The sequence below is a fragment of the Rutidosis leptorrhynchoides genome, chromosome 2, assembly GCF_046630445.1.
Source record: "Rutidosis leptorrhynchoides isolate AG116_Rl617_1_P2 chromosome 2, CSIRO_AGI_Rlap_v1, whole genome shotgun sequence".
Classification (NCBI taxonomy): domain Eukaryota; kingdom Viridiplantae; phylum Streptophyta; class Magnoliopsida; order Asterales; family Asteraceae; genus Rutidosis; species Rutidosis leptorrhynchoides.
In genome coordinates, this window is record NC_092334.1 from 103323018 (window position 1) to 103395106 (window position 72089).

General features: G+C 35.3%; 1 protein-coding gene across 1 annotated transcript; it reads left to right on the plus strand.

Annotated features, from left to right (window-relative positions):
- Positions 1-42525: 42525 nt before the first annotated feature.
- On the plus strand, positions 42526-45490 carry LOC139888149 (uncharacterized). The gene is made up of 4 exons (XM_071871179.1): positions 42526-42594; positions 43030-43537; positions 43682-44298; positions 44726-45490. The coding sequence occupies exons 1-4, from the start codon at positions 42526-42528 to the stop codon at positions 45488-45490; spliced, it is 1959 nt and encodes a 652-aa protein (XP_071727280.1).
- The last annotated feature ends 26599 nt before the right edge of the window (positions 45491-72089 follow it).

Here is a 72089-nt window from a genome sequence, read left to right on the forward strand (position 1 = left end):
TGACCTTAAAGATTGAGAATTACAAACTCATGGAATTCAATGATATCTAAACTCGAGCTTGAACGAGAAAATATTTTGATCAAAATTATAAACCGATTTGTTTTCTGAAAACCCTATTTTCAATGCGTTCATTACCATTGAACGTAAAATCCTAGGAATTCACCTGGAATTCATTAGGTCACCTGAACTAAATCGGGTGTCAACCGTAAGAACGGTGGTTGCATAGCATGGTCAAAGACAGGACCTTGTGCCAGACCGACAAATTATAAGGGTGAGCTTTACTATTGCTCCTACCAAGGATAGTAATTGCGTCCGACACGTTATAGACCATAATCAAAAGCATGTCACGGGACATTGCCTTAAACAGTTGCTTGTTCAACGCTTTCCTTTACAACCGGACGGTAGTTTGCCGAAAGGTAATATACGGAACAAGTAAACTGGACGTGTTGCTTTCCAAATACAAGGTTAGCAAGTGGGTGACACAAAACCGCAAGTTTTGAGCTAAAATTTTCAAATCTGAAACCCACCAAACCCACAAAAATATTTTGCAAACACCGGTAAAGGGTTATTCCGGAAAACTTATCTAGGGTAAAAACTAGATTTAATTTTCAAAAGATCAAATGTTTTCATAAAGATCCAATTTCCTTAATGGATCTAAATTTTTATAGTCATGTGGGACTGTAAACCATATCGTTACTACCATTGTTTATACCGCCGTATAGAAATCACTGATGTACAAAGTGTGAAAAATAAAGAAGTGATTCTAGTATTTCAAGACAATATTGCTTGAGGACAAGCAACACTCAAGTGTGGGAATATTTGATAATGCTAAAAACGAACATATATTTCATAGCATTATTCCTCAAGAAAGACAAGCTTTTAGTTGCAATTGTTCTATTTACAAGTGATATTCGTTTAAATAATAAAAGGTGAAGACAAAAGACAGATTCGACGAATTGAAGACGCAAACGACCAAAAAGCTCAAAAGAACAAAAGACAATCAAAAAGGTTCCAATTATTGGTAAGAAACGTCTCAAAATCACAAGAGTACAAGATTCAAAACGCAAAGTACAAGATATTAAATTGTACGCGAGGACGTTCGAAAAACCGGAACCGGGACCAGAGTCAACTCTTGTCGCTCGACGCAACGGACTAAAAATTACAAGTTAACTATATATATAAATATAATATAATATATAATTAATTATATTAATTATATATATATTATATATATATATTTAAAACCGTCGGCAGCAGGAAACTCCAAGGGTGTAAACTGAAAATACCTCTCCGCGACTCGCGGAGTTTGAAGGCCATTTTGCCGCGAGTCGCGGAGCCCCAAATTTCAAGTCTGGCTATAAATCAACCCGAATTCTGATCAAAATCATCATCATTTTTTTTCTTCTCTTCATACGAAGTAATATATATTTATATTTATAATTTATATTTTAATTTTAATTATAATTCTAATAATAAGGGTATGTTAGCGAATGTTGTAAGGGTGTAAGTCGAAATTCTGTCCGTGTAACGCTACGCTATTTTTAATCATTGTAAGTTATGTTCAACCTTTTTATATTAATGTCTCGTAGCTAAGTTATTATTATGCTTATTTAAAACGAAGTAATCATGATGTTGGGCTAATTACTAAAATTGGGTAATTGGGCTTTGTACCATAATTGGGGTTTGGATAAAAGAACGACACTTGTAGAAACTAGACTATGGGCTATTAATGGGCTTTATATTTGTTTAACTAAATGAAAGTTTGTTAATGTTAATATAAAGATTTACAATTGGGCGTCCCTATAAATTACCATATACACTCGATCGGACACGATGGGCGGGGTATTTATATGTACGAATAATCGTTCATTTAACCGGACACGGGAATAGATTAATAGCCACTAGAATAATTAAAACAGGGGTGAAATTACATTCAAGGGTAATTGGTGTAATTGTTAACAAAGTAGTAAAACCTTGGTTTACACGCAGTCGATAACCTGGTGTATTCATTAAACAAAGTATTAAAACCTTGTTACAATTCGAATCCCCAATTAGTTGGAATATTTATCTTCGGGTATAATAATAATTTGACAAGGACACTTGCAATTTATATTTATGACTGATGGACTGTTATGGACAAAAACCAGACGGACATATTGAATAATCCAGGACAAAGGACAATTAACCCATGGGCATAAAACTAAAATCAACACGTCAAACATCATGATTACGGAAGTTTAAATAAGCATAATTCTTTTATTTCATATTTAATTTCCTTTATTTTATATTTAATTGCACTTCTAATTATCGCACTTTTATTTATTGTTATTTTATTTAATCGCACTTTTAATTATCGTACTTTTAATTATCGCAATTTAATTTTATCGCATTTTTATTATTCGCAATTTCATTATCGTTATTTACTTTACGCTTTAATTTAAAGTCTTGTATTTATTTTATATTTTACATTAGGTTTTAACTGCGACTAAAGTTTTAAAATCGACAAACCGGTCATTAAACGGTAAAAACCCCCCTTTATAATAATAATATTACTTATATATATATTTGTATTTTTATAAAAGTAAACTAATATAGCGTTGAGCTTTGTTTAAAGATTTCCCTGTGGAACGAACCGGACTTACTAAAAACTACACTACTGTACGATTAGGTACACTGCCTATAAGTGTTGTAGCAAGGTTTAAGTATATCCATTCTATAAATAAATAAATATCTTGTGTAAAATTGTATCGTATTTAATAGTATTTTCTGCTAAAATTTAATAGTATTTTATACCCCTCTGCTTTGACATCAGTAACGAATCTCAAAGTCGTAATCATTCAATAATTCAATCCACCTACGCTGCCTCATATTCAGTTGTTTCTGATTAAATATGTGTTGAAGACTTTTGTGGTCGGTATATATAATACTTTTGACCCCATATAAGTAGTGCCTCCAAGTCTTTAATGCAAAAACAACCGCTCCTAATTCAAAATCATGCGTCGTATAATTTTGTTCGTGAATCTTCAATTGTCTAGACGCATAAGCAATCACCTTCGTTCGTTGCATTAATACACAACCGAGACCTTGCTTTGATGCATCACAATAAATCACAAAATCATCATTCCCTTCAGGCAATGACAATATAGGTGCCGTAGTTAGCTTTTTCTTCAATAACTGAAACGCTTTCTCTTGTTCATCCTTCCATTCAAATTTCTTCCCTTTATGCGTTAATGCAGTCAAGGGTTTTGCTATTCTGGAAAAGTCTTGGATGAACCTTCTGTAGTAACCAGCTAGTCCTAAAAACTGGCGTATGTGTTTCGGAGTTTTCGGGGTTTCCCACTTTTCAACAGTTTCTATCTTTGCCGGATCCACCTTAATACCTTCTTTGTTCACTATGTGACCGAGGAATTGAACTTCTTCCAACCAAAATGCACACTTTGAAAACTTAGCGTACAATTCTTCCTTCCTCAATACTTCTAACACCTTTCTCAAATGTTCACCGTGTTCTTGGTCATTCTTTGAGTAAATAAGTATGTCATCAATGAAAACAATGACAAACTTGTCAAGGTATGGTCCACACACTCGGTTCATAAGGTCCATGAACACAGCTGGTGCATTAGTTAAACCAAATGGCATGACCATAAACTCGTAATGACCGTAACGTGTTCTGAAAGCAGTCTTTGGAATATCATCTTCTTTCACCCGCATTTGATGATACCCGGAACGTAAGTCAATCTTTGAATAAACAGACGAGCCTTGTAGTTGATCAAATAAGTCGTCGATTCTCGGTAGTGGGTAGCGGTTCTTGATGGTAAGTTTGTTCAACTCTCGGTAGTCAATACACAACCTAAATGTACCATCTTTCTTCTTGACAAACAAAACAGGAGCTCCCCACGGTGATGTGCTTGGTCGAATGAAACCACGCTCTAAAAGTTCTTGTAGTTGGCTTTGCAGTTCTTTCATCTCGCTGGGTGCGAGTCTGTAAGGAGCACGAGCTATTGGTGAAGCTCCTGGTACAAGATATATTTGAAATTCAACGGATCGATGTGGGGGTAATCCCGGTAATTCTTTCGGAAATACATCGGGAAATTCTTTTGCAATGGGAACATCATTGATGATCTTTTCTTCAGTTTGTACTTTCTCGACGTGTGCTAGAACAGCATAGCAACCTTTTCTTATTAGTTTTTGTGCCTTCAAATTACTAATAAGATGTAGCTTCGTGTTGCCCTTTTCTTCGTACACCATTAAGGGTTTTCCTTTTTCTCGTATAATGCGAATTGCATTTTTGTAATAAACGATCTCTGCTTTCACTTCTTTCAACCAGTCCATACCGATTATCACATCAAAACTCCCTAACTCCACTGGTATCAAATCAATCTTAAATGTTTCGCTAACCAGTTTAATTTCTCGATTCCGACATATATTATCTGCTGAAATTAATTTACCATTTACTAATTCGAGTAAAAATTTACTATCCAAAGGCGTCAATGGACAACTTAATTTAGCACAAAAATCTCTACTCATATAGCTTCTATCCGCACCCGAATCAAATAAAACGTAAGCAGATTTATTGTCAATAAGAAACGTACCCGTAACAAGCTCCGGGTCTTCCTGTGCCTCTGCCGCATTAATATTGAAAACTCTTTCGCGGCCTTGTCCATTCGTGTTCTCTTGGTTCGGGTAATTTCTAATAATGTGGCCCGGTTTTCCACATTTATAACAAACTACATTGGCATAACTTGCTCCGACACTACTTGCTCCGCCATTACTCGTTCCGACACCATTTGTTCCTTTCGTTCTATTAACCCCTGGTCCGTAGACCTCACACTTCGCCGCGCTATGACCATTTCTTTTACACTTGTTGCAAAATTTGGTGCAGAACCCCGAGTGATACTTTTCACACCTTTGGCATAGCTGCTTCTGATTGTTGTTGTTGTTGCGGTTATTATTGTTGTTGGGATGATTGTTGTTGTTGTTTTTGTTGTTGGGCCATTTGTTGTAGTTGCGATTGATGTTGCGATTGTTGGGATAATTGTTGCGATTATTGTTGTAATTGCTGTTGTTGTTGTATTGGTGATTCTTATCACCGTTTTCCTCCCACTTTCTTTTGACTTGCTTCACATTGGCCTCTTCAGCAGTCTGTTCTTTAATTCTTTTTTCAATCTGGTTCACTAGTTTGTGAGCCATTCTACATGCCTGTTGTATGGAGGCGGGCTCGTGTGAACTTTTATCTTCTTGGATTCTTTCCGGTAATCCTTTCACAAACGCGTCGATCTTCTCTTCCTCATCTTCGAATGCTCCCGGACACAATAGGCACAATTCTGTGAATCGTCTTTCGTACGTGGTAATATCAAATCCTTAGGTTCGTAACCCTCTAAGTTCTGTCTTGAGCTTATTGACCTCGGTTCTGGGACGGTACTTCTCGTTCATCAAGTGCTTGAATGCTGACCACGGTAGTGCGTACGCATCGTCTTGTCCCACTTGCTCCAGATAGGTATTCCACCATGTTAACGCAGAACCTGTGAAGGTATGCGTAGCGTACTTCACTTTGTCCTCTTCAGTACACTTACTTATGGCAAACACCGATTCGACCTTCTCGGTCCACCGTTTCAATCCGATCGGTCCTTCGGTTCCATCAAATTCCAAAGGTTTGCAGGCAGTGAATTCTTTGTAGGTGCATCCTACAAGATTTCCTGTACTGCTAGATCCAAGGTTATTGTTGGTATGTAGCGCAGCCTGTACTGCGGCTATGTTTGAAGCTATAAAAGTACGGAATTCCTCTTCATTCATATTCACGGTGTGTCGAGTAGTCGGTGCCATTTCCTTCAAAATAGTCAAATGGAACAAGTTAATCATACAGAATATTAAGAGTAGTTAATAGTATTTCGTAGCATAATATGAACTCATTTATAAAAGCTTTTTCTTCATATTAGCGTTTTATAAGTTTAAATTCGGGTATTACCTACCCGTTAAGTTCATACTTAGTAGCTAATATACAATTCAACTACTACAATTCTATATGAAAAACTGACTATAATAATATTTCGCGTTCAAACTTTTACACAATATTTTACAAATTACAATACCTCTTATTTTACATATTGCATGAAATATAGCACACAATAAATTTGATACAAGATGGTTGTGAAGATAATTCTAGCTAGTACACAAGTCGTTCAGCAAATGCAATAAAGACACGTAATTCATACGTCCAGAAACAAGTCATGCATTCTGGTTTTACTAGGATTACTTCCCATCCTTGGTCTTGTGGAACATAACCGTTATGGCCGTTGATAAGACAGCGTGTTGTAACGTCGTCAAAGGGACGAGGGTTACGTAATGTCCAACAGTCCCGTAACAATCTAAAAACCTCATTTCTTACCCCAATTACCGACTCCGTCACTTGTGGGAACGTTTTGTTTAATAGTTGTAGCCCGATGTTCTTGTTCTCACTTTGGTGAGAAGCGAACATTACTAATCCGTAAGCATAACATGCTTCTTTATGTTGCATGTTAGCCGCTTTTTCTAAATCACGAAGTCCAATATTCGGATATATTGAGTCAAAATAATTTCTTAACCCATTGCGTAAAATAGCATTTGGGTTCCCCGCAATATATGCGTCAAAGTAAACACATCGTAACTTATGGATTTCCCAATGTGATATCCCCCATCTTTCGAACGAAAGCCTTTTATAAACCAAGGCATTCTTGGAACGTTCTTCGAATGTCTTACAAACTGATCTCGCCTTAAATAGTTGTGCCGAAGAATTCTGACCGACTCTAGACAAGATTTCATCAATCATGTCTCCGGGTAGGTCTCTTAAAATATTGGGTTGTCTATCCATTTTGTGTTTTTATACTGTAAAATAGACTAGAGTTAGATTCATAAAAAAAAATACTTATTAATACAAGCAATTTTTACATATATCATAAAGCATAAGCACACTATATTACATATATTACACCACACGAATACAACTATCTTATTCCGACTCGCTTGTTTCTTCTTCTTCGGTTTTGGTTCATTTTGCCAAGTTTCTAGGGATATATGATGTTCCCCTAATACGAGCCGTCGTTTTCCACATTGGTTTAGAAAAACCTGGTGGTTTAGAGGTTCCCGGGTCATTGTTACAACTTAAGGACTTCGGGGGTTGACGATACATATAAAGTTCATCGGGGTTGGAATTAGATTTCTCTATTTTTATGCCCTTTCCTTTATTATTTTCTTTTGCCTTTTTAAATTCAGTTGGGGTAATTTCTATAACATCATCGGAATTCTCGTCGGAATCCGATTCATCGGAGAATTGGTAATCCTCCCAATATTTTGCTTCCTTGGCGGAAACACCATTGACCATAATTAACCTTGGTCGGTTGGTTGAGGATTTTCTTTTACTTAACCGTTTTATTATTTCCCCCACCGGTTCTATTTTTTCATCCGGTTACAATTCTTCTTCCGGTTCCGATTCTTCTTCCGGTTCCGACTCTTCTTCTGGTTCCTCTTCCGGAACTTGTGAATCAGTCCACGAATCATTCCAATTTACATTTGACTCCTCATTATTATTAGGTGAGTCAATGGGACTTGTTCTAGAGGTAGACATCTATCACATAATATCAAACGCGTTAAGAGATTAATATATCACATAATATTCACATGTTAAAAATATATAGTTTCCAACAAAATTTGTTAAGCAATCATTTTTCAAGTAAACACGGTCGAAGTCCAGACTCACTAATGCATCCTAACAAACTCGATAAGACACACTAATGTAAAATTCTGGTTCTCTAAGACCAACGCTCGGATACCAACTGAAATGTCCCGTTCTTATTGATTAAAAATGTTCCATATTAATTGATTTCGTTGCGAGGTTTTGACCTCTATATGAGACATTTTTCAAAGACTGCATTCATTTTAAAACAAACCATAACCTTTATTTCATCAATAAATGTTTAAAAAGCTTTACGTAGATTATCAAATAATGATAATCTAAAATATCCTGTTTACACACGACCATTACATAATAGTTTACAATACAAATATGTTACAACAAAATAAGTTTCTTGAATGCAGTTTTTACACAATATCATACAAGCATGGACTCCAAATCTCGTCCTTATTTAAGTATGCGACAGCGGAAGCTCTTAATAATCACCTGAGAATAAACATGCTTAAAACGTCAACAAAAATGTTGGTGAGTTATAGGTTTAACCTATATATATCAAATCATAATAATAGACCACAAGATTTCATATTTCAATACACATCCCATACATAGAGATAAAAATCATTCATATGGTGAACACCTGGTAACCGACATTAACAAGATGCATATAAAAGAATATCCCCATCATTCCGGGACACCCTTCGGATATGATATAAATTTCGAAGTACTAAAGCATCCGGTACTTTGGATGGGGTTTGTTAGGCTCAATAGATCTATCTTTAGGATTCGCGTCAATTAGGGTGTCTGTTCCCTAATTCTTAGATTACCAGACTTAATAAAAAGGGGCATATTCGATTTCGATAATTCAACCATAGAATGTAGTTTCACGTACTTGTGTCTATTTTGTAAATCATTTATAAAACCTGCATGTATTCTCATCCCAAAAATATTAGATTTTAAAAGTGGGACTATAACTCACTTTCACAGATTTTTACTTCGTCAGGAAGTAAGACTTGGCCACTGGTTGATTCACGAACCTATAACAATATATACATATATATCAAAGTATGTTCAAAATATATTTACAACACTTTTAATATATTTTGATGTTTTAAGTTTATTAAGTCAGCTGTCCTCGTTAGTAACCTACAACTAGTTGTCCACAGTTAGATGTACAGAAATAAATCGATAAATATTATCTTGAATCAATCCACGACCCAGTGTATACGTATCTCAGTATTGATCACAACTCAAACTATATATATTTTGGAATCAACCTCAACCCTGTATAGCTAACTCCAACATTCACATATAGAGTGTCTATGGTTGCTCCGAAATATATATACATGTGTCGACATGATAGGTCGAAACATTGTATACGTGTCTATGGTATCTCAAGATTACATAATATACAATACAAGTTGATTAAGTTATGATTGGAATAGATTTGTTACCAATTTTCACGTAGCTAAAATGAGAAAAATTATCCAATCTTGTTTTACCCATAACTTCTTCATTTTAAATCCGTTTTGAGTGAATCAAATTGCTATGGTTTCATATTGAACTCTATTTTATGAATCTAAACAGAAAAAGTATAGGTTTATAGTCGGAAAAATAAGTTACAAGTCGTTTTTGTAAAGGTAGTCATTTCAGTCGAAAGAACGACGTCTAGATGACCATTTTAGAAAACATACTTCCACTTTGAGTTTAACCATAATTTTTGGATATAGTTTCATGTTCATAATAAAAATCATTTTCTCAGAATAACAACTTTTAAATCAAAGTTTATCATAGTTTTTAATTAACTAACCCAAAACAGCCCGCGGTGTTACTACGACGGCGTAAATCCGGTTTTACGGTGTTTTTCGTGTTTCCAGGTTTTAAATCATTAAGTTAGCATATCATATAGATATAGAACATGTGTTTAGTTGATTTTAAAAGTCAAGTTAGAAGGATTAACTTTTGTTTGCGAACAAGTTTAGAATTAACTAAACTATGTTCTAGTGATTACAAGTTTAACCTTCGAATAAGATAGCTTTATATGTATGAATCGAATGATGTTATGAACATCATTACTACCTTAAGTTCCTTGGATAAACCTACTGGAAAATAGAAAAATGGATCTAGCTTCAACGGATCCTTGGATGGCTCGAAGTTCTTGAAGCAGAATCATGACACGAAAACAAGTTCAAGTAAGATCATCACTTAAAATAAGATTGTTATAGTTATAGAAATTGAACCAAAGTTTCAATATGATTATTACCTTGTATTAGAATGATAACCTACTGTAAGAAACAAAGATTTCTTGAGGTTGGATGATCACCTTACAAGATTGGAAGTGAGCTAGCAAACTTGAAAGTATTCTTAATTTTATGTAACTAGAACTTGTAGAATATATGAAGAACACTTAGAACTTGAAGATAGAACTTGAGAGAGATCAATTAGATGAAGAAAATTGAAGAATGAAAGTGTTTGTAGGTGTTTTTGGTCATTGGTGTATGGATTAGATATAAAGGATATGTAATTTTGTTTTCATGTAAATAAGTCATGAATGATTACTCATATTTTTGTAATCTTATGAGATATTTCATGCTAGTTTCCAAATGATGGTTCCCGCATGTGTTAGGTGACTCACATGGGCTGCTAAGAGCTGATCATTGGAGTGTATATACCAATAGTACATACATCTAAAAGCTGTGTATTGTACGAGTACGAATACGGGTGCATACGAGTAGAATTGTTGATGAAACTGAACGAGGATGTAATTGTAAGAATTTTTGTTAAGTAGAAGTATTTTGATAAATGTATTGAAGTCTTTCAAAAGTGTATAAATACATATTAAAACACTACATGTATATACATTTTAACTGAGTCGTTAAGTCATCATTAGTCATTACATGTAAGTGTTGTTTTGAAACCTTTAGGTTAACGATCTTGTTAAATGTTGTTAACCCAATGTTTATAATATCAAATGAGATTTTAAATTATTATATTATCATGATATTATCATGTATGAATATCTCTTAATATGATATATATACATTAAATGTCTTTACAACGATAATCGTTACATATATGTCTCGTTTAAAAATCATTAAGTTAGTAGTCTTGTTTTTACATATGTAGTTCATTGTTAATATACTTAATGATATGTTTACTTATCATAGTATCATGTTAACTATATATATATCCATATATATGTCATCATATAGTTTTTACAAGTTTTAACGTTCGTGAATCACCGGTCAACTTGGGTGGTCAATTGTCTATATGAAACATATTTCAATTAATCAAGTCTTAACAAGTTTGATTGCTTAACATGTTGGAAACATTTAATCATGTAAATATCAATCTCAATTAATATATATAAACATGGAAAAGTTCGGGTCACTACAGTACCTACCCGTTAAATAAATTTCGTCCCGAAATTTTAAGCTGTTGAAGGTGTTAATGAATCTTCTGGAAATAAATGCGGGTATTTCTTCTTCATCTGATCTTCACGCTCCCAGGTGAACTCGGGTCCTCTACGAGCATTCCACCTTAACAATTGGTATCTTGTTTTGCTTAAGTCTTTTAACCTCACGATCCATTATTATGACGGGTTCTTCGATGAATTGAAGTTTTTCGTTGATTTGGATTTCATCTAACGGAATAGTGAGATCTTCTTTAGCAAAACATTTCTTCAAATTCGAGACGTGGAAAGTGTTATGTACAGCCGCGAGTTGTTGAGGTAACTCAAGTCGGTAAGCTACTGGTCCGACACGATCAATAATCTTGAATGGTCCAATATACCTTGGATTTAATTTCCCTCGTTTACCAAATCGAACAACGCCTTTCCAAGGTGCAACTTTAAGCATGACCATCTCTCCAATTTCAAATTCTATATCTTTTCTTTTAATGTCAGTGTAGCTCTTTTGTCGACTTTGGGCGGTTTTCAACCGTTGTTGAATTTGGATGATCTTCTCGGTAGTTTCTTGTATAATCTCCGGACCCGTAATCTGTCTATCCCCCACTTCACTCCAAAAAATTGGAGACCTGCACTTTCTACCATAAAGTGCTTCAAACGGCGCCATCTCAATGCTTGAATGGTAGCTGTTGTTGTAGGAAAATTCTGCTAACGGTAGATGTCGATCCCAACTGTTTCCGAAATCAATAACACATGCTCGTAGCATGTCTTCAAGCGTTTGTATCATCCTTTTGCTCTGCCCATCAGTTTGTGGATGATAGGCAGTACTCATGTCTAGACGAGTTCCTAATGCTTGCTGTAATGTCTGCCAGAATCTTGAAATAAATCTGCCATCCCTATCAAAGATAATAGAGATTGGTATTCCATGTCTGGAGATGACTTCCTTCAAATACAGTCGTGCTAACTTCTCCATCTTGTCATCTTCTCTTATTGGCAGGAAGTGTGCTGATTTGGTGAGACGATCAACTATTACCCAAATAGTATCAAAACCACTTGCAGTCCTTGGCAATTTAGTGATGAAATCCATGGTAATGTTTTCCCATTTCCATTTCGGGATTTTGGGTTGTTGAAGTAGACCCGATGGTTTCTGATGCTCAGCTTTGACCTTAGAACACGTCAAACATTCTCCTACGTATTTAGCAACATCGGCTTTCATACCCGGCCACCAAAAATGTTTCTTGAGATCCTTGTACATCTTCCCCGTTCCAGGATGTATTGAGTATCTGGTTTTATAAGCTTCTCTAAGTACCATTTCTCTCATATCTCCAAATTTTGGTACCCAAATCCTTTCAGCCCTATACCGGGTTCCGTCTTCCCAAATATTAAGATGCTTCTCTGATCCTTTGGGTATTTCATCCTTTAAATTTCCCTCTTTTAAAACTCCATGTTGCGCCTCCTTTATTTGAGTAGTAAGGTTATTATGAATCATTATATTCATAGATTTTACTCGAATGGGTTCTCTGTCTTTCCTGCTCAAGGCATCGGCTACCACATTTGCCTTCCCCGGGTGGTAACGAATCTCAAAGTCGTAATCATTCAATAATTCAATCCACCTACGCTGCCTCATATTCAGTTGTTTCTGATTAAATATGTATTGAAGACTTTTGTGGTCGGTATATATAATACTTTTGACCCCATATAAGTAGTGCCTCCAAGTCTTTAATGCAAAAACAACCGCGTCTAATTCCAAATCATGCGTCATATAATTTTGTTCGTGAATCTTCAATTGTCTAGACGCATAAGCAATCACCTTCGTTCGTTACATTAATACACAACCGAGACCTTGCTTTGATGCATCACAATAAATCACAAAATCATCATTCCCTTCAGGCAATGACAATATAGGTGCCGTAGATAGTTTTTTCTTCAATAACTGAAACGCTTTCTCTTGTTCATCATTCCATTCAAATTTCTTCCCTTTATGCGTTAATGCAGTCAAGGGTTTTGCTATTCTGGAAAAGTCTTGGATGAACCTTCTGTAGTAACCAGCTAGTCTTAAAAACTGGCGTATGTGTTTCGGAGTTTTTGGGGTTTCCCACTTTTCAACAGTTTCTATCTTTGCCGGATCCACCTTAATACCTTCTTTGTTCACTATGTGACCGAGGAATTGAAATTCTTCCAACCAAAATGCACACTTTGAAAACTTAGCGTACAATTCTTCCTTCCTCAATACTTCTAACACCTTTCTCAAATGTTCACCGTGTTCTTGGTCATTCTTTGAGTAAATAAGTATGTCATCAATGAAAACAATGACAAACTTGTCAAGGTATGGTCCACACACTCGGTTCATAAGGTCCATGAACACAGCTGGTGCATTAGTTTAACCAAACGGCATGACCATAAACTCGTAATGACCGTAACGTGTTCTGAAAGCAGTCTTTGGAATATCATCTTCTTTCACCCGCATTTGATGATACCCGGAACGTAATTCAATCTTTGAATAAACAGACGAGCCTTGTAGTTGATCAAATAAGTCATCGATTCTCGGTAGTGGGTAGCGGTTCTTGATGGTAAGTTTGTTCAACTCTCGGTAGTCGATACACAACCTGAATGTACCATCTTTCTTCTTGACAAACAAAACAGGAGCTCCCCACGGTGATGTGCTTGGTCGAATGAAACCACGCTCTAAAAGTTCTTGTAATTGGCTTTGCAGTTCTTTCATCTCGCTGGGTGCGAGTCTGTAAGGAGCACGAGCTATTGGTGCAGCTCCTGGTACAAGATCTATTTGAAATTCAACGGATCGATGTGGGGGTAATCCCGGTAATTCTTTCGGAAATACATCGGGAAATTCTTTTGCAGTGGGAACATCATTGATGCTCTTTTCTTCAGTTTGTACTTTCTCGACGTGTGCTAGAACAGCATAGCAACCTTTTCTTATTAGTTTTTGTGCCTTCAAATTACTAATAAGATGTAGCTTCGTGTTGCCCTTTTCTCCGTACACCATTAAGGGTTTTCCTTTTTCTCGTATAATGCGAATTGCATTTTTGTAACAAACGATCTCTGCTTTCACTTCTTTCAACCAGTCCATACCGATTATCACATCAAAACTCCCTAACTCTACTGGTATCAAATCAATCTTAAATGTTTCGCTAACCAGTTTAATTTCTCAATTCCGACATATATTATCTGCTGAAATTAATTTACCATTTGCTAATTCGAGTAAAAATTTACTATCCAAAGGCGTCAATGGACAACTTAATTTAGCACAAAAATCTCTACTCATATAGCTTCTATCCACACCCGAATCAAATAAAACGTAAGCAGATTTATTGTCAATAAGAAATGTACCCGTAACAAGCTCCGGGTCTTCCTGTGCCTCTGCCGCATTAATATTGAAAACTCTTCTGCGGCCTTGTCCATTCGTGTTCTCCTGGTTCGGGCAATTTCTAATAATGTGGCCCGGTTTTCCACATTTATAACAAACTACATTGGCATAACTTGCTCCGACACTACTTGCTCCGCCATTACTCGTTCCGACACCATTTGTTCCTTTTGTTCTATTAACCCCTGGCCGTAGACCTCACACTTCGCCGCGCTATGACCATTTCTGTTACACTTGTTGCAAAATTTGGTGCAGAACCCCGAGTGATACTTTTCACACCTTTGGCATAGCTGCTTCTGATTGTTGTTGTTGTTGCGGTTATTATTGTTGTTGGGATGATTGTTGTAGTTGCTGTTGTTGTTGTTGTTGTTGTTGGGCCGTTTGTTGTAGTTGCGATTGATGTTGCGATTGTTGGGATAATTGTTGCGATTATTGTTGTAATTGCTGTTGTTGTTGTATTGGTGATTCTTATCACCGTTTTCCTCCCACTTTCTTTCGACTTGCTTCACATTGGCCTCTTCGGCAGTCTGTTCTTTAATTCTTTCTTCAATCTGGTTCACTAGTTTGTAAGCCATTCTACATGCCTGTTGTATGGAGGCGGGCTCGTGTGAACTTATATCTTCTTGGATTCTTTCCGGTAATCCTTTCACAAACGCGTCGATCTTCTCTTCCTCATCTTCGAATGCTCCCGGACACAATAGGCACAATTCTGTGAATCGTCTTTCGTACGTGGTAATATCAAATCCTTGGGTTCGTAACCTTCTAAGTTCTGTCTTGAGCTTATTGACCTCGGTTCTGGGACGGTACTTCTCGTTCATCAAGTGCTTGAATGCTAACCACGGTAGTGCGTACGCATCGTCTTGTCCCACTTGCCCTAGATAGGTATTCCACCATGTTAACGCAGAACCTGTGAAGGTATGTATAGCGTACTTCACTTTGTCCTCTTCAGTACCTTCTCGGTCCACCGTTTCAATCTGATCGGTCCTTCGGTTCCATCAAATTCCAAAGGTTTGCAGGCAGTGAATTCTTTGTAGGTGCATCCTACACGATTTCCTGTACTGCTAGATCTAAGGTTATTGTTGGTATGTAGCGCAGCCTGTACTGCGGCTATGTTTGAAGCTAGAAAAGTACGGAATTCCTCTTCATTCATATTCACGGTGTGTCGAGTAGTCGGTGCCATTTCCTTTAAAATAGTCAAATGGAACAAGTTAATCATACAGATTATTAAGAGTAGTTAATAGTATTTCGTAGCATAATATGAACTCATTTATAAAAGCTTTTTCTTCATATTAGCGTTTTATAAGTTTAAATTCGGGTAGTACCTACCCGTTAAGTTCATACTTAGTAGCTAATATACAATTCAACTACTACAATTCTATATGAAAAACTGATTATAATAATATTTCGCGTTCAAACTTTTACACAATATTTTACAAACTTACAATACCGCTTATTTTACATATAGCATGAAATATAGCACACAATAAATTTGATACAAGATGGTTGTGAAGATAATTCTAGCTAGTACACAAGTCGTTCAGCAAAGGCAATAAAGACACGTAATTCATACGTCCAGAAACAAGTCATGCATTCTGGTTTTACTAGGATTACTTCCCATCCTTGGTCTTGTGGGAACATAACCGTTATGGACATTGATAAGACAGCGTGTTGTAACGTCGTCAAAGGGACGAGGGTTACGTAATGTCCAACAGTCCCGTAACAATCTAAAAACCTCATTTCTTACCCCAATTACCGACTCCGTCACTTGTGGGAACGTTTTGTTTAATAGTTGTAGCCCGATGTTCTTGTTCTCACTTTGGTGAGAAGCGAACATTACTAATCCGTAACAATAACATGCTTCTTTATGTTGCATGTTAGCCGCTTTTTCTAAATCACGAAGTCCAATATTCAGATATATTGAGTCAAAATAATTTCTTAACCCATTGCGTAAAATAGCATTTGGGTTCCCCGCAATATATGCGTCAAAGTAAACACATCGTAACTTATGGATTTCCCAATGTGATATCCCCCATCTTTCGAACGAAAGCCTTTTATAAACCAAGGCATTCTTGGAACGTTCTTCGAATGTCTTACAAACTGATCTCGCCTTAAATAGTTGTGCCGAAGAATTCTGACCGACTCTAGACAAGATTTCATCAATCATGTCTCCGGGTAGGTCTCTTAAAATATTGGGTTGTCTATCCATTTTGTGTTTTTATACTGTAAAATAGACAAGAGTTAGATTAATAAAAAAAATACTTATTAATACAAGAAATTTTTACATATATCATAAAGCATAAGCACACTATATTACATATATTACACCACACGAATACAACTATCTTATTCTGACTCGCTTGTTTCTTCTTATTCGGTTTTGGTTCGTTTTGCCAAGTTTCTAGGGATATATGATGTTCCCCTAATACGAGCCGTCGTTTTCCACATTGGTTTAGAAAAACCTGGTGGTTTAGAGGTTCCCGGGTCATTGTTACAACTTAAGGACTTCGGGGGTTGACGATACATATAAAGTTCATCGGGGTTGGAATTAGATTTCTCTATTTTTATGCCCTTTCCCTTATTATTTTCTTTTGCCTTTTTAAATTCAGTTGGGGTAATTTCTATAACATCATCGGAATTCTCGTCGGAATCCGATTCATCGGAGAATTGGTAATCCTCCCAATATTTTGCTTCCTTGGCGGAAACACCATTGACCATAATTAACCTTGGTCGGTTGGTTGAGGATTTTCTTTTACTTAACCGTTTTATTATTTCCCCCACCGGTTCTATTTCTTCATCCGGTTCCGATTCTTCTTCCTGTTCCGATTCTTCTTCCGGTTCCGACTCTTCGTCCGGTTCCTCTTCGGGAACTTGTGAATCAGTCCACGAATCATTCCAATTTACATTTGACTCTTCATTATTATTAGGTGAGTCAATGTGACTTGTTCTAGAGGTAGACATCTATCACATAATATCAAACGCGTTAAGAGATTAATATATCACATAATATTCACATGTTAAAAATATATAGTTTCCAACAAAATTTGTTAAGCAATCATTTTTCAAGTAAACACGGTCGAAGTCCAGACTCACTAATGCATCCTAACAAACTCGATAAGACACTCTAATGCAAAATTCTGGTTCTCTAAGACCAACGCTCTGATACCAACTGAAATGTCCCGTTCTTATTGATTAAAACGTTCCATATTAATTGATTTCGTTGCGAGGTTTTGACCTCTATATGAGACGTTTTTCAAAGACTGCATTCATTTTAAAACAAACCATAACCTTTATTTCATCAATAAAGGTTTAAAAAGCTTTACGTAGATTATCAAATAATGATAATCTAAAATATCATGTTTACACACGACCATTACATAATGGTTTACAATACAAATATGTTACAACAAAATAAGTTTCTTGAATGCAGTTTTTACACAATATCATACAAGCATGGACTCCAAATCTCGTCCTTATTTAAGTATGCGACAGCGGAAGCTCTTAATAATCACCTGAGAATAAACATGCTTAAAACGTCAACAAAAATGTTGGTGAGTTATAGGTTTAACCTATATATATCAAATCATAATAATAGACTACAAGATTTCATTTTTCAATACACATCCCATACATAGAGATAAAAATCATTCATATGGTGAACACCTGGTAACCGATATTAACAAGATGCATATATAAGAATATCCCCATCATTCCGGGACACCCTTCGGATATGATATAAATTTCGAAGTACTAAAGTATCCGGTACTTTGGATGGGGTTTGTTAGGCCCTATAGATCTATCTTTAGGATTCGCGTCAATTAGGGTGTCTGTTCCCTAATTCTTAGATTACCAGACTTAATAAAAAGGGGCATATTCGATTTCGATAATTCAACCATAGAATGTAGTTTCACGTACTTGTGTCTATTTTGTAAATCATTTATAAAACCTGCATGTATTCTCATCCCAAAAATATTAGATTTTAAAAGTGGGACTATAACTCACTTTCACAGATTTTTACTTCGTCGGGAAGTAAGACTTGGCCACTGGTTGATTCACGAACCTATAACAATATATACATATATATCAAAGTATGTTCAAAATATATTTACAACACTTTTAATATATTTTTATGTTTTAAGTTTATTAAGTCAGCTGTCCTCGTTAGTAACCTACAACTAGTTGTCCACAGTTAGATGTACAGAAATAAATCGATAAATATTATCTTGAATCAATCCACGACCCAGTGTATACGTATCTCAGTATTGATCACAACTCAAACTATATATATTTTGGAATCAACCTCAACCCTGTATAGCTAACTCCAACATTCACATATAGAGTGTCTATGGTTGTTCCGAAATATATATAGATGTGTCGACATGATAGGTCGAAATATTGTATACGTGTCTATGGTATCTGATGTCAAAGCTAAGGGGTATAAAATACTATTAAATTTTTGCAGGAAATACTATTAAATATGATACAATTTTACACAAGATATTTATTTATTTATAGAATGGATATACTTAAACCTTGCTACAACACTTATAGGCAGTGTACCTAATCGTACAGTAGTGTAGTTTTTAGTAAGTCCGGTTCGTTCCACAGGGAATCTTTTTTAAACAAAGCTCAACGCTATATTAGTTTACTTTTATAAAAATACAAACATATATATAAGTAATATTATTATTATAAAGGGGGGTTTTTACCGTTTAATGACCGGTTTGTCAATTTTAAAACTTTAGTCGCAGTTAAAACCAAATGTAAAATAATAAATAAATACAAGACTTAATTTTAAGCGTAAAGTAAATAACGATAATGAAATTGCGAATAATAAAAGTGCGATAAAATAAACTTGCGATAATTAAAAAGGACGATAATTAAAAGTGCAATTAAATAACAATAAATAAAAGTGCGATAATTAGAAGTGCAATTAAATATAAAATAAAGGAAATTAAATATGAAATAAAAGAATTATGCTTATTTAAACTTCCGTAATCATGATGTTTGACGTGTTGATTTTAGTTTTATGCCCATGGGTTAATTGTCCTTTGTCCTGGATTATTTAATATGTCCGTCTGGTTTTTGTCCATAACAGTCCATCAGTCATAAATATAAAGTGCGAGTGTCCTCGTCAAATTATTCTTATACCCGAAGTTAAATATTCCAACTAATTGGGGATTTAAACTGTAACAAGATTTTAATACTTTGTTTAATAATTACACCAGGTTGTCGACTGAGTGTAACCCAAGGTTTTAATATTTTGTTATCAATTATACCAAGTGTCCTTTGTACATAATTTCATCCCTGTTTTAATTATTCTAGTGGCTATTAATCCATTCCCGTGTCCGGTTAAATGAACGATTATTCGTACATATAAATACCCCGCCCATCGTGTCCGATTGAGTGTATATGGTAATTTATAGGGACGCCCAATTGTAAATCTTTATATTAACATTAACAAACCATCATTTAGTTAAACAAATATAAAGCCCATTAATAGCTCATAGTCTAATTTCCACAAGTGTCGTTCTTTTGTCCAAACCCTAATTATGGTACAAAGCCCAATTACCCATTTTTAGTAATTAGCCCAACATCATGATTACTTCGTTTTAAATAAGCATAATAATAACTTAGCTACGAGACATTAATATAAAAAGGTTGAACATAACTTACAATGATTAAAAATAGCGTAGCGTTACACGGACAGAATTTCGACTTACACCCTTACAACATTCGCTAACATACCCTTATTATTAGAATTATAATTAAAATTAAAATATAAATTATAAATATATATATATATGTTTTACGTATGAGAAAAGAGAAAGATGGATTATTTGCGATCAGAATTCGATTGCTTTTATAGGGATTTTCGACTTTAGGGGCTCCGCGACTCGCGGCATTTTTGCCTTCAAACTCCGCGAGTCGCGGAGTTTGAAATTACAGCTCATATCAGTTTGGAGTTTTTCTTGCCGACGGTTTTTATTATTTATTATAATATATAAATAATTATAAGAATTATTTAAATATTATATTATATTTATGTGCATAGTTGACTTGTAATTTTTAGTCCGTTGCGTCGAGCGTTGAGAGTTGACTCTGGTCCCGGTTCCGGATTTTCGAACGTCCTTGCGTACAATTTTATATTTTGTACTTTGCGTTTTGAATATTGTACTCTTGTAATTTCGAGACGTTTCTTTTCAATAATTGGAACCTCTTTGATTGTCTTTTGTGCTTTTGAGCTTTTTGGTCGTTTGCGTCTTCAATTCGTCGAATCTGTCTTTTGTCTTCACCTTTTATTATTTAAACGAATATCACTTGTAAATAGAACAATTGCAACTAAAAGCTTGTCTTTCTTGAGGAATAATGCTATGAAATATATGTTCGTTTTTAGCATTATTAAATATTCCCACACTTGAGCGTTGCTTGTCCTCAAGCAATATCGTCTTGAAATACTAGAATCACTTCTTTATTCTTCACACTTTGTATATCAGTGATTTCTATACGGCGGTATAAACAATGGTAGTAACGATATGGTTTACAGTTCCACATGACTATAAAAATTTAGATCCATTAAGGAAATTGGATCTTTATGAAAACATTTGATCTTTTGAAAATTAAATCTAGTTTTTACCCTAGATAAGTTTTCCGGAATAACCCTTTACCGGTGTTTGCAAAATATTTTTGTGGGTTTGGTGGGTTTCAGATTTGAAAATTTTAGCTCAAAACTTGCGGTTTTGTGTCACCCACTTGCTAACCTTGTATTTGGAAAGCAACACGTCCAGTTTACTTGTCCCGTATATTACCTTTCGGTAAACTACCGTCCGGTTGAAAGGAAAGCGTTGAACAAGCAACTGTTAAGGCAATGTCCCCTGACATGCTTTTAATTATGGTCTATAACGTGTCGGACGCAATTACTATCCTTGGTAGGAGCAATAGTAAAGCTCACCCTTATGATTTTTCGGTATGGCACAAGGTCCTGTCTTTGACCACTATGCAATCACCGTTCTTACGGTTGACACCCGATTTGGTTCAGGTGACCTAATGAATTCCAGGTGAATTCCTAGGATTTTACGTTCAATGGTAATGAACGCATTGAAAATAGGGTTTTCAGAAAACAAATCGGTTTGTAATTTTGATCAAAATATTTTCTCGTTCAAGCTCGAGTTTAGATATCATTGAATTCTATGAGTTTGAATTCTCAATCTTTAAGGTCAATCTCTATGATTGAGTAATATCAGTCTTAAAAGCTGATTTTTAATCTTTAAGGAGATTATCCTTTCTGGGGATCTGATTCATTAGTCTTATCCGGCTAATTTGCATGGTACCCCCCCATTGTACGAGATAAATCCTTCTCATGATTAGGATAAATCTGACCACTTGGCGACCCTGTTTAATGCTGAGGTCCGTGGATTTCCTGCTGATTTTAGTGATGACTTTTCTGGATTTTTCGTCAACCTACAGCTGGCCTGGACGACAACTTCTTGACCTAAATCAAGAAGCGCGTGTCTTTTTCGGAAGACTTTACTTCCTTTTAATGATGGAATTGATTCATCGTGTAGATCCATCTTTTCTTTTCTTTCATCGGGTAAAACAGTTTAGTTTAGTTCAAAGCAAAAGTATTTTCAGTTATTTGTCACAGATATATGTGACATATGTTTAAGATAACTTGGTAAATTTTCCCACACTTGGCTTTTATTTTCCTTTTTATCGTCCTCTATTCCATTTTGAATGAATTTTAACATTTTGGTTTGTTTCTCAATTTATGTCCTTTCCGAGGTTACAATAATTTCGGTGTTAACACCTAGTTTTATCGTTCATAAATATGTATAAACATGATTTTGAGTTCATTTAATTGAAAATTTTGAAAAATTTTACTAGAATTGGGTAGTCAGTATATAAGACTAGGGCTGTTCTTTATTATCAGAGAGCACTAGATTCTAATACAACTACTGCTTTACTAGTATTTTTAATGGTAACCAAGTGTTTAAGATAAAAATTTTAAAATCCGAAAGAATTTAACCCCTTCCCACACTTAAGATCTTGCAATGCCCTCATTTGCAAGAAATCAGTAACAATTTAAATTATTGAGGGTGATTTGTGTGAAAATGATTAAATTTTTACCAAAGTTTCCAAATATATTGGCGTTTGTTTGCTGAATGATAAATGGTGCACATCATTTGTTCATTCCGTCTTGTTGTTATTTCACATATATTTTGCATCTTGTCGTCAAAATTAGTTGCTTTTGCTGAACTTAATGCCAGTCTTTGAAAATGCGTTGTTTTACCCTGTTGTGTACATAAGATAAACTGCATACATATATACATATTTTTGAAGTTTGGTATATTACCCCACATTCAAAAATTATTAAAATCTAAGAATAAAAGTTAGACAATTATAAAAACTATTACAATATTAACAAAAGTATTAAACGTATCAATAATTACAAACTACTCAATTTAGCAACAATTCATGACAAAAATCGGCCATAACCTGTTTATATCAAAAAGCCCCAAATTTGCTCAAGAACACAAACCCTAGATTACTCAAAATTTGAAGTTTAAGGCTTCTAATCATGTTAAACAGCATCAATCTCGGTTATACAAGCATAATACATAAACAATTTAAGCATAATTACACTAAAAAGCATCAAAATCAAATTGGAAAAAAAAATGGCTCAAGAACACTAATTTCGGATTAAATGGTGTTTAGGTGTAGAAATTTACCGTTTTTCTTGAGTAATTCCTAGATAGCATCCTTCTCAACATGATTTTAGTAAAAGATTTGGTGATTAACGGTTAAAAATTGTGATTTTGGGGTGTATTTTTCGGGTTTTTTCGATGGATATTCGCAGTTTTTTTTTTCTGTTGTGGGGAGTGAAACTGAGCTGTTGCAGCTCTTTATTTTTTTTCTGTAATCCGGTCCTCCCGCGACTCGCGGGGATTAAACCTCCAAACTCCGCGAGTCGCGGAGTTTGGTATATTTTTTTTTTATAATCTTTAACTTATAAAACAATTAAGTAATTAATTTTAAAATTTTGTTTCCCTTGTTATTTAGGACGAGGTCGTTTCGGATCGATGTCCTAGTCCGTCCCTCGACAAAATTTTAAAATTTGTCTTTTTGTAGCGATTGTTTTAAAAGCTAAGATTTTTGGTTTTTTAATGTTTTTGGTATACTTTAATTCAATAAGATTAAAAATAATGATAATAAAAGTTCTCGTCCCTCCCTCGGGTAAAGCAATTTCGGTTCAAAGACCTAGTCTTCAACTTACGACGAATTTTAAAAATCATATTTTTAACTTAATGAGATAAAGTAACTTTTTGTTTTTAAATTCACACAACTTAAATATAAAATTCAAAATTAATATTAAAAATTCACACCAAACTTAAAATTTGAAATGCATAAAATTAAAAATTCATATTTTAAAAATTAAAAATTCACACCAAACTTAATTTAAAAATTCATATTATAAATTCATACCAAACTTATATTATGGTTCAAATATTTACAATTTTAAATATATTGTTTTTATAAAGTTTACAATATTAATTTAAGATTTAAATATTAAATTTAAAAACATGGTAAAAATAAAATTAAAAATCTTTTTATCCCACTTTAATCAATCAAATATTATCAAAAATATGCGCCCCTCTTTTCGGTAAAGTAATTTCGGTTCCAAGACCTAATTTAACTCATGACGAATTTTTGAAATATTTTGGGTTGATTATTTAAAGATATTTATACCTTAAGAATAAACGTTAAATTTCGCAGTGATGTAATAAATTTTTGAATGATATCAATAATTTCGGTCGCCAAACCTAATTTTATTCAATACCAATTTAATACTTTTTAGCGAACAAATTATCATTTATTATCAAAAGGTTAAAAATAAAAATAAAAATAAAAACTGTACAGACATACCTGTGAAATAGATTTCTTAGTTATATGATCTATCCCATTCATAAGATAGTCGGTTTAATTGGTTTTCCATGGCTACATAGGCGTAACCTCGAGCATTCAGTGTCTTTTCTTCTAAACATATGAACGGTCCGTCTCTGCATAAAGTAACAAATTCAGTGTTTGAATAGGTTTGATTATTTGAACATTTACCTCCATGTGACCATTTTCCGCATTTGTGACATCGTTCTAGGTGTCGTGCTCTTCTTTTCGCTGCGGATTTTGATTTTCCTTTACCAAATTGTAACTTATTATCTTCGCATCTGGATTCTTTTCTAACTCCGTCCATTCTTTCTCTGATTACTGATACTAATTCACTCGGTAGTATGTCATTATTACGTTTAGTGATCAAAGCGTGTAGCATTAGACCATGGTTTAGTTCACATGCAGTCTTCATTTCGTAAAAACCTAAAAAAAATAAAAATTCAGAATGGGGGGAGAAGACTAGTTCTTTAGGGTCTGCTAGGGAAAGACCATTCGGGTTCCATTTTCGAGAACTACACGAAAACAGACAATCTAACTCTAACAGAAATACATATTATCCTTTAAAGACTTAATTCTCCCCACACTTAGTTAGCTGTGGTGTCGAAATTGTGATTAACTTCGTTGTCGACTTCCATCGGACCATTAACTTTAAATTCAATCCCATTTGAATTTATCAATTCTATCGTTCCGTATGGGAAAACTCTTTTGACTATGAATGGTCCAGACCATCTTGATTTCAATTTTCCAGGAAATAGCTTGAATCGTGAATTGAAAAGAAGAACTCTGTCTCCTTCTTTAAATTCTTTTGAACTTCTGATTCTTTTATCATGCCATTTCTTCGTTCTTTCTTTATAGATTAACGAATTATCGTATGCTTCATGTCTTAATTCTTCTAATTCGTTTAGTTGACTTAATCGTAGACGTCCGGCTTCATGTAAATCAAGATTACATGTCTTCAAAGCCCAAAATGCTTTGTGTTCAATTTCTACTGGAAGATGACATGCTTTTCCATAAACAAGTCTAAAAGGTGTGGTTCCAATTGGAGTTTTGTAGGCTGTTCTAAAAGCCCAGAGTGCATCCTCCAATTTAATGGACCATTCCTTCGGATTTGATCCTATGGTTTTCTCTAGAATACGTTTTAAAGCTCGGTTGGTATTTTCAACTTGTCCACTTGTTTGTGGATGATATGCGGTAGAGATTTTATGAGTTACTCCATATCTTTTAAGAACTTTCTCAAGTTGATTATTACAGAAATGAGTACCCCGATCACTTATTAAAGCTTTCGGTGTTCCAAACCTTGCAAAAAGACATTTTAAAAAGTTGACTACAACTCGTGCATCGTTAGTTGGGAGAGCTTGTGCTTCAGCCCATTTAGATACATAATCAATGGCTACGAGTATATATAGATTATTATGAGATTTTGGAAATGGACCCATAAAGTCAATACCCCAAATGTCAAATACTTCACATACTTGAATGACATTTTGTGGCATTTCATCACGTTGACTTATTTTTCTGGCCCTTTGACATGCATCACAGGATTTGCAAAGAAGATGTGCGTCTTTGAAAATTGTAGGCCAATAGAATCCAGCATCGTAGACTTTCCTTGCTGTGAGTTGAGGCCCATAATGCCCTCCTGTTGGTCCTGTGTGACAATGGTTTAAGATTTGATTGGCTTCTTCTCCGAATACGCATCGGCGTATTATTCCATCGGGACATCTTTTAAACAAATGTGGATCTTCCCAAAAATAGTGTTTTATATCACTAAAGAATTTCTTTCGTTTTTGGTACGACAACCCTTTTTCAAGGAATCCACATACTAAGTAGTTTGCAAAGTCAGCAAACCATGGAATTTCACTATAATCTATCTTCAATAGATATTCATCGGGAAAGTTATCTTGAATGGCCGATTCATTTAGAACTTCTAAATCGGGATTTTCAAGACGAGAAAGATGATCAGCGGCGAGATTTTCTGCTCCTCTTTTATCTCAGATTTCAATATCAAATTCTTGTAAGAGTAAGATCCAACGGATTAATCTTGGTTTAGCATCTTGTTTTGAAAATAAATATCTAAGAGCAGAATGGTCAGTATAGACCACCGTTTTTGCTAGAACGAGATATGATCAAAATTTGTCAAAAGCAAAGACAATAGCAAGGAGTTCTTTTTCAGTAGTTGTATAGTTCGTTTGTGCTCCTTGTAATGTCTTACTAGCATAATATATAGGTTGAAATCGTTTTTCAATCCTTTGTCCTAAAACGAATCCCATTGCAAAATCACTTGCATCGCACATTAGTTCAAATGGTAGATTCCAATTTGGTGTTATCATGATCGGTGCATTAGTGAGTTTCTCTTTAAGAATATTAAAAGATTTGATACACTCATCTGAAAAGATGAATGGAGCATCCTTTTCTAGGAGTTTATTCATAGGAGTGGCAATTTTAGAAAAATCTTTTATGAAACGTCGGTAAAAACCGGCATGCCCTAGAAAACTCCTAACTCCTCTAACATTGGTGGGATGTGGAAGTTTAGCAATTACATCTACTTTAGCTCTATCCACTTCAATTCCTTCTTTTGAAATTTTATGTCCAAGAACGATGCCTTCTTTAACCATGAAATGGCATTTCTCCCAATTAAGAACTAGGTTTAATTGTTCGCATCTAAGAAGCATTCGTTCCAGATTAACTAGACATGATTCAAATGTATCACCGAAGACTGAAAAGTCATCCATGAAAACTTCCATGCATTCTTCTATCATGTCGTGAAAAATCGCCATCATACACCTTTGAAAGGTTGCAGGGGCGTTACAAAGTCCAAATGGCATGCGTTTGTAAGCAAAAGTACCATAAGGGCACGTGAGTGTGGTTTTCTCTTGGTCCTCGGGTGCTATTGGAATTTGAAAATATCCGGAAAATCCATCTAGAAAACAATAGTAACTATTTCCGGCTAATCTTTCCAACATTTGATCTATGAAAGGTAAGGGAAAGTGATCTTTTCTGGTGGCGTCATTTAATTTTCTATAATCAATACATACACACCATCCTGTTACAGTCCTAGTAGGAATAAGCTCATTTTTCTCATTTGTAATGACAGTCATGCCACCCTTCTTAGGTACGCATTGAACTGGGCTTACCCATGGACTATCAGAGATTGGATAAATTAGACCTGCATCTAGCAGTTTAATAATCTCTTTCTTAACTACATCTTGCATATTAGGATTTAGTCTTCGTTGGAGTTGCACATACGTTTTATGACCTTCTTCCATAAGGATTTTATGTGTGCAATACGAAGGACTTATTCCTTTAATATCATGAATCTTCCATGCAATGGCTGGTTTATGGGCTTTTAACACAGAAATGAGTTGTGATTTCTCATTTTCAGTAAGAGAAGACGATATTATTACAGGTAATTCAGATTCACCATGTAAATAAGCGTATTCCAAATGGTTTGGAAGTGGCTTTAACTCTAATTTCGGAGGTTCTTCTATCGATGATTTGTATCGATATCTGTCTTCTTCTTTTAGCATTTGAATTTATTCTGTTGTTGGTTCATATCCATTAGCTATAAGTGTAGCTAACATTTCAGCTTCATCAATTGGTTCATTACCTTCTCCTAAAGAACATTCTCCTGTTCCTTGTAATTCTGGAAATTCTTCTAATAATTCTGCATGTGCATCTATAATTTGAATATAATAACATGTATCATCTGCAGATTGTGGTTGTTGCATTGCTCTATCAACTGAAAAGGTAACACTCTCATCCTCTATACTTAGGGTCAGTTTCTTACCGAACACGTCTATCATTGCTTTAGCCGTGTTTAAAAATGGTCTTCCTAATATGAGAGGAACTTGAGAATCTTCTTCCATGTCCAGAACAACAAAATCTACTGGAAATACTAAAGTACCAACTTTAACTAGCATGTTCTCCATTATCCCTCTAGGATATTTTATTGATCTATCGGCTAGTTGTATGCTTATTCTGGTTGGTTTTAATTCTCCAAGGTCTAGTTTAGTGTATAGTGAATACGGCATTAGATTTATACTAGCACCTAAGTCTGCCAATGCTTCTATTGAACTAAGACTACCCAGAAAATATGGAATTGTGAAACTTCCTGGATCAGATAGTTTTTCTGGTATCTAATTCAACAGCACTGCTGAACAATTAGCATTCATAGTAACAGCCGAGAGTTCTTCCATTTTCTTTCTATTTGAGATTAGATCTTTCAAGAATTTAGCATATCTAGGCATTCCTGAAATCACATCAATGAAAGGAAGATTTACATTTATCTGTTTAAACATATCCAAGAATTTGGATTGCTCGGCTTCAAGTTTCTCTTTCTTCATTTTACTCGGGTAAGGAAGTGGTGGTTGGTATGGTTTAACATAAGGTTTAGCCTTAGCTGTGTTATCTTCATTAACCTTTTCAACTACCGGTTCTTTTTCCTTATCTTGATCAGGTTGTGTTCTTGTGGAGTAGGAATAGTTTCATCAGAAGTTACAGGTATTTCCGGTGGTTTAAGTGTTGTACCACTTCTTGTGGTAATAGCTTTAGCTGTTTCATTCCGGGGGTTAGCATTTGTATCACTAGGTAGACTTCCCGGTTTTCTTTCACCTATTAACCTTGCTAGGTTACTTACTTCTTGTTCCAAATTTTGAATAGAAGCTTGTTGATTTCTAAATGCTTGAGCATTTTGTTCATTGGTTTGTTTCTGAGATGTGAAAAACTGTGTTTGAGTTTCAACTAGCTTCGTCATCATATCTTCTAAATTCGGCTTTTTATCATCGGTTTAATGTGGTGGTTTGTTTTGAAAATTCGGTCTTTGCTGATTGTAATTATTATTGGATACTTGTTGATTGCTAGGACCTTGTTGGTTGTTGTATGGAATATTTCTGTTATAATTCTGGTTTTGATTGTAAATCGGTCTTGGCGGTTGATAATTATTCTGATAATTATTTCCAGGCCTTTGGTTTATGTATGAAATATTCTCTCTTTGTTCCATTGTTAATTCAATACTGAGACAATCTTTTGTCAAATGTGGTCCTCCACACTGCTCACAACTAATTTGTATTGAGTGAATATCTTTAGTCATCTTTTCCATTCGTCTCTCCACAGCATCTATCTTTGCGGAAATGGAATCTAAGTCATGGCTAGAATCGGCTCTAGCTGCTTTAGATGATCTAACGATGTCTTTTTCTTGGTGCCACTCATGTGAGTGGGAAGCAGTGTTATCAATAATTTTGTAAGCATCAGTTTCAGTTTTCTTCATAATAGAACCACCAGCTGCTATATCTATGTCTTTTCTTGTAGTGATGTCGCATCCTTGGTAGAATATTTGTACTATTTGATAGGTGTCTAAACCATGTTGCGGACATCCTCTTAACAACTTTCCATATCTAGTCCATGCCTCATATAGAGTTTCATTCGGTTTCTGTGTGAACGTAACAATTTCTGCTTGAAGTCTTACGGCTTTAGATGCAGGAAAGAATTGTTTAAGAAATTTGTCAACTAAAACATCCCATGTATCGATCGCCCCTTCAGGTAACAATTCCAACCAATCTTTGGCTTCTCCCTTTAAAGTCCAGGGAAATAACATGAGATATATCTGTTCATCCTCCACTTCTCGGATTTTAAATAGTGTGCAGATCCTATTAAAGGTACGTAGATGTTCATTTGGATCTTCCTTCGGCGCACCACTAAATTGGCATTGATTAGTCACCATGTGTAGAATTTGTCCTTTGATTTCATAATCTGGCGCATTAATGTCTGGATGAGTAATTGCGTGACCTTGGCCAGTGCGTTTAGCTCTCATTCGGTCTTCCATACTTAAAGGTTCCAGATTCTCCATAATTGAATTTGTTGAATCGGAATCACTAGAGGATTCTGATTTAATGGTTCGTTCCTCAACAATCTCTGTTTGAATGATTGGTGGTTCCGGAGGAAAGTTTAATGGTTCAGGATCTACGAACCGTTCCTGAATATTCTCCGGATTCTCAATTGTGAGGTCGCGTTCAAAAAATGGATTATCGGAAATTTGAACTGAAGTACTTGGTCGACTGGATGACGATTCTAAAGAAAAATCAACGGCGGTTATATTTGCTAAATGTCTTGAGCTAGTTACAGGTGGTGAATGTATAAAAGGTGGTGAACGTCTTGCTCGGTGCATTCACTGAATATCCTATTAGTTTTTAAAAGGAAAGAAAAATTATAATAAGTTATCCAACCAATAGACTTTTCTGATTTTGCCCACGTTTCGAATAGCCAAAAGATGCAGCAGAGGGGCAGGATTCGTTTGGTCTCAATATAATTGAGGACTGTTTGGCTCCAATAACCCGGTCCACGTACAAATCCAACTATTACTACAAACCAGAAAATTTTGATGTCTATTAATTTAACCACTTAAAATAAATTTTCGTAATTTTAAGAAATTTAGATAAGAAGTAGAATAAAAATCTATGTCCTAAAACTAGAATAGCGAGAAATAAGAAAGAAAAAGAGTTCGTCGGAAAAAGGTTGAAAAAGAAAAATGGTTGAAAAATAAAAGGTGATGGAAAAATAAAAGAAACTTATAAAAACATAAAAATACTTGACTAACCTAACCTTATTACTACAACTAACTTAAAATTATAATCGCAAATTGAGATTACTAATTGGAATGATAATTGATACATAGGTAAAAGGTGTCTAAAAATATTAAAGCTTACAGGAAAAACTATATCCCAAATGGAAATAACTTAAAAAGAAACTAAAACTTAAAAAGGCGTCGCAAAATTCTAAAGTACCTAAATCTTAGTCTAAAGAAAAAGCACTTAAGGAATTCTACGGCAAAGCCTAAAAATCTAGAAGTAAAAATAACTATGGCAAAAACTAAGTTTAAAACTAAATATGAGCTAGAAATACAAAAGTTACGCTAAAACGATTAAAAAGGGACAAAATATAAAAATATACAAAAAGTTGTAAAAATTACAATTTTTATAAAAATATTATTTTTATATTATTTTATAAAAGTATTAATTTAAATATATAAATAAAACTAATTAAAACTTAATATAACTAAATAATTAAAATTAAATATTAATTTAATTAAAACCTAAATCTTAATTAATTAATAATAATAATTATTACTCCGTAATAAATGCAGTCAGGGTTTCTGGCAGGCGTGTCAGAAAAAGCTCCGCGAGTCGCGGTATTTCAAACATCAAACCCCGCGAGTCGCGGGGTTCCAAAATTCAACCCTGGAACAGAAAATTTACGCGTTTTTTTTTTATATGTTTTCTAATTTTCTGTTTTAATATAAATAAAAGATATTTAAATAAAACTTATATTTTTATAAACTAAAATAAAAATAAAGAAACTTATAAAACTTTTAACAAACTCTTAAAAATATATAAATTTTTGTTTTTCTTTTTATATTTTCGAATATTCAAAACGTATTTTTACAAAAGCGAATTTTAATAAAAGTAAACAAAAAATCTTTTTTTTTTTTTTTATTATATTAGCGTTGCGTTTCCGGCGTTTAAGAGTTTCCCCGGCAGCGGCGCCAAAAATACTTGATGTCAAAGCTAAGGGGTATAAAATACTATTAAATTTTTGTAGGAAATACTATTAAATACGATACAATTTTACACAAGATATTTATTTATTTATAGAATGGATATACTTAAACCTTGCTACAACACTTATAGGCAGTGCACCTAATCGTACAGTAGTGTAGTTTTTAGTAAGTCCGGTTCGTTCCACAGGGAATCTTTTTTAAACAAAGCTCAACGCTATATTAGTTTACTTTTATAAAAATACAAACATATATATAAGTAATATTATTATTATAAAGGGGGGTTTTTACCGTTTAATGACCGGTTTGTCGATTTTAAAACTTTAGTCGCAGTTAAAACTAAATGTAAAATAATAAATAAATACAAGACTTAATTTTAAGCGTAAAGTAAATAACGATAATGAAATTGCGAATAATAAAAGTGCGATAAAATAAACTTGCGATAATTAAAAAGGACGATAATTAAAAGTGCAATTAAATAACAATAAATAAAAGTGTGATAATTAGATGTGCAATTAAATATAAAATAAAGGAAATTAAATATGAAATAAAAGAATTATGCTTATTTAAACTTCCGTAATCATGATGTTTGACGTGTTGATTTTAGTTTTATGCCCATGGGTTAATTGTCCTTTGTCCTGGATTATTTAATATGTCCGTCTGGTTTTTGTCCATAACAGTCCATCAGTCATAAATATAAAGTGCGAGTGTCCTCGTCAAATTATTCTTATACCCGAAGTTAAATATTCTAACTAATTGGGGATTTAAACTGTAACAAGATTTTAATACTTTGTTTAATAATTACACCAGGATGTCGACTGAGTGTAACCCAAGGTTTTAATATTTTGTTATCAATTATACCAAGTGTCCTTTGTACATAATTTCACCCCTGTTTTAATTATTCTAGTGGCTATTAATCCATTCCCGTGTCCGGTTAAATGAACGATTATTCGTACATATAAATACCCCGCCCATCGTGTCCGATTGAGTGTATATGGTAATTTATAGGGACGCCCAATTGTAAATCTTTATATTAACATTAATAAACCATCAATTAGTTAAACAAATATAAAGCCCATTAATAGCTCATAGTCTAATTTCCACAAGTGTCGTTCTTTTGTCCAAACCCTAATTATGGTACAAAGCCCAATTACCCAATTTTAGTAATTAGCCCAACATCATGATTACTTCGTTTTAAATAAGCATAATAATAACTTAGCTACGAGACATTAATATAAAAAGGTTGAACATAACTTACAATGATTAAAAATAGCGTAGCGTTACACGGACAGAATTTCGACTTACACCCTTACAACATTCGCTAACATACCCTTATTATTAGAATTATAATTAAAATTAAAATATAAATTATAAATATATATATATATATATATGTTTTACATATGAGAAAAGAGAAAGATGGATTATTTGCGATCAGAATTCGGTTGCTTTTATAGGGATTTTCGACTTTAGGGGCTCCGCGACTCGCGGCATTTTTGCCTTCAAACTCCGCGAGTCGCGGAGTTTGAAATTACAGCTCATATCAGTTTGGAGTCTTTCTTGCCGACGGTTTTTATTATTTATTATAATATATAAATAATTATAAGAATTATTTAAATATTATATTATATTTATGTGCATAGTTGACTTGTAATTTTTAGTCCGTTGCGTCGAGCGTTGAGAGTTGACTCTGGTCCCGGTTCCGGATTTTCGAACGTCCTTGCGTACAATTTTATATTTTGTACTTTGCGTTTTGAATCTTGTACTCTTGTAATTTCGAGACGTTTCTTATCAATAATTGGAACCTCTTTGATTGTCTTTTGTACTTTTGAGCTTTTTGGTCGTTTGCGTCTTCAATTCGTCGAATCTGTCTTTTGTCTTCACCTTTTATTATTTAAACGAATATCACTTGTAAATAGAACAATTGCAACTAAAAGCTTGTCTTTCTTGAGGAATAATGCTATGAAATATATGTTCGTTTTTAGCATTATCAGTATCTCAAGATTACATAATATACAATACAAGTTGATTAAGTTATGGTTGGAATAGATTTGTTACCAATTTTCACGTAGCTAAAATGAGAAAAATTATCCAATCTTGTTTTACCCATAACTTCTTCATTTTAAATCCGTTTTGAGTGAATCAAATTGCTATGGTTTCATATTGAACTCTATTTTATGAATCTAAACAGAAAAAGTATAGGTTTATAGTCGGAAAAATAAGTTACAAATCATTTTTGTAAAGGTAGTCATTTCAGTCGAAAGAACGACATCTAGATGACCATTTTAGAAAACATACTTCCACTTTGAGTTTAACCATAATTTTTGGATATAGTTTCATGTTCATAATAAAAATCATTTTCTAAGAATAACAACTTTTAAATCAAATTTTATCATAGTTTTTAATTAACTAACCCAAAACAGCCCGCGGTGTTACTACGACGGCGTAAATCCGGTTTTACGGTGTTTTTCGTGTTTCCAGGTTTTAAATCATTAAGTTAGCATATCATATAGATATAGAACATGTGTTTAGTTGATTTTAAAAGTCAAGTTAGAAGGATTAACTTTTGTTTGCGAACAAGTTTAGAATTAACTAAACTATGTTCTAGTGATTACAAGATTAAACCTTCGAATAAGATAGCTTTATATGTATGAATCGAATGATGTTATGAACATCATTACTACCTTAAGTTCCTTGGATAAACCTACTGGAAAAGAGAAAAATGGATCTAGCTTCAACGGATCCTTGGATGGCTCGAAGTTCTTGAAGCAGAATCATGACACGAAAACAAGTTCAAGTAAGATCATCACTTGAAATAAGATTGTTATAGTTATAGAAATTGATCCAAAGTTTGAATATGATTATTACCTTGTATTAGAATGATAACCTACTGTAAGAAACAAAAATTTCTTGAGGTTGGATGATCACCTTACAAGATTGGAAGTGAGCTAGCAAACTTGAAAGTATTCTTGATTTTATGTAACTAGAACTTGTAGAATATATGAAGAACACTTAGAACTTGAAGATAGAACTTGAGAGAGATCAATTAGATGAAGAAAATTGAAGAATGAAAGTGTTTGTAGGTGTTTTTGGTCATTGGTGTATGGATTAGATATAAAGGATATGTAATTTTGTTTTCATGTAAATAAGTCATGAATGATTACTCATATTTTTGTAATTTTATGAGATATTTCATGCTAGTTGCCAAATTATGGTTCCCACATGTGTTAGGTGACTCACATGGGCTGCTAAGAGCTGATCATTGGAGTGTATATACCAATAGTACATACATCTAAAAGCTGTGTATTGTACGAGTACGAATACGGGTGCATACGAGTAGAATTGTTGATGAAACTGAACGAAGATGTAATTGTAAGCATTTTTGTTAAGTAGAAGTATTTTGATAAGTGTATTGAAGTCTTTCAAAAGTGTATAAATACATATTAAAACACTACATGTATATACATTTTAACTGAGTCGTTAAGTCATCGTTAGTCGTTACATGTAAGTGTTGTTTTGAAACCTTTAGGTTAACGCTCTTGTTAAATGTTGTTAACCCAATGTTTATAATATCAAATGAGATTTTAAATTATTATATTATCATGATATTATCATGTATGAATATCTCTTAATATAATATATATACATTAAATGTCTTTACAACGATAATCGTTACATATATGTCTCGTTTAAAAATCATTAAGTTAGTAGTCTTGTTTTTACATATGTAGTTCATTGTTAATATACTTAATAATATGTTTACTTATCATAGTATCATGTTAACTATATATATATCCATATATATGTCATCATATAGTTTTTACAAGTTTTAACGTTCGTGAATCACCGGTCAACTTGGGTGGTCAATTGTCTATATGAAACATATTTCAATTAATCAAGTCTTAACAAGTTTGATTGCTTAACATGTTGGAAACATTTAATCATGTAAATATCAATCTCAATTAATATATATAAACATGGAAAAGTTCGGGTCACTACAGCTATTGGCGCCAGTGGGTCTGGTAGCGCCAATCAGCGTGAGAGTCATGTAGACGAGGACTCTCGTCAGGCGGATGTTGAAGGGGGCAAGGCTAGTAAGCCCTCAACTAAGGGTGGGAGTAACTGCAAACGCGCTAAAAAGGGAAAAGGTAATAACCAGTTGTCTTCAAGTGCCGGGGCATTACGCTACCTTTTTTGTTACTAACCAGTTGTCTTCTTATTTATAGAAGCTCTCCTGCAGTTCTATGGCATGAACGATCAGTTATCTATTCCGGAGGCTACGGCGGCCTGTCAGTTCGACTACTTGGAAGACATCAAGCTTCCCAACTACTTTGGGCATCTCTCACCCGTGGAAGCACGTTTTGACGTTCAGTTGGCCATGCTGAACTTGATGCGTGCTAAAAGCTGTCTTAAGGAGGTGAAGGCGCGCCTAAACGGTGCCGGCTCTTCCACACCGGGTTCACTGATTGTTGAGCAGATGCATGACCGTATCGTGCATCTGACTTCTGATCTCGAACATTCAGAGAAGGCTCGTGACGAGGCGGCCAGTGCCTCATTGGTCCTAGCTGAGGAGAAGGCATCCTTGGCATCTAAGGTTGAGGAGTTGGCTAAAAAGGTCAAGTCCCTTGAGTCTGAGAAGAGCGCTTGGGAAAAAGAGCGCGAGGACTTGACTGATCGCTTAGCTTCTTGTCAGGTCAATCGCGACACGGCCAAGTGTCAATTTGAGACATTGAAGAGGGGTCTCCCCGGGCTCGTCGGTCGGGCCATTGACTCAAAATATGTGAGCGATCTTTTTGTCGACGTTGTTCTTGCTTTTAAGGCGGGGGAGACTCATTTTTTGGAGAAAGATTCAGCCTCTCGTCCAACCCTCTGAGGCCTTGGATGCCCTTATTTCCAAGGATGTGGATCCTCTTGCCGCGCAGAAGAGCAGGGCTATGGAGCCGATGCTGACGAACGTCAGGGTCCCTTCATTGGTGGCCTTATCCGAAGACCCCACTGCTGATGCTGATCGTTTATTAAAAGACCCGTTGTAAACTTGTAATTTTCTTTTAACAATGTAATTACTCTTTTGATGATAATGAAAGTTTATCTTGTTTACTTGTCTATGTTGCACGTAATTTCCATGTTGTAACGCATTAATAGTTTACACGTGTGCTAGCAATTTATAACTGTTTAAATCATTGTGGCCAAGTATATGGGTTATGTTCACGATTTTCGTATGATCATGTGCGTTAGATCGTTCGTTAAAATGTTTGGCTAAGTGTTTCTTGATTTTCATCGTAATTATACTCGAGGCATGTCAACACTTAACCTATCACATATATTGTTGTGCACACAATATATGCTTAAGTTAAGCATCCGTGTGTGCGCATCGGGAGTCTTCTAAGTGCGCCAACACTTAGGATTGAGGTCAGGCGCAACCAACGCCATCGTTTATAGTTATGACTTGCAGATCTCGAGTTCTGCGCGGGTTGGTTAGGTCAATCCAATGATGCTTAACGTCTGGCTATAATAGACTAGCTTGTCGCCAAACAAGCTTCTGCCGCACGGGTGCCGGAGAAAGCAACCCTTCAAAGGCAGGAGTGCATTGCCTAAGAGATTGTGCACACCATTTTCAAGTTACAGAGCTACTTTATATAATATGGTACAAAGTATTTTGTAGACAATAACTTGGAGACAATTAATTAAACATGCATAAATAATGCGCGTAACGCGCTTTAGGATTGTCATTACAAACTTTCAAACATGCGTTTAAAACAACACGCGAATACAAATTTCAAAATTCCTCAAAACAGTAATCATTGTTGAAGCATGCTCTGCCCTCTCTTAACTTCTCATCCTTGTATTCTTCGAACTCGTAGTCCACGCGGGCAATCTCATCTCCCTTATCAATTCCAGCTCCAGAAGATCCGGCCCCATCTTTCTTCGCCTTTGCCTCGGCTTGATAACTTCGGATCTGTGGATACCAGTCAAATAGTGTTACAAATCAATGAAAGCGCGAGTATGTGTGCAGGCGCACTCTAATATGCGTCTTATGTTTCGGATTATGTAAGATTGTGCTCATTTTAATGCGGTAAGCGCACAGACTGGTTGCGCGTTTATTGCATTCCATCCAGCGAAGTATACAAGCACCCACTTTGCTGTAAAGCAGCTATGCGCGACCTGTGACTTTAATTTTCAAAACAGTGTTATTCATGTTAGCGTGTACCTGTCGAATTCGAAAGTCCTCTGCGGTGATTTTGGACTTGAGCGTAGCTTCTCCTAGTAGGGTAGGTGGCTTCTCCTAGAGGGGTAGGTAGCGTTATGATCCCTCGGTAGAGACAGGTGCTAATAGCGAAATGTGATAGCGCCGGTTGCCCGAGGATAGCATCGTACTCCGATTCGGCGCGTATCACTCTGAAGTAGACTACCGTCGTGTGCGCCCTATTCTTGGGCTCATCGTCGTGCAATGTTAACGCTGCCCCCAGTATCCCCTTCGACCATGCGGGGTCCCCACTTATCCCCCTGAACTGCTATTTCACCTTCCTCAAGTTGCGCTTCACGGTGTAGTTTAGGTTCTCAAAACAATGGTAGAATAAAACATTAACACAGCTGCCAGTATCGATAAGAATTTTGTCAATGTGCTGAGTGCATTCAGGCATATAACCTTCGACCACTAGAGGAGCGCATTCTCTTTCGAAAATGGGCTCGCGTGGGAGATGCGCCTTTAAGTTCTCATACGGCAGTGGTGGCTCCTTCTCAACCTCCTTCTTTCCCCACGAGAAGACATAAATGACCTTATCCTTTTCCGCTCCTTCGCCCTCCTTCTTGTACCCTCCTGACTCGTCTTTACCCGGCATCAAATGTTTCAGTTCTCTAGGTTTGAGGTAGGCAACTACCTTATCAACCAACGCTTTGCAGCGATTGGTTTCGTGCCCGAAGTCATCATGGAAGTCACAGAACTTCGACTTATCACGTCGCGCGTACTCGGACATTCACGCGGGCTTTTCAAACGTCTTAGATATTGGCTCAGTCACGTAAATTTCCTTCAGACTCTTGGTGAAGCTTCTGATCAAAGCTTGCTTGTTATCCCTGGTGTCACTTTCCCTATTTCGATGACGTTGCTGGTTGTTGTTGTTCCCTTGGTGATTTCGTTGGTGCTTCCTATCATTGTGGTGATTGTTATTGTGGTGGCGGTAGGGGCTAAAGTCGTACTGGCTTCTCCCGAAACCACCCGACTGACGTCCACCTCTGGGCGAATCATAGCCGTCGCGCTGACCATTACCTGAACTCCTATAACTCGAGTATCTTGAGGTTTCTTCTTCAGTGCTCATGTGCTCGTGCGCTTCCCTTATCGCTTCCGCCAATGTCTCTGGGGGCGCTTCCTCAACCTCTGCCACAACGTTAGGTGGCACTCCCGGCAGATCCCATGTATGAAACCAGATACCTTTAGCGACTCCGCACAGTTGGGAATTCTAGCTACCTCCTGACAATACCTGTCGATGACCTGCCCCAAGGATTCCCCTCTCTCGTGCTTGATGTCATGACACTCAACATGCACCCTTCGAGTTGCGCGCATGTTATGGAAGTTGAGCAGGAAACGCGTCCGAAGATCATCATAGCAACTTATAACTGGCGCTGGTAGGTTGTTGAACCATTGCCGAGCTACGCCCTCTAAAAGAGGCGGGAACTCCATGCACTTTGTCTCGTCAGCCCAGCGCTGATTGCGTGCTATACCTTCATACTTTTGTAGGAAGTCATATGTGTCTGAGAATCCATCATAGTACCCTAGGGTTAACGATATTACAGGCAGCGGTGTAGAAACATGGTTCAGTATATGCGTCGAGAACTTTTCTACAGTAGGCGCTGTTTCAAAAGAGGGTTTAATGGGCACTCCCTTCATCCCTGCGTACAGGTTGTTAATCATGAGCTCGGCCTTTCCCGGTTTCTCGAACTCATGCACCATATCAGCTGGCGCAGCATTCATCAAAGCATGGATCAAATTCGCTTGGCTGTGGGCGCGTTGTTTGCGTGTAGTAGCTGGTGATTCTGTGGACGTCCCCTTTCCTGCAGATGAAGCACCCTGTGCGAAAGTCGTGGCACTAGACCTGGGTGTAGTTGAGGAGGCATCCCTCTGAGGTGACGGTGAAGGTCGCGCGCCCTGTGAGCCAGCGGGGCTGCTAGTATGGCTAGGGCTATTGCGCGCAGATTCAGTAGCTAGATAGATGGGTACAAATCCCGTGCTCACAGTGTTTGAGGCCCATGGTATCGGCCTAATTGCTTCGGGAGTCTTAAAGGACGACGTGGGTGCACCAGGGGGAGGCATCTGTGTGCCCCTTGGCGGTGCGTTATCAGAAGTTCCTGCCGACCCCTTGACGGTAGGCTTTGGTCTCGTAGGTGATGTAGCTCATGCTTGAGCGGGCTTTTGTACTTCCTACTTGCTGGACATCTCAATACCTGTCACTGTATATCAAGGGGAAATGAGCGGGTTGTTATTGGACATACATAAAAAAGATCAAATCAAAATCTTTTAACTTGATTGTCCCACGGATGGTGCCAAATGATCAAGCATAGAATAATTGGGTCGGGTTCGGTCCATGCTTGACATCAAAAAGGGGGGATTTAAGGGTCGATTGAGTTTAACTCTCCGGTCCGGAGTTCCGTGAATAACCCCTTACGAGATGACGATCTCAACAGGGGTGGTTAAACATTAGACCCACCATCAGCGGGTGGTCCGGTCATTGATGGCTCGCGCTATAAGATAGGGTTTCTGTTCATAGAACATTACCTGTATATCAAGAATGTCTAGTGTAATGCTATGAGTCTGGTAGAGCGGGTATATTTGCGCTATGCGCTGCTGTTCTTAGAACGTGTGTGTGAAGGTGGAAAAATCCAGATGCTTCGTTCTGTAGACGAAGTGTTGTATTTATAGGATAACCTTTCTTGTCTTCTATTGCCACGTAATGAGGCTAAATAGATCGTGGCCTGAAAATAGTACGTCTTCAGGCGAGCTGGTCCGAAAAAAATAAAAGGAGTTCTTGTCGGCTCTGATTCTTGTCTTCCAGGTGTCTTCTGCCAGCTACAGCATCGCCCGTCATGTGGCCGCTACCTATGCACGCTTATAGGACTAGCGCGATGGTAATAAGTATAGCGCTTCAGGCCTTGGCGCGCTCTGGTAATTCCTAGTGGCGATGCTGTTTGATACGCTACACGAGCTGATGGGGTATGCGTATCATTAGTTACATCATCCAATGTTCGGATCAAGAAAGCTTTGAAAGGATGACAATGGGACCTTCGTTAAGTGAAGATGAATTTATAGAGGTTATTTCAATGACCCAAAGGAGCGGTAAGTATTCTAGATTCGCCAAAGTAGCTATCTCGGGCATTCCTTATGATTATTCCTCTCTCAATTGTTCTATAGCAATGGCAAATAACTTTGGAAGAGTGATGCATATCAATAGCAATTCACACCAACTTAAAAGATCTGATGTGCTGTTTGTCTTGATTGAAATTTATAATCCGGGCCCAATTGACAAATTAGTTACAGATTATCTTGATAATAACTCTCATTGTCAAGTATGGATTAAAGAAATTAACTACAATGATGAGATAGTTATTATAGCCGACGAGTTCATATAAGAATATAATCATGTTTTGCACTTAACCAACAAAGCTGTGAATGAATTAAAACAGCCCATAGTTATTGATTCTCCATCACCGATAAAAAATGATGTTGTTCAAACAGAAACCTCGGCAGCAGAACATCATCAAGAATAGCCATTAGAGGAAGGAGAGGTAAAACCAACCGTTGCAAATTTGAATTTTCACACACCTCCACAAAAGAGTACTAAAGTTGATGTTCACAACTCCATGGAGAAACTGACAAAAGCATTATTGTCTCAAAAAGTAAAGAAGCATGGGGGTTCAAATCTTGTTGTAGAGGAAATCAAAAGGTCACTTTTTAAGTCTTTAGATAACAGTGAAAAGAATGACATATTGGGAGACAACTCTAGTAAACTTTCGGCTATACACTCCACCAACTCCCAAAAATCACCTTTTAATCTCAATGAAAAAGACTACCCTACCCTTGAAAGCACCTCTCCAAATTCACCTCCTAAACCTTTCCTCTCTCCTGCCAAAACACTTCCAGTTGACAAAATCCCATTCCCTAATCCAATTTCTAACAGTGAACCCTCTTTTGCTGATAAACTTAAGACAACTCCTAAATCACCTTGCACTTTTGAAAATGATTGCATTAGCTCTGCTTATCGTGCATCATGCAAAGAAATCAAAGATCCTTGTTCCAATTTTAACAAACCTTCAGAGGTCATCTTACAACCTAAACTTCCACACAAAAAGAGTGGCCAAAAATCAGAAAGAAATTGGTTAGATAATGTCCCGAATTTAACCGATATGTTTGATACAACAAGTGAGATCGAATATGGTCATAGCAATCACAATATAGATGAAGAAAACTCCTACAAATGAGAGCTCCATAATTTTGGCATCTTCATGAAAAATATGAAGGACGACACACCCATTAAACCTTCAAAGCAATGAGGCTCGCCTCATAGAATATTCGCGGCCTAGGTAACAAATCAAGAGGCCGTATGGCAGGATCCTTAGTTAATCGTTTTCAACTACAATTTTTTGCAATTCAAGAGACTATGGTCAAACAAGTTAGTCAACCCGTTTTAAACGAATTTTGGAAACACCACGCTTATGATTCTGTCCAAATTGAAGCAAGTGGAAGATCGGGGGGTCTCCTTTCTATTTAGAGGACGGATACTTTCTCTTTAATCATGTCATGAAAGAGAAAACATTTGATCAACACCAATATGAGGTATTCTTCCTTCTAATATTGTAATCCTTATCGTCAATGTTTATGCACCACATCGAGAAAGTAAGAAGAAGGTCATTTGGACACAAGTATCCAACATTTCTCTTAAATGGCCGGGACCGATATGTGTTCTAGGTGATTTTAATTCGGTTTGTTATCCGGATGAAAGACTACGAGAAACGATTGATCTAACAAGTATAGCAAACTTTAACAACTTTATTGCTATGGCCTCATTAATTGATCAACTACTGACTAACGATGAATTTACCTGGAGGGCCCACTGGGGAAATTTTCTCGTATCGATAGGGTGTTGGTTAATCACGTTTGGGTTAATCGTTGCCCGGAAGCTGTTTTACAAACCGTTCATTCTAATAACCTTGACCATAAGCCCATCGTTTGGGCCAAAAAACTTTCAAATTGGGGGCCTAAGCCATTTCGATTCAACAACTTATGGCTCTCCAAAAAAGGTTCTTTAGAATTCTGTGAAGCTAAATGGACAGGGTATGAGGTAGAGGGGTGGGCAGCCTTCATCCTGAACAAAAAAATACGCCTGCTCAAATCCGATTTAAGAGCATGGAATGTTAACCAAAGAGATCATGATGAATATGATCATAGCAATTGTTTACGAGATATCAAAAACCTCAAGGAACTTCTTAAAATTCGTACTCTTTCTGAACAAGAAGTGGCTGTTCTTGCCTTTTTAAAGTTAATGAAAAAGAACTTGACCATTCGTATCGAATCAAAAAGAAGATTACATTCCCGATATCTTTGGCTAAAGTTAGGTGACAAGAATTCAAGGTTTTTCATATAATGCCACGTATTAATCAACAATCCTCTTTTATTGCGGGCCTAAAAATTAATGGGGATTGGATTGAGGATCCTGATGTTGTGAAAGAATACGCGATTCATTTTTTTTTTTTTTGAAGTTATTTTCTCTCCTGTTAATACGGCAAGTTTACCTTCTGTTTCTCCTTATGGCCCAATAATTATGCATGTTAATTGGGCTGAGTTAAATGTGGGCCGAATACCAGTCCACTTGTTATCTGGTTTGGAAGCTAGTTTCACGACTGAAGAAATTGTTTCTCTGATTAAGATGTTCGATGGTAATAAAACCCCGGGGCCGGATGGTTTTTCTCTTCAATTTTTTAAGAAGGCATGGTTCTTTTTAGAAGATATAGTTGTTGAAATGTTAAATGATTTTCATAATAACTCGATGCTTCCAAAAGGATTTAACTCTTCCTTTATAGTGTTAATTCCCAAATCTAATTCGGCAAAGAGTATCGATCAACTACGTCCCATTAGTCTTATCAATGCTCCTTATAAGATTATTGCAAAAATCTTAGCCAATAGATTGAAAAAGGTTATTCCTTTTGTCATAAGTGAAAACCAAAACTGTTTCGTTCCATCTCGATTGTTAATGGATGGCGTCATGGTTGTGAGTGAAGTAGTGAATTATGCAAAAAAGAAGAAAAAACCAATTATTCTTTTGAAAATAGATTTCTCAAAGGCTTATGATTGCGTTTCTCATGAATTCCTCTTTACGGTTATGCAAAAAATGGGGTTCGGGTCTAAGTTTATTTCATGGATCAAATCTTGTGTCTCAAACATCAATTTTTGGTCCTTTTAAATGGTTCCCCATCCCAAGAAGGTTGTATGAAACGTGGTTTAAGACAAGGCGATCCTCTTTTGTCTTTCTTGTTCATCATTGTAGCAGAGGTTCTAAGTAAATTTTTGTCTAAAGATCTTTCTAACGGTAACCTTCAAGGTTGTCGTATTGGTTCAAATTTGAGTGTAAATCATTCTCAATTTACCGATGATACCATCATTTTCGCCGATCCAAACGCAAATGAACTTGGTCGTATTAAATATATCATGCAATCTTTTTTCGTCTTTTCGGGCTTCAAATGAATAATGTTAAAACCACCATGTACGGAATTGGCGTTAGTAGAGGTGATATGATTGCTTTTTAGGGCATTTTCGATTGTAAAGTTGGTTCTTTTTCGCTTCATTATCTCGGTATCCCGATTGGTCTTAGCCGAAATAGAACTACAATGTGGTCCCCTATTATTGATAAGTTCAAGAAAAAGTTACCCGGGTGGAAAGGAAGATGTTTATCTTTCGGGGGTCGCCTTGTTATGATAAATGCGGTTTTGTCTAATTTGCCTCTTCATTACATGTCCCTCTATAAAGTTCCCTCGTCCGTTTTAAAGCAACTTGATAGATATAGAAGAAACTTCCTTTGGGGTGGACATTGTTTAAAAAAGAAGACATGCTTGGTAAAATGGGAGGCGGTTTGTTTTCCTAAGGAATTGGGTGGGTTGGGCATTACTCCGCTTCGATTAAAAAAACTAGCCATGTTAGCCAAGTGGTGGGTTTGGTTAAATTCGGATAAACAAGCTTTATGGAAGTCCATTGTTGTAGCTTCTTTCGGTCCTTCCTTCCGGGGTAAGCTAATGAATAACGTGTCTTCTTTATGTACTTCCCAATTATCGCCAATATGGAAAGATTTGATAAACTTACAAAATGTTGACATTGCTCAAAGTATTATCGGGTCTAATATATGGAGATGGAAAGTTGGGGACGGGGCTTGTATTTTGTTTTGTTACGATTCGTGGGTCGACGGACGCATCTTAAAGGATGATTTCCCGTCTTTATTCTTTATTTGCGAGCAAAAAATGGGAAGTGTAAAGCAATTCCGATATCCATCCAATATTGATGAACAGCAACTTGGTTAGAATTTCCATCTTACTCTCCCTTTATTACCTTTCAATGTTTCAAAAATCAATCAGCTTACTGCCTTGCTTTCTCGTTTTCATCTCACTGTTTCAGCCCATGATTCAGGTTGTGTGGGTCGCAAGCCCTTCAGGCCCATTTTCGGTAGCAGACTCAATCCGAATCATGGTTCAATCAAGTAACGTTGTTGCTCCCACGTGGCCCAAAGTTTTATGGGGTAATAACGTTCCTTCCAAATTTATGATTTTTCATTGGCTAGCGTTAAAAAATAGTATTCCCGTTAAAGACGTTTTGGCAAGAAGAAATAGTTTGCCTCTTAATCAATCCTCTTTATGTGTTTGGTGTATGTCTCATGTTGAATCCATCGATCACTTGCTTCTTCATTGCAAGTGGTCTTCGGCTATTTAGGCGGATCTTTTTCGATGGTGGAACATTCGCTGGATAATACCAAGATCTATTGTTCATTTTTCTTTTGATTGGTATTATGGAATGGGATAAAGGCCCCAAAGTTTTGGAAAATGATTGGTCCCGCGACAATTTGAGCCATTTGGATGGTGAGGAACGATTATATCTTCAACAACAAATTCACTTGTTGTTCGATTGTGGTTCAGAATATAAAGCTAAAAGTGTTTCTATGGGCGTCCAACCTCAAGCTTGTTCATGGACTACAAGCATACGTGTGGGAACAAAATCCATATTTACTTTGCCATTAGTTTATAGATTTGTTTCCTATATTGTAACTTTGTCATTGTTCATTCTTTCTCGTGTACTTTGTATCTTCTTTTATCGTTTTGATGGAAGTGTTATGGTATAATATAATCTTTTTTCGCCGAAAAAAAAGAGTTTGTAATATCACGGATGCATTCATTGCATATGTATATATATTATATAAAAATAATAATTAAATAAACTACAAGTTAAAGAAATCGTGTGGTTTGAAAATATGGTAGCCATCAATTTTTTTATATGCCGACAATTTTCACGGATGATATTTTGTGCTCCGTTGCTAAACAGTTTACAGATAAAAGTCTTCTTAAAAATTCTAAATTTTTAAATTAAATAAATATATTTATTTCGGTCATTAGCCGTGTAAAACCTGATCAAAAAGGTTCGTCTATTTTTCATTTTCAATTCCAAGTAATATGTACGGAGTATTTAAATTCAAGTCAACAAAGTAAAAAAAATATTTCTAACAAACCTATAATTTACGTTATCTATTAATGAACCAACATTTATTTTTAGATCCTCCAAAGTTTGTATTTGAACTTTGTTAAATGTCAATCGAGATAACCAACGAGTATTACAATCATTTAATATTTATATTTAATATACTTTATATATATATATATATATATATATATATATATATATATATATATATATATTCATTCTAATAACAATTTTATTATATTGTTTATTATTTTACATTTTTAGTTCTAACAATTAAATCGTACACTATTTCAAATTATTATTATTAACATTATATATATATATATATATATATATATATATATATATATATATATATATATATATATATATATATATATATATATATATATATATATATATATATATATATATATGGGCAGGATCAATGGGGAAGTAACCAATCGGGGGGAAGCAAGAAAAAAAAATTCATTTTTTTGGAAAAAAAAATTCGGCATAAAGATCACACGAAAATATGAACATTTAGAAAAGACACTTCGTGATTAATGTTATTATTTAGACAGGAAAACGATCGACAAAAATAACATTCAAGATAATATTATTCGTGAAGAATGTGAACGTTTTTTTTTCATATTTTGTGAAGTAAAATTTAGCCCGATTTAGAGTTTAGGGTTTAGGGTTTGGTGTTTTGAGTTTAGGGTTTAGGATTTGGTGTTTTGGGTTTATTTCATAAACCCAAAACACCAAACCCTAAACCCTAGGCCATTAAACCCTAAACCCTAGAGTTTTTACCCTTTGTTTTTGGGGTTAAAGCCAAAAATAGGCTACAAACTTACACAAATGTACCGATGTCGCCCACAAACTCATTTCCGTCCTACTGTCGCCTACAAACTTATAAAAAATGTGCTAATATAAACAAAATACTTTTTTAACCGTCAACCAAAATGGTTAATTACGTGGCTTCTAAGTAGTCATGACACGTCGGTGATACATCGAAACAGAACTGAAAGTATATGGGCGACATCGGGACACAACTGAAAGTATATGGGCAACATCGGGACACAATTGAAAGTATATGGGCGACATCGGGACATATAAAATGAATAAAAAAGTTAAATAATTAACTTAACGATTCATCAGGTAACCGTAACGAAATGTTAACATCAGCATATTTTTTATAAGTTTGTAGACGACAGTAGGACGAAAATGAGTTTTTAGGCGACTTCGGTACATTTGTGTAAGTTTGTAGCCTATTTTTGGCTTTAATCCTTGTTTTTGCTCTGACTGTGTGTGTGCAATTTTGTACGGACAGTCCCCAAATTCACTGTTCCATCGATTTCCACCAATTCCCGTGTTCAAACCTTCCCAAATCACTGTATCTTCTTTGTTATAACTCCCTATTACTGAATCTAAGTTTTTATTTCGTGGATTTGCATCAACTTTTGAGTAATCTGTGATTTATCATTAGGGTTTTTAGCCATTTTTATTATCCATCTATATCAGTTGTTTTTTATTGTTAAAATGCCTGAAATCACCTAATATTGCTGCGTTTGCATCTCGTTTCTCTCTATTGAGTGTCCATTCCTTCTCTTAATTGCAGATTCTGGTTGTTTGATATTAGGGTTCTTATTTCATTTGTATGGCCTTTACAATACATTGGGGTGTTAGTTATTTAAGCTTAAAATCCTATGTAGCTGGTCATGAATCACTCGTCTAACACTCCTGAATCATTGGGTAGACCTCCTGATCCACCTGATGCTAATTTTCATACTCCTATTCCTATGGGGTCAGAATCTACCCCTGGTGTGACGAATCTTAGTCCTGCTATGCTAAGGGCTCGTACCAGGTCTACTATAAGAGGAACAATTGATAGGAGTAATACTAGTGTGTCTATGGCCGTTCAATCTGATGGCTTGTCTGGTACTAAAAGGAAAAACATTAAGAATCAATTCTTGGATATTGGGGATGTTTCAGATGCTAAAAAGGGTGCTATGAACTTTCAATTTACTGGTGATCCTTCTATTCCTGTGCAAGAGCCTCAACTTCCTGCTAAAGATAAGAAAGTGAAAAGAGGCAGGAGGAAGAAGTCTACTAGTAAATCTCAGGTTCATAATGAGAGTAAAGATGCATTTTCTTCTGCTGTTGATGAAGCTATTTCAATTTCTAAGAATATTTCTAGTGAACCTAATTTGACTGTTGAACCTATCATAGATGTGGCTAGTAGTGGTATTGATTCTGTTCCTGTTGTGCAATTCAAAAGTAAAAGTGGTAAACCTGATGAAGTTGATCCATTATTACTTAAACATGCTAATAAGATTAAAAGTTCGTTTGTCAATGAAGGTAGTCTTTTTAAGAGAGGTAATGGGATGGTCACTGAGAAGGTTGGTATTAGCTTTGATTATGATTTTAGTAGGATGCAGTGTGGTACTAATAAGGAAAAAGGGCTGGATAACCTTAAGGATAGAGTTTGTGTAGGTAATGATTTGGGTTCTAGGAAAGGTAGTTTTGGTAATAATGATGATGTTGTGATGACTAATTCGTGTAAAACATCTGATGGGCCCTCTGTTGAACCTATTAATCCAAAAGTTGTTGAGCAGTCTTAGAAGAGTGATAAGTTTGATAAGCTTCCTAATGTTTGGGTGAATCAAAGGACTACTTTTGCTGATTTAATGAAAAAGGGGTCAGAAGATGATGATTTAAAGATGGATTATGTCCCTCCTGCTACTCTACCCGATGGGTGAATCAAAGGACTACTTTTCCTAATGTTCGGTTGATGAAGTTCAAAAAAGTGGGAGTCAATTTACCCTACAGCTTTATGGTTACTTTATAGGTACTTCTATGGACTATGGAGTTGTTAATTTGAGCTTGAGAAGAATGTGGAAAAGTTATGATTTTAAAGAAGTGGTTAAAACTGCTGCTGGGTTTTATCTTTATAAGTTTAAGAGTGAGAAAGTGTCATAACCCGACCTTAACCATAAGGACGAATACAATAACATATGATTTCATCGCGAGGTATTGACCTCTATATGCGACATTTTTCAAAAACTGCATTTGTTTTTACAATACAAACTATAGCTTTTATTACAAATACAAGGTTTAAACAACTTAATAAGGATTATCGTTTAGCGATAATCTTAGACTTACAAACTTTACATGTGATAATAACAATACGACCTCCAACATATTTTACATTACAAATCCTCCGATATGCAGTTTTATTTTTGACACAAATATGCATACTCAAGATCTTGCTTAAATTCAACATGTTGCAGCGGAAGCTTTTAGTTATCACCTGAGAATAAACATGCTTAAAACGTCAACATAAAGTTGGTGAGATATAGGTTTAATGCCGGCAGCAATATATATATATAGACCACAAGATTTCATATATAAACATTTTAATAAAAATATTCTAAGTGATTGAGCACTTGGTAACCATACTTAACATTTAATCACGTCGCATATTCCCTTTATTATGAAATCTTACTACACCGTACCAAGGGTAGTCACGAAACGAAGTACTGTGCAACCGTTGAATACTGGTCGTCCAGTCCGGTTGGGGTTGTCAGGCCCAATAGATCTATCAACAGGATTCGCGTTTACAATACCGCTGTAAATAGTAGTTACCAAGCTACAGGGAAGTATGCCAGTGGTACAACTCAACGTAGAATATATTTTTCAGTTACTTGTGTCCATATCGTAAAACATAAAATACATGTATTCTCATCCCGAAATATTTAGAGTTTAAAAGTGGGACTATATACTCACTTTTGCCTTGAAGATATATATATTTTGACTTGGTCTCCGGTTGATATCACGAACCTATCCATATATAATATATCAATATATTTTCATTTTAAACAATCGTCACGTATATATACTTATAATACTTTTAATGTCTTCTTAGTCCGTAGTTAGCAATTCAATTTTAATGGTTCATATTTAGGTGTTCAATAAATAAATAAAACCCCCATCAAAATAAATAAAACCCCCATCGTATTTGTATTGGTCGGGATTAATCTTGACCCATGGTACCTATATTGTCAAGAAGACGTATTGCGTACAATCATGGGATCTTATGATTAATCTTCTCGTATAGTTTATGGGTGATCCTGAAATATATAAAATTAAATTATGAGTACATATATATAAAATATCATGTTATTTTAGAAAGATGTGATTTATTTAATTTTTCTCCAATTATTTTCGTGGCTAAACTAGTTTTGGATATCCGATCTTGTTTTAGTCATAGTTTCTTCGTTACAACTCCGTTTTCGTTGGTTCAACTTGCCACTTCCTTGGATCGAGTCCTTCTTTAAGAATATGAACTGTAAATACCTTAGTTTGTATTCGAAGTCACTGGTCATAGGTCAAACTTTGGTGAAACTTATGAGGTTGATCATTTTCCATCATGTAAACAACCTTAAATGATTATTTTTCTAAAAATACTTATACTTTGAGTTAAATCATGAAATTTTTATGTGTTAACATATTCATAGTAAATATCAATTTTCCAGAAAATAAGCCTCCAATTCAAAGTTCAAGATGGTTTTTAATTATCCAACCCAAAACAGCCCCCGGTTGTACTCCGACGACGTAAATTCAGTTTTTAAGGTGTTCTTTGAAAAACCAAGTTTTACCTTGTTAAGTTAGCATATCCTTATGATATATTACAGGTCTTGAAGTATTTTAAAAGTTAAGTTAGAAGGATCTATTTAGTTTGCAAACAAGTTTGAAAACATTCAAACTATGTTCTTGTTGTTAAAATTTTATACCATAAAATAAGATAACTATATATATGAATCGAATAAGGTTATGAACAAAGTTACTACCTCAAGTTACTTGGACAAGGTTACTGTAAAAGAGAAGTAAAAACCTAGAATCAAAAGAGTGGTGGAGTTGGATGAAAGATTGGAAGTAAACTTGTGTTCTTGGAAGGATTCTTGAAGTGTTTTTGTAAGGGTTTTCTTATGGTGATTAAGTGATGTTTTTGAAGCTAGATCTTCATGGTTGTGGGCTGAGATGGTTAAGGGTTTTAAGGCTCTTGAAAGTGTGTTCCTAACTAGCAAAATGATGTAGCAAAATTGAAAATGGATGGAGTGTATATGGTGGTGATGGTGGCGTGAATGATGAAGATCATGGACAAAATTTATGTTGTAATTTTGTGTAATTAGTCATACTATCATACAAAAGTAATTACCTTATACTTAAGGCATGAACAAGAGAGTTACCTTATACATAAGGCATGAACAAGGGCTGGTTGGTGGTGATTTGATGTGTATATACCAATAGTAAATACGTATAGAAGCTAGGTATGATACGAGTACATATACTCTAAATATACGTATAGAAATCTTGTGAAAACGGAACGAGGATTCAAATATAGTTATCTTTTGTGAATATACTTATATTTTTTTATGTATTTAAGTCCTTAAAAAGTGATTAAATACATTACATATACGATATATGTATAAACATTATAGGTTATAAGTATTTATATCAAAAAACGTTACTTAAAGTTATCGTTTTGAAAACTTAAGTTAGTAGTTTCAAAATATACTTATAACTTATTGTTATTAATACAAAATGAGATATTAAAACATCCTTAGATCATGTTAAATATGTATATATACATATATATACACAAACGTATAATTATCATATGTTATATAGTTCGTGATATCATCGGTCAAACTAGACGGTCAAACGTTGTGTAAATCTCTTTTCAAAAACATAAGTCTCAACAATTTGGGTTTCTTATCATGTTGGTAAGGTTTAATTTATGTAAATATTAATATTATAAGTATAGATCGATCGAAAAAGTCCGGGTCATTACAGTACCTACCCGTTAACTAAATTTCGTCCCGAAATTTTAAAATCGTACCTATTTTGCGTCATCGGGAAACAAATGCGGGTATTTTTGTTTCATTTTATCCTCTCGCTCCCAAGTAAACTCGGGACCTCTTCGTGCATTACAACGAACTTTAACGATCGGTATGTTGCTCTGCTTGAGCCGTTTAACTTCACGGTCCATGATCTCGATTGGTTCTTCTATGAATTGTAGTTTCTCGTCAACTTGAATTTCTTCAAGAGGAATGGTGAGGTCTTCCTTTGCAAGACACTTTTTAAGGTTCGAGACGTGAAATGTATTATGTACTCTGGCGAGTTGTTGCGGTAACTCGAGTCGATAAGCTACCGGTCCGATGCGTTCGATAATTTTGAACGGGCCTACATACCTTGGGTTTAGTTTACCCCTTTTTCCAAAACGTATTACACCTTTCCAAGGTGACACCTTTAACATAACCATGTCACCGATCTGAAACTCTAATGGTTTCCTTCGGACATCGGCGTAGCTCTTTTGGTGACTACGGGCTGTTTTCAATTTCTCCTTGATTTGCACTATCTTCTCAGTAGTTTCATGGATGATCTCGGGTCCAGTTAATTGTCGATCTCCTACTTCGTTCCAACAGATAGGGGATCTACACTTCCTTCCATACAGTGCTTCGAATGGTGCAGCTTTAATGCTCGCATGATAACTATTATTATACGAGAATTCTGCTAATGCTAGATATTTATCCCATCCGTTTCCAAAATCGATCACACATGCCCTAAGCATGTCTTCAAGAGTCTGAATTGTTCTTTCACTCTGCCCGTCAGTTTGCGGATGATATGCGGTACTCATATCCAAACGAGTTCCTAGGGCCTCCTGTAGTGATTGCAGAACTTTGATGTAAATCTACTATCACGATCGGATATAATGGAAATAGGTATTCCATGCCTTGAAACAATTTCCTTTATGTATAATCATAATAGTTTCTCCATTCTATCCGTTTCCTTTATAGGCAATAAATGTACAGATTTGGTGAGACGATCAACTATTACCCAAATGGTGTCATAACCCCAGGCAGTCTTAGGTAATTTTGTGATGAAATCCATGGTAATACCATCCCATTTCCATTCTGGGATTTCTGGTTGTTGAAGTAATCCTGACGGCTTTTGGTGTTCTGCTTTGACTTTGGAACAAGTTAAACATTCCCCAACATATGTTGCAACGTCTGTCTTCAAATTAGGCCACCAATAATGTGTCTTAAGATCTTGATACATCTTTCCAACTCCAGGATGTATCGAGTATCTTGTCTTATGTGCCTCATTCAATATTAACTTCCTTAATCCACCCAACTTTGGTACCCAAATACGGTTTGCAAAATATCGAATTCCATCTTCCCGCATAATGAGTTGTTTCCCATACTTCTTCATTATTTCATTTCCGATGTTTTCTTTAGTAAGAGCTTCTCGTTGAGCCTCTTTGATTTGTGAGTTGAGATTCATGCGAATTTTTATGTTCATTGCTCGTACTCGAATTGGTTCTCGTTCCTTTCTGCTTAAAGCGTCGGCCACTACATTCGCTTTCCCGGGATGATAGCGAATCTCACAATCGTAGTCGTTTATCAGCTCGACCCACCTACGTTGCCTCATGTTCAGCTGTTTCTGATCGAAAATATGTTGAAGACTTTTATGATCAGTAAACACAGTGCATCTAACCCCGTATAAGTAGTGTCTCCATATCTTCAACGCAAACACGACTGCTCCCAGTTCTAGATCATGCGTCGTATAATTCCGCTCGTGAATCTTCAATTGTCGGGATGCGTATGCAATAACTTTCTTTCGTTGCATAAGAACACAACCAAAACCTTGTCGCGAAGCGTCACAATATATTTCAAAATCATCGTTCCCTTCAGGTAACGATAAAATAGGCGCCGTAGTTAACTTCTTCTTCAGTAATTGAAATGCATTCTCCTGCTCCGAGGTCCATTCGTATTTCTTCCCTTTTTGCGTTAATGCTGTCAACGGCTTAGCTATTCGGGAAAAATCTTGAATAAACCTTCTATAATAACCGGCTAAACCCAAAAATTGGCGTATCTGCATTGGTGTTTTAGGAGTCTCCCATTTTTCAATGGCCTCAATTTTAGCTGGATCAACCTGAATTGTTTTGCTACTAACAACGTGACCAAGAAATTGCACTTCTTTCAACCATAAAGCACACTTAGAAAATTTAGCGTATAGCTGTTCTTTTCTCAACAACTCTAATATTAACCTTAAATGCTGCTCATGCTCTTGCTCACTCTTGGAATAGATAAGAATGTCATCAATGAAAACAATAACAAACTTATCTAAATATGGACTACAAACTCGATTCATGAGGTCCATGAATACAGCTGGCGCATTCGTCAATCCAAACGGCATGACCAAAAATTCATAATGACCGTAACGTGTCCGAAAAGCAGTTTTCGGTATATCTTCTTCTTTGACGCGTAATTGATGATAGCCCGATCTTAGGTCAATTTTCGAGTACACACATGATCCTTGGAGTTGATCAAATAAGTCGTCAATTCTCGGTAGTGGATACCGATTTTTGATAGTTAACTTATTTAATTCACGATAATCTATACACATCCTAAAAGATCCATCTTTCTTTTTAACAAATAGAATCGGAGCTCCCCACGGTGAAGTACTTGGTCGTATGAATCCACGATCCAGTAATTCTTTTAACTGACTCTGAAGTTCTTTTAACTCGGACGGTACAAGTCTATATGGAGCACGGGCAACTGGTGCAGCTCCTGGTACTAAATCTATTTGAAATTCTACAGATCTAAATGGAGGTAATCCCGGCAACTCTTCCAGAAAAACTTCAGGAAAATCTCTTGCCACAGGCACGTCGTTGATGCACTTCTCTTTTTCTTTCTTTTCGACTTTATTAACATGTGCTAGAATAGCATAACATCCCTTTTCTAAACACTTCTTGGCTTTCAAACAGCTAATGAGTTTTAGATTTGAGTTACCCTTCTCTACATAAATCATCACCGGCATTTTATCCTTACAAGGAATGTGAATTGCCTTCTTGGCACACACAACTTCAGCTCCTACTTTGGACATCCAGTCCATGCCGACTATTACATCAAAACTTCCTAATTCTACGGGTATCAAGTCAATTTTAAACGTTTCTCCGGCTAAATTTATTTTACAATCACGACAAATTTTATCGGCTTTAATTAGTTTACCATTAGCTAACTCAATCATGTACTTAGCATCTAGAGGTAATGATGAACAATTCAATTTAGTGTAAAAATTTCTACACACGTAACTTCTATCGGCACCAGTATCAAATATAATAGATGCTGATAAGTTATTAATGGTAAACGTACTCGTAACAAGCTCCGGGTCTTCACATGCCTCTCTAGCATTAATAATAAATGCTCTCCCACGTGCAGGTCCGATATTCTTCTCAGGATTCGGGCACTGGCTCTTATAGTGACCTTGTTTTCCACACCCATAACAAGTAATGGTAGCCAAAGCAGTTCTATTTGCATTGGTGGCAGGAGTCTTGGTACCATTTGTATTTGTAACGAGAGCCCTACAATCTTCAGCAAGATGACCCTTTCGATTACATTTGTTGCATACCACATTACAGTAGCCAGAGTGATGTTTGTGGCATCGGTTACATAAAGGATTTTGTCCTTTATAACCAAAGCTTAAACCACTACCCGCACCTTGCGTGATTTCTTGTTTCTTAAAAGATTGTTGTTGGTTACCTCGATCATAATTTCCATTCCACTTTCTTTTGTTACCTGATACCTTCACATCAGTATTGGATACTTTCTTATCCATGATGACCTGATCCATTAGCTCGTTTGCCATGGTTATAGCTTCATGAATTGTCTTAGGTTTCGATGCTGTAACATTTGCCTTGACCTTTTTGGGCAAACCATCTTTGTACATTTCAATCTTCCGTTCTTCGGTTGGAACCAATTCAGGACATAGCAAAACTAATTCCATGAATCGCTGATTGTAGTTGGTGATTTCAGTACCAACAACCTTCAGGCTTCGTAATTCATCTTCCAACTTCCTAACCTCGTTCCTTGGACAATACTCGTTGATTAACATTATTTTGAATTCTTCCCATGGAGTATCATAAGCTACATCTCCTCCTACAGCCTTCACATAATTTTTCCACCACGTGAGTGCACTATCTTGTAAAGTGCACGATGCATACTTGGTCATGTCCTTTTCAACACAACCACTGATTTTAAACACAGTCTCCATCTTTTCTATCCACCGGGTTAAACCGATCGGTCCTTCTGTTCCACTGAATGATGAGGGCTTGCAAGCTTGAAAAGTTTTGTAGGTGCATCCTACACGAGGATTTGGGTTAACTGCAGCAGCTCTTGCAGCCTCGACCCATAACATTCTGTCGTTCACTCGCTGGTTAATGAATTCCTCGACTTCTTGTTCCGTCATTCGATTCAATCGCGCCATATTCTTCTATAAGAATGAAAAGAAAATAATTATTCACATGGAATATTATAGATGTAGTGTATATTTACAGTACATTATAGCTTATTAATAATATGAACCAGGTATTATTATAAAAGCCTTTTCTTCTTATTAGCGTTTTATAATTATATCTAGGGTAGTACCTACCCGTTAATGTCCATACTTAATAGCTTAGTACAGAACCAATTACTACCATCTAAATAATACTTAACCATGGAAAATTATTGCATTTCATACTTCACTATTTTACATATGCTTATCTTACATTGAACATTAAGCAAATCACACTAATAATATTATACAAAACATTATATGATCCCATGGTTTAATACGGCAGCGCATCGTTTGGTCTATTTTCTAGGACGTTTAGGTTCAAAGAATCGCTTAACGCTTATCCTGGCTGTCTGCCTATATTTTGGCGGTGGGCGGGCAGTAAAGGCTCACTTAGTAGACAGCGAGCGAGCAGCAAGCACCTACTCCTATCAAAATGAAAAGCAGCAAGCTGAACTTGAATTGAAGAAGCGAGCCTCTATCAGAGAAAGGAAAGCCGTTGCGCGTTAGCGCATCCGTTTTCTTGCTCGTTAGCGCCCTTCCTTCAGCTGGCTTCGCCTTATCTATTCATCTCTTTTTTCAAATGGAGATTTAGGGATCTCTCTTGTTCATAGATCTTGAAACCGGATCCCTATATTTTGGCTGTGGGGCTGAAGAACTGGATGCCAGGATAGAACGAATAGGAATAGCGGGAATAGGGGTGGTAGTGTCTAGTGGAGTTGGTGCCACATCATCCTCACTAAACTCGGGATTTGAATTTTCTAATTCATTAGCCTTTCGTTTCTTTCCTAGTTCGAACTTGTCTTTTGTAATTTCCTGTATTTCTTCCTCTGGTTCACTTTCCTCCTCGGGTTCACTTTCCTCCTCGGGTTCACTTTCCTCCTCGGGTTCACTTTCCGGGTTCTCTATAGTCGGTTCATCCGGAATTTGTGAGTCTTCCCCAAAGATATTATTTTCGTCATCGGATAGGTTAATGACTGGAACACCATCTGAAGATTCTGGTTCGGAGTCGCTGAATGTGATAACAAGTTTTGAGCCCGACATCTATCACACAACAACTAACCCATTAGTACTACATAATATTTACATATAAATTTTAACCAACAATGATAAGCAATGGTTTTTAAATCAGACCCGGTCAAAGTCCAGACTTACTAATGTATCCTAACGACTTATCAGTTAGACACACTAATGCAAACCTGGTTCGCTAAGACCACCGCTCTGATACCACATGTCATAACCCGACCTTAACCATAAGGACGAATACAATAACATATGATTTCATCGCGTGGTATTGACCTCTATATGCGACATTTTTCAAAAACTGCATTTGTTTTTACAATACAAACCATAGCTTTTATTACAAATACAAGGTTTAAACAACTTAATAAGGATTATCGTTTAGCGATAATCTTAGACTTACAAACTTTACATGTGATAATAACAATACGACCTCCAACATATTTTACATTACAAATCCTCCGATATGCAGTTTTATTTTTGACACAAATATGCATACTCAAGATCTTGCTTAAATTCAACATGTTGCAGCGGAAGCTTTTAGTTATCACCTGAGAATAAACATGCTTAAAACGTCAACATAAAGTTGGTGAGATATAGGTTTAATGCCGGCAGCAATATATATATATAGACCACAAAATTTCATATATAAACATTTTAATAAAAATATTCTAAGTGATTGAGCACTTGGTAACCATACTTAACATTTAATCACGTCGCATATTCCCTTTATTATGAAATCTTACTACACCGTACCAAGTGTAGTCACGAAACGAAGTACTGTGCAACCGTTGAATACTGGTCGTCCAGTCCGGTTGGGGTTGTCAGGCCCAATAGATCTATCAACAGGATTCGCGTTTACAATACCGCTGTAAATAGTAGTTACCAAGCTACAGGGAAGTATGCCAGTGGTACAACTCAACGTAGAATATATTTTTCAGTTACTTGTGTCCATATCGTAAAACATAAAATACATGTATTCTCATCCCGAAATATTTAGAGTTTAAAAGTGGGACTATATACTCACTTTTGCCTTGAAGATATATATATTTTTACTTGGTCTCCGGTTGATATCACGAACCTATCCATATATAATATATCAATATATTTTCATTTTAAACAATCGTCACGTATATATACTTATAATACTTTTAATGTCTTCTTAGTCCGTAGTTAGCAATTCAATTTTAATGGTTCATATTTAGGTGTTCAATAAATAAATAAAACCCCCATCGAAATAAATAAAACCCCCATCGTATTTTTATTGGTCGGGATTAATCTTGACCCATGGTACCTATATTGTCAAGAAGACGTATTGCGTACAATCATGGGATCTTATGATTAATCTTCTCGTATAGTTTATGGGTGATCCTGAAATATATAAAATTAAATTATGAGTACATATATATAAAATATCATGTTATTTTAGAAAGATGTGATTTATTTAATTTTTCTCCAATTATTTTCGTGGCTAAACTGGTTTTGGATATCCGATCTTGTTTTAATCATAGTTTCTTCGTTACAACTCCGTTTTCGTTGGTTCAACTTGCCACTTCCTTGGATCGAGTCCTTCTTTAAGAATATGAACTGTAAATACCTTAGTTTGTATTCGAAATCACTGGTCATAGGTCAAACTTTGGTGAAACTTATGAAGTTGATTATTTTCCATCATGTAAACAACCTTAAATGATTATTTTTCTAAAAATACTTATACTTTGAGTTAAATCATGAAATTTTTATGTGTTAACATATTCATAGTAAATATCAATTTTCCAGAAAATAAGCCTCCAATTCAAAGTTCAAGATGGTTTTTAATTATCCAACCCAAAACAGCCCCCGGTTGTACTCCGACGACGTAAATTCAGTTTTTAAGGTGTTCTTTGAAAAACCAAGTTTTACCTTGTTAAGTTAGCATATCCTTATGATATATTACAGGTCTTGAAGTATTTTAAAAGTTAAGTTAGAAGGATCTATTTAGTTTGCAAACAAGTTTGAAAACATTCAAACTATGTTCTTGTTGTTAAAATTTTATACCATAAAATAAGATAACTATATATATGAATCGAATAAGGTTATGAACAAAGTTACTACCTCAAGTTACTTGGACAAGGTTACTGTAAAAGAGAAGTAAAAACCTAGAATCAAAAGAGTGGTGGAGTTGGATGAAAGATTGGAAGTAAACTTGTGTTCTTGGAAGGATTCTTGAAGTGTTTTTGTAAGGGTTTTCTTATGGTGATTAAGTGATGTTTTTGAAGCTAGATCTTCATGGTTGTGGGCTGAGATGGTTAAGGGTTTTAAGGCTCTTGAAAGTGTGTTCCTAACTAGCAAAATGATGTAGCAAAATTTAAAATGGATGGAGTATATATGGTGGTGATGGTGGCGTGAATGATGAAGATCATGGACAAAATTTATGTTGTAATTTTGTGTAATTAGTCATACTATCATACAAAAGTAATTACCTTATACTTAAGGCATGAACAAGAGAGTTACCTTATACATAAGGCATGAACAAGGGCTGGTTGGTGGTGATTTGATGTGTATATACCAATAGTAAATACGTATAGAAGCTAGGTATGATACGAGTACATATACTCTAAATATACGTATAGAAATCTTGTGAAAACGGAACGAGGATTCAAATATTGTTATCTTTTGTGAATATACTTATATTGTTTTATGTATTTAAGTCCTTAAAAAGTGATTAAATACATTACATATACGATATATGTATAAACATTATAGGTTATAAGTATTTATATCAAAAAACGTTACTTAAAGTTATCGTTTTGAAAACTTAAGTTAGTAGTTTCAAAATATACTTATAACTTATTGTTATTAATACAAAATGAGATATTAAAACATCCTTAGATCATGTTAAATATGTATATATACATATATATACACAAACGTATAATTATCATATGTTATATAGTTCGTGATATCATCGGTCAAACTAGACGGTCAAACGTTGTGTAAATCTCTTTTCAAAAACATAAGTCTCAACAATTTGGGTTTCTTATCATGTTGGTAAGGTTTAATTTATGTAAATATTAATCTTATAAGTATAGATCGATCGAAAAAGTCCGGGTCATTACAGAAAGGAATGAAGGAGGTATTAGAGAGTGGACCATGGCTTATCAACAATGTTCCATTTATTCTTAATCAATGGTTCCCAGGTGTTTGGTTGCAGAAGATTGAGCCTCAAAGAATTCCTTTGTGGATTTGCATTCATAATCTTCCAGTTGAATTATGGAATGGTAAGAGTATTGGGAAGTTAGCTAGTATGGTGGGGAAACCTATTCTTATGGATAAGGTTACAATGGATAGGTGTAAGAGTAAGAATGGCAGGCTGGGATTTGCTAGAGTATTAGTTGAAGTGGAAGCTAATGATGAGCTTCCTAACTCTATTGAATTTGGTTTTTCAGCCATTGGGCCTTACCCTGCAAGAGTTGGGAACTTAGAGGTTTCTTATCAATGGAAGCCACCATTATGCACTCATTGCAAGCTGTTTGGTCATTCTTTTAAATTGTGTAAGGTGAGGCCTAGATCTGCAGATGAAGAAGCTGAGATGGTAATTAAAAAAGCTTTGAATGTTAATAAGGAGAGTGCTCATGTAGCTAAGGTTAATGAAGTTGATGATGAGGGGTTTCAAATGGTAGGAAGGAAGAATAAGATTGTAAATAGGATAAATGAAAATTGGAGGAGGAGAACTGAGAGTAGAGATCAGAGGTTTGATGGTCAAAAGCAACTGGGTAATTTAGGGGGAAGTTTTAGGAAGTTTCAAACTAGTGGGAGTTTTCCATTTAGGGGTAATGTTTTTGATAGGATTGGAAAAGTGAATCAAGTTAATAGTGATCAAGCTAAGGTGCCAAGTAAAACAAGTCAAGATAATAGGGCTGACAATCAAAAATCTAAGGGGTTTTGGGTAGATTTAGGTAAACAAATTGAGAGTAGGTCTACACCAGTTGATTTAAGTACAAATAAGGCAAGTATTGTTAGTGGTCCACGACAAGCTTCATCTAGTAAAATGGTATGGAGATCAAAGGGTACAAAAGAGAATGATACTGATGGTTTAGTTAAGGGTGCAGAGTTGGTTGGTCCTAATAAGGTTGGATTTAATAATATTGTAGTTGAACAAGCTGAAGATTTATCTGCTTTCGAGACGACTAATAAGTATAAATTGCTTGATGAAGAAGTTGAGGATGCTTCTGAAATAGAATCTGATGATGATGAGTGGGATACATTTTATGAATTGTATGTGGGTCAGATGAGGGAAGTTGAAAAATATTGGCAACAAGGTAAGATTCCAACCTATGATGAAAGAATGAAATGGAATGACAAACAGATTGAGTATTTTAATTCACAATGTACTCATTATGGGTTGGAGCAGATTATTGATCAAGATGATGTTGCATCAGAAAAAGATGGGTCTGCTCAGTTTATGAGTATGGAAATAAATAATAATGAGGGTGTTTGTTCACAGAAGAAGAATGAGTGTGGGAGCAAATCTACTGTTTCCAATGGAGTGTAAAATTTTAGCTTGGAATGTTAGAGGTATTAACAACACCTCTAATCTTAATGAAGTTGTTAAGTTTATTAGGAATGGTAATTTTAGTGTTTGTGGGCTATTAGAGACACATATTTATAAAAAGAATTAGAATAAGATTGGTAATCATGTTTTTGCAAATTGGGAATGGTTATCTAATATTGGAAGTTGTGATGGTGGGACTAGGATTTTAGTAGGATGGGATCCAAATAATGTTAGGGTTATGCTGATTAAGCAACATGCTTAAGTTGTTCACTGTTATGTTGAGCCTATAGGAGGTCAGAAAGGTTTTTTCTGTTCTTTTGTTTATGGATATCATAGGATGGTTATTAGAAGGCAGTTATGGGAAAGTTTGAAGTGTCATGCTAAATTTGTTAAGGATAGACCATGGGTGTTACTAGGGGACTTTAATGCCACTCTTGACCCTAGTGAACACTCTGCTGGACCATCTTTCATCACTAAAAGTATGTCTGAGTTCATGGAGTGTAATAGTGAGATTGAAATTGATGATATTGGGTGTTCTGGTCTTAGGTTTACTTGGAATCAAACTCCTGGTAAAGTTGATGGTATTCTCAAAAAGCTGGATAGGGTTATGTCTAATGCCAAATTTATGGGGGAATTTTCAAATGCTCATGCTATCTTTCATCCTTTCCTTTACTCTGATCATGCACCAATGGTACTTAGTGTTCCTGAGATTAAGAAAGCAAAAAATAGACCATTTAAATTTCCAAACTACATTACAAAGAAAGAGGGCTTCATGAGTTTAGTTAAAGACAATTGGTTTTCTGATGTTACTGGATGTAATATGTTTAAACTGGTTTCTAGATTGAAGGGATTGAAGAAGCCTATAAGAAAGTTTAACTTTAATAATGGGAATCTGTTTCAAAAAGTCAATATTTGTAGAGAAGAGTTGGAGAAGGTTCAAAGTCAAGTTGAGAAGGATCCCACAAATCCTGTTTTGAGAAATGCTGAATCAATTTGTGTTAAAAATTATAAGGAGGCTGTGCTTGATGAAGAGTTGTTTTTGAAGAAAAAAGTTAAAGTAGAATGGTTGAAAGAAGGGGATCAAAACTCAAGGTACTTTCATAATGCTGTTAAGGGTAGGATTAGTAAGGGTAGGCTTGAATCTATTGAGGATATGCATGGTAATAGATATTTTGGGTTAGAGGTTCATGAGCAGTTTGTTGATTATTTCAAAAGTGTCCTTGGTACTAGTGTTGATGTTACTCCTATTGAGCAGCCTGATAGCTTATTTAAAAGGAAAATTTCTTTTGAGAATGCATGTTATATGGTTAGAATAATTAAAGATGAGGAGATAAAGGCTGCTTTATTTGATATTGATGATGATAAAGCTCCAGGTCCTGATGGATTTTCGTCTAAATTTTTTAAGGATAGCTGGAATATTATTGGTGCAGATGTGTGTAAAGCTGTTAGAGAATATTTTCAAAATGGAAAGTTATTAAAAGAAGTGAATGCTACTGTGATTGCTTTGGTACCTAAGGTGTCTAGTCCTCAAAATGTTTCTCAATTTAGGCCAATAGTGTAACGACCCGGATTTTTCCAATCATTTTATACTTATGAGATTAATATTTACATAAAATAAACCTTACCAACATGATAAGCAATCCAAACTGTTGAGACTTATGTTTTTGAAAAGAGTTTCACACAACGTTTGACCGTCCAATTTGACCGATGATATCACAAACTATATAACACACGATAATTATACGATTATGTATATGTATATATCTATACATATTTAACATGATTTAAGGATGGTTTAACATTTCATTGTGAACTAACAACAATGAGTTATAAGTATACTTTGAGACCACTAACTTAAGTTATCAAAACGATAACTATATGTAACATTCTTTGACATATATACTTACAGTATATAATGTGTTGGTGATCTATGTCACCAATATGATTTAAGTGTAATGGGATTAATTTGTAACCAAAATAATCTTGATAAATATCGAACAAGTTTGGGGAAGTGTGGAGTGCACACTTGTTTGAACTTATGTTGATTATGACGGGGGTTCGGGGGCAGCGCCCCCGATAAGCGGGGTCCAAGGGGTGGCAACCCCTGGCGGGGTCCAAGGGGCAGAGCCCCTGGCTGGATTTTTAGGCTAACATTGCTTTATTAAAAATGTCTTAAAATTTTATTTTGACCCGGTTTGACCCAAAAATAAAAGCCCAGTTTTGAGCCTCTTTTACAGTTATAAACCCGTCCATATTTGAATTCTCGTTCCGATTCCTCAAAATTTCTACAAGTATATCTAGGGTATATGTAACCGTATCATACCCAGCTTCTATACGTATTTACTATTGGTATATACCAACAATAAACTTCAATGATCAGCCACTAGACATGATGTTACATGTGGGAACCAGCCATGTAACCTCATGTGTGACTTTTGTGCCAGAAAACAAACTAAATCTCCTATATATCCATCCCATAATCATGCTATTTTGCACACACACACATACAATTTCATTTCCAATTTTCTTTCAAGTTAATTCTCTCCCTAATCTCTCTTCATTTACCTACTCAAGAACGTATCAATATAGTCATCCGATTTCAAGGAGATTACTTCCAATCTTTCAATCTCACTCCACCACTCTTTTGATTCCAAGATTTTTCTTACCTCTTCCAGTAGCTTTGTCCAAGTAACTTGAGGTAGTAACCTTATTCATAACCTTATTCGATTCATATTTATATAGCTATCTTATTTTGTGTTATAAAATTTTAACAACAAGAACATAGTTTGAGTGATTTCAAACTTGTTCGCAAACTAAATAGATCCTTCTAATTTGATTTTTTTTAAAAACACTTCAAGACCTGTAATATATCATATTATGACAAAATCAGATTAATCATATCTTGGCTAATTAACATAATATTTAATATATATTTACTTATGATTTTATTTTATATATTTCAGGACCACCCGTAAACAACACGAGAAGATTAATCATAAGACCTCATGATTGTACGCAACACGTCATTTGACAACATGGTACCATGGGTTAAGATTAATTCTGATCAACACGAATACGATGGGGTCTTTATTTATTTTATTTAAGCAACTAATTGTGGACCACTAACATCGGACTGCTAACTACGGACTAAGAAAAATATTAAAAATATTAAAAGTATATATATATATATATATATATATATATATATATATATATATATATATATATATATATATATATATATATATATGTAACGATTACTTGAAAAGAAAATATGTTGATATATTATATATATGGTTAGGTTCGTGATATCTATCGGAGACCAAGTTGAGTTAAATACCTTCAAGACAAAAGTGAGTATATAGTCCCACTTTTAAACTCTAAATATTTCGGGATGAGAATACATGCATTTTATGATTTACGTTATGGACACAAGTGATTAAAAATATATATTCTACGTTGAGTTGTACCACTGGCATACTTCCCTGTAACTTGGTAACTACTATTTACATGAGGTATTGTAAACGCGAATCCTGTTGATAGATCTATCGGGCCTGACAACCCCAACCGGACTGGATGACCAGTATTCAACGGTTGTACAGTACTTCGTTTTGGTGACTACACTTGGTACGGTGTAGTAAGATTTCATAATAAAGGGAATATACGACGTTGATTAAATGTTAAGTATGGTTATCAAGTGCTCAACAACTTAGAATATTTTTATTAAAACGTTTATATATGAAATCTTGTGGTCTATATTCATAACGCTGCCGACATTAAACCTATATCTCACCAACTTTATGTTGACGTTTTAAGCATGTTTATTCTCAGGTGATAACTAAAAGCTTCCGCTGCAACATGTTGAATTTAAGCAAGATCTTGAGTATGCATATTTGTGTCAAAAATAAAACTGCATATCGGAGGATTTGTAATGTAAAATATGTTGGAGGTCGTATTGTTATTATCACATGTAAAGTTTGTAAGTCTAAGATTATCGCTAAATGATAATCATTATTAAGTTATTTAAACCTTGTATTTGTAATAAAAGCTATGGTTTGTATTGTAAAAACGAATGCAGTTTTTGAAAAATGTCGCATATAGAGGTCAATACCTCGCGATGAAATCATATGTTATTGTATTCGTCCTTATGGTTAAGGCCGGGTTATGACAAATAGCATGTTGTAATGTTATTTACAAATGTGTGAGTAAGGTTATAACTAATAGAATTAAAGGAGTTTTGGATGATGTTGTTGATGAAAATCAGAGTGCATTTATACCTGGAAGGCAAATTAGTGACAACATTTTGCTATCACATGAACTTATGAGGAGTTATAATAGCAAGAAGAAGCAAGCTAGATGTGCATTTAAAATTGATGTGCAGAAAGCTTATGATACTGTGGAATGGAAATTTCTTGAGCACTGCTTGAAGTGTTATGGATTTCATCCTATGATGATAATGTGGATTATGAATTGTGTTACTACCACCTCCTTTACTGTTTCCTTGAATGGTGAGCATAAGGGGTTATTTAAGGGTGCTAGGGGTATTAGGCAAGGAGACCCTATGTCTCCTTACCTGTTTACTTTGGTGATAGAGGTTCTTAATCTTATGATCAAAAGAAAGATTGAGAATGATGGTGAGTTTAAGTATCATTGGGGTTGTGAAGAGTTAAAAATAACTCATTTGTGCTTTGCAGATGATTTAATTTTGTTTAGTAATGGAGATGCACATTCTGTTGCTGTTCTCAGAGATGCATTAAATGAATTTAGTGGTGCTTCAGGGTTAATTGCTAGCATGGATAAAAGTCAAGTTTTTTATGGTAATGTTAAAAGGTCTGTGCAAAATGATATTTCTACTATTATGCCATTCAAAGTTGGGGAGCTGCCTATTAGATACTTAGGGGTCCCACTGTTATCCACTAGATTATATGCTAAAGATTGTGTGATATTGGTTGATAAAGTGAAGAAAAGAATTTTTGACTGGAAAAACAAATCCCTTTTTTTGCCGGAAGGATGCAATTAGTGTCTTCTGTTCTTTCTTCTTTACAAGTATTTTGGTCTTCCATGTTCATCTTGCCAAAACAGGTGGTGTATGACATTGAAAGTTTGATTAGAAATTTTTTATGGTGTCAAGGTGAGTTTAAAAAAGGCAAGGCTAAGGTCAATTGGAAAAATGTATGCACTGCCAAAAGTCAAGGGGGTTGGGAATTAAAAATCTCCATACCTGGAATGTTGCTCTTATGTCAAAGCATATTTGGAACTTAGTTTCTGGTAAGAATTCACTATGGGTTAATTGGATTAAGTTGGTAAGATTAAAGGGTAGAAATTTTTGGGATGCTCCATGTAAGTATGATATGTGTTGGAGTTAGAGGAAAATTTTGCAATGTAGAGAGGTGATAAGGAGGTTTATTGTATCTAGTGTAGGTAATGGTAAGGAGATTTCTGCTTGGTTTGACAACTGGTTACCTGTGGGCCCTTTAGATCAATTTATTGAGAGAAGAGACTTGTATAACCATGGTTTAGATCCTAATGCGTCGGTAGCTGACATTATTCTGAATGGTGAATGGAATTTGCCTAATGAGTTTTTGCTTAAATTTAACAATATTTTTAGTTAAAAACCTCCATTGGTAATGCAGAATGTGAATGATAGAGTGTTATGGTTGACTAAGAAAGGCAAGAAGCTTCCATTTACTGTTAAGACAGTATGGGATGATATTTGTGAAGAAAATGAGGTAGTCAAGTGTTTTAAATTGGTTTGGTATAGTTAGAGTATTCCCAGGCATTCATTTATTGTTTGGGTGGCTATTTTGAATAAACTGAGAACTCAAGACAAATACATGGCTGGGGACACTCCTCATAATTTATGTTGTCCCTTTTGTAAATGTCAGAAAGATAGTCATTGTCATCTGTTTTTCGAATGTAGCTTTCCTTGTGAGGTCTGGATGGAACTAAAGTCTATGTCAAGGCTTGATTATGCCCCAGATTCTTGGAATGATATAGTGGATTTCATGCAAAATAGGCCAATTAATAAATCTATCTGAAGTATTATTCAGAGGTTGGTGTTGGAGGCTTGTGTCTATTTTATTTGGCAAGAAAGGAATATGAGGTTGTTTCAAAACAAGTCAAGATCTATTGCTAATGTGGTTGATCTGATTAAAAGAATTGTTAGACTTAGGCTAATGGGATTGAAGGTGAGGCCATCAAAACAAGTTCAATTAGCCTTTGAATTATGGAGTATTCACGATGAGGAGCATATGCATGGTGGGATAGGTAACTTTCATCCTTTATCATGAGTTATCAATGTATCCCTAGTTTTATTATTTGGAATTGTTGGATGTACAAGTTGTCTTTGGGTCAAATTATGGGATTTGGAGTTATAAGGGGTGTATGGGTAGTTATTTTTTATTGGTTTACCATTTTTTATTAGTCAAATTCATGTTTTTATTTGTAAAATCAGTTTTATAAGTTACTATAATTCTGATGTGTGTCAAAATGATTATATAATTGGTACCAGTATCATAAGGTTGGAGAAATTGGCAGGTATGCAAGGGTATGGTAGCATATCTTTCTTGTGGGGTGGACAATGGCTGGTGCCAAAAAGGCACACGGGATCAGGGTGTTCCCGCCAATTTACACCTTTTGCCCATATCTTTCTTTTTTAAAGGAGTAATAAGGATGGCTAAAACTTTCACTTTTGTTCCTATTGAAGATCTTGTGTCCCTTTCTTTTTTTGGGGGTGAGATAAGAATATGCATGGTAAAACTGGCATCTACGATAAACAGTAGAAGTGTGCCCTATTTTATTATTGGTAGGATGCAGTTGATGATCCATGAATATGTCTTAGGCTACCTAATGTCCGACCGATGACCGAACAGTAAACAATAAGAAGCTGAATTATGGGCAAACAAAGAGATAGCCTCCAGGCTTATTACTCATGTATTATTATTGATCAAAAAATTGAGGAAAACAAACCACCAGAAGGTGTTAAATAAACAGCAAGATAACTTAAAAAAGGGAAATCCAAAAGTCTTTCTTGCTGGCTACATTCTTCTAGATTTTTTTGCTAGTTACTGTCTTTTATCCCAGGCCCATCCAACATTGCACAGCCCATAATGCTCAAAATAATCAAACAACCCAACTTGTGTCTTCTTGGGCCGACGTTCATAAACTTGGCCCCACTTCCTCTGATCCGTATCTTCATTCAACGGTTCTGCATCATCTTCTCCCCCTTGAGAAAGACTCGACCTCGAGTCTAAATTGTCCTCACTATCACCGACATACGAAGATAAGTCAGCAACATTAAATGTGGTCGATGAAATGTCCCGTTCATATTGATTATAAATGTTCCATATTAATTGATTTCGTTGCGAGGTTTTGACCTCTATATGAGACGTTTTTCAAAGACTGCATTCATTTTTAAAACAACCATAACCTTTATTTTATCAATAAAGGTTTCAAAAGCATTACGTAGATTATCAAATAATGATAATCTAAAATATATTGTTTACACACGACCATTACATAATGGTTTACAATAGAAATATATTACATCGACATATGTTTCTTAAATGCAGTTTTTACGAAATATCATACAAACATGGACTCCAAATCTTGTCCTTATTTTAGTATGTAACAGCGGAAGCTCTTAGTATTCACCTGAGAATAAACATGCTTTAAACGTCAACAAAAATGTTGGTGAGTTATAGGTTTAACCTATATATATATATCAAATCATAACAATAGACCACAAGATTTCATATTTCAATACACATCCCATACATAGAGATAAAAATCATTCATATGGTGAACACCTGGTAACTGACATTAATAAGATGCATATATAAGAATATCCCAATCATTCCGGGACACCCTTCGGATATGATATAAATTTCAAAGTACTAAAGCATCCGGTACTTTGGATGGGGTTTGTTAGGCCCAATAGATCTATCTTTAGGATTCGCGTCAATTAGGGTGTCTGTTCTCTAATTCTTAGATTACCAGACTTAATAAAAAGGGGCATATTCGATTTCGATAATTCAACCATAGAATGTAGTTTCACGTACTTGTGTCTATTTTGTAAATCATTTATAAAACCTGCATGTATTCTCATCCCAAAAATATTAGATTTTAAAAGTGGGACTATAACTCACTTTCACAGATTTTTACTTCGTCGGGAAGTAAGACTTGGCCACTGTCGATTCACGAACCTATAACAAATATGTACATATATATCAAAGTATATTCAAAATATATTTACAACACTTTTAATACATTTTGATGTTTTAAGTTTATTAAGTCAGCTGTCCTCGTTAGTAACCTACAACTAGTTGTCCAACGTTAGATGTACAGAAAAAAAATTGATATATATTATCTTGAATCAATCCACGACCTAGTGTATACACGTCTCAGGCTAGATCACAACTCAAAGTATATATATTTTTAGAATCAACCTCAACCCTGTATAGCTAACTCCCACATTACTGCATATAGAGTGTCTATAGTTGTTCCAAATAATATATACACATGGGTCGATATGATATGTCAAAACATTTGCATACGTGTCTATGGTATCCCAAGATTACATAATATATTAGAATACATGTATAATACAATATAAGTTAGCTAGGATATGATTAATATAGATTTGTTACCAATTTTCACGTTGCTACAACAAGAAAAATTATCCAATCTTGTTTTACCCATAACTTCTTCATTTTAAATCCGTTTTGAGTGAATCAAATTGCTATGGTTTCATATTGAACTCTATTTTATGAATCTAAACAGAAAAAGTATAGGTTTATAGTCGAAAATATAAGTTACAAGTCATTTTTGTAAAGGTAGTCATTTCAGTCGAAAGAACGACGTCTAGATGACCATTTTAGAAAACATACTTCCACTTTGAGTTTAATCATGATTTTTGGATATAGTTTCATGTTCATAAGAAAAATCATTTTCCCAGAAGAACAACTTTTAAATCAAAGTTTATCATAGTTTTTAATTAATTAACCCAAAACAGCCCGCGGTGTTACTACGACGGCGTATGTCCGGTTTTACAGTGTTCATCGTGTTTCCAGGTTTTAAATCATTAAGTTAGCATATCATACAGATATAGAACATGTGTTTAGTTGATTTTAAAAGTCAGGTTAGAAGGATTAACTTTTGTTTGCGAACAAGTTTAGAATTAACTAAACTATGTTCTAGTGATTACAAGTTTAAACCTTCGAATAAGATAGCTTTATATGTATGAATCGAATGATGTTATGAACATCATTACTTCCTCAAGTTTTCTAGATAAAGCTACTGGAAATGAGAAAAATGGATCTAGCTTCAAAGGATCCTTGGATGGCTTGAAAGTTCTTGAAGCAGAATCATGACACGAAAACAAGTTCAAGTAAGATTTCCACTCGAAATAAGATTGTTATAGTTATAGAAATTGAATCAAAGTTTGAATATGAGTATTACCTTGTATTAGAAAGATATCTTACTATAAATAAGAAAGA

Bases quoted from the DNA above. Each gene is read 5' to 3' on its own strand.
- LOC139888149 (XM_071871179.1), top strand. From the start codon at position 42,526: ATGGCAGGATCCTTAGTTAATCGTTTTCAACTACAATTTTTTGCAATT. The intron at 42,595-43,029 runs GTTAGTCAACCC...ATTTACCTGGAG, and splicing joins AAGAGACTATGGTCAAACAA to GGCCCACTGGGGAAATTTTC. The intron at 43,538-43,681 runs GTGACAAGAATT...TTTTTTTTGAAG, and splicing joins ATATCTTTGGCTAAAGTTAG to TTATTTTCTCTCCTGTTAAT.